The following is a 72,089-nucleotide window of genomic DNA, read 5'->3' as shown; positions in this document are numbered from 1 at the left end:
TTATAAGCTTCACTGTCAGGAAATCTTTGTTTAAATCTCTTCCTCTACTGATTAAGGCCATGGTCCCTGCTCCTGATTCCTAGGAGATGCCCATCTTCAGTGAAGATGAATTTTTAAAATTTGGATGCCATTATCAAGCTACCCCTTGACTTTTTCTCCTCTCGCCTTCAAGATACCCCTTCCTGGGCCACCTGGCTGGCTCAGCTGGCAGGGCATGCAACTCTTGATCTCAGGGTTGTGAGTTCAAGCCCCACGTTGAGTGTAGAGATTACTTACAAATTAGAAAAAAAAAAAAATCTTTAAGAGGCACTTAGGTGGCTCAGTCAGTTAAGTGCCTGTCTTCGGCTCAGGTCATGATCTCAGGGTCCTGGGATCAAAGCCCCACATCAGGCTCCCTACTCAGCAAGGAGTCTGCTTCTCCCTCTACCTCTCACTGGTACACTCTCTCTCTCTCTCTCTCCCTCTCTCTTTCTCTATCTTTCTCTCTCAATCAAATAAATAAATCTTTTTTAAAAATCTTTTTTTAAAAATGTCCTTTCCTTGGACACTGTAAGTTTCATCTTTAGAGCCTTGAGGACTCCTCTGAACCTGATCCAAGCTTCCACCCTCACTTCGCAGCCCCCTTTGGATTTGCAGATCTCAGAAACCAAGCAAGCTCTGGTGAGGAACCCAGTCCCACCCCGCAGATCCTCAGGATCCTACTCTGTTAACACTGCTATACAAGTACCACAATTCTCACTGAAATGAGAATGTCATATTGCTGAATCATTGTCCACTTTTTGTTTAATTTCATTCTATTCCAAGTTTTGTAAAATTCCTGCTTGGTGCTGACACTGTACTAATTCTGAAGACACAGGGGTGACAGTCGCTGACCTCAGAGAATTCACAGGCTAGAAGGGAAAGCAGACCGTGTGGGCTGGCCGGTGTAATGGACAGAGTGGCATGGCGGCACAGAAGACAGGCCTCGTAATTATCAAATGCTTTCTGGAAGACGGGTCCCAAGCAAAGGGCCTGGGAAAAGCATTCCTGTTTGAACAAAAGCATAAAGGTGTTAAAATATAGGGTCTGTAGTTTATTTTAATGGACCAAAAAGAGTGAGAGAAGAGACAAGAAATGAGGCTAGAATGGTAGGCAGGAGCCAGATCCTGTAGGTCCTTGAGTACCTTGTCAAGGAGTTCCGATTTTATCAGTTAAGAAATGAGGAGGGGCCGTTAAGAGATCTTTTAGCAGGTGAGCGACCTGATACGATCTCCCCAGCTGACAAGAGAACGGATGAGAGCAGGGACACCACTTAGGAGCCAGTTACAGTGGTGAAGGTGTGGAAGTTACTGGGGGAGTTGGAGACAGAAGGAATCTTACCTTAACTTCTGGATTCCTACTTTGATGGCTGGAAGTACCATTTGTTCCATGGCTAGAGTAAGCAGAGCAAGAGACCCAGCAGAGAAAACAATTAGCAGTCAAACTGGGAGGAAATTATATCCACTATGACCCACCAATCTTATATTTGCTCAATGAGCTCTTATCTCCAGATATCACTAGATTTTATTTTATTCATTATTGCTCTGCTTATATTGTAATACTTCTTCAAAGAGCCACATGTTTAAAGCCAAGCCACATTCTTTTCTGCCATCACTTTACTTTGTTCCACTTTGGTAAAATCTCAATACTTAGTGATCATGACTTTAGATACCCTTAAAATATGAATATTAAACCCTTGATACAGAACTTACTCCTTTAAAAATACTACTTGTCATTGTACTAACATTGAAAATGATCCATTGAGAACAATTCTCCAGTCACTCAGTAATAAAGAGTCAAAAGCATATTTATATGCCTGAGCAGGTGTAATCAAAAGTTGTGCAGGTATCGCTTATATAGATACACCCATCCTCTACATACACCCACCCCTATCACAGCATACATGGAAAGTAGGCCACTCAAACAGAACTTGCTCTCTATATATGTTTTTTTTTAATCAAATGACTATTCCCCCCCCACCCCCCAAATCAATACAAAAACTTGCCACTGCTTATTTGAGATTACGAAAGTTCTTCCACACTGAACTCAGTGGCCCTGGATGGCTTGGCTGATGAGCCAAGTGTGACAAAGTGTATTTTCTAACGATGGTCACAATAATATGGGCCATCCCACAGGCTCTCCTGGAGCCTTGCCACTCCCCTTCAAGAGGTGAAGTCTAATTCCCTTTCCCTGAATGTGTGGACTTGGAAGCGGCTCATAACCAACAGAATACAGCAGAAGTGAAGCTTGAGAGGATTCTGAGGTTGGGTCATAAAAGCTAATGCATCAACTGCTTTGAGAATGGACATACTCAGCTGGGAGCCCTGACTACATACATAGTCCAAATGCTCTCATGGAAGCTCCTCATGCAGAGGAAGCCCAAATTAGTCCATGTGGAAATCGCATGTGTACGTATTAAATGAGACTGTGTGAGGGGACAGAGATGCCCCAGCAGGCTCCTGTGGCACCAGACCCCCTGCTGTCTCATCCAGCCACCATCTGACTGCAAATGCCTGAGAAACCCCATTCCAGAATCATCCAGCCAACACACATCCAAATTCCTGACCCACAGAAACCACAAAAATTAATAAAATAATTGCTGTTTTAAGCTACTACATTTTGAGCTTATTTGTTTCATAGCAATAGCTAGCCAGAAAATAGGAATTAGTGCCAAATGATCCAGTACCAGGTCAAATGATGGAGGATCAGTGGATAAGTTCTTCCTTCCTCATTGTGTGAGGCTACATTTGTGCCCCTAAAGCCAGTTGGTGACCTTGATGCCAACACTCAACTGGACTGTGATGACCCTGAAATGACTAGAAGATCCTAGATTGAGAACAGTTCTCACTCCTCATGACCCCACTGGTCACTTCTGGAACCCATCATGGCTCCACTTTGCTAGTTTTAAACCAATTTGTTTTACTTGGGCCACTTGGGAATCTCCTTTTTTATACATCCTTTGTTAACATGGTAAATGTCCCTAAGAAACAAACTTAAGTATATATTCAGTGATTCTATTAGAAGCTAACTGGACAAGATTTTTGGAGAGCAAGGGGAGTCCATTCAGAGTTCAAATTAAGACCACCTCACACATTTGCTTGAAAGGTGGTTCCATTACTGAGCTAGAAACTACTACTAGAGAACCATCAAGGAATAAACATAGCCCAGAAAAATGAGGATATCGAACCGATCTCTGCCCCGTGATTGTATCACTAGGATATAATTACAGGGAGGCTGCTGCTACAGCCTGCAGATCAAATAAGCACCCTTGTCATATGCACATGCCTGTCTATGCATGCTGGGCATGCTCTGTTGGGGATAGCCAAGAGACAGGGTATCAAGGAGGAATAGAGAATATTCAATCTCAGGCTTAAAGACAATGCCTTCTACAATTACCTTCTATAAAGGTAACTGGGATCTATAAACAATGGACAATACCAGCCTAGGATCGGCTAATTCTAACATAACTTGACTCACAGTATTAATTCATTTTGAGGTATTTCTGGAGTAGATTTCCCACTTTCTGATAAAACTGTGAAGTGCCTAAACTCTGTTTCTCCAATTGAAGCATATGTGGCAAAAATGTGTTAAGAAGTTGACTATAAATGCTGTTTTTGAGAACAGCTTTAAAACCAATTCTCAACCTTCCCTCAAAGACAGAGCTGCATGATATTCCTTCGCATGGGTATATCATACTTTTTAAAATCATTTATGTTGGAAATCTGGATTAATCTTGTTTTTTTGCTATAATAAGAATACCATAATAAATATAAATGGATTTAAATTCAAATAAAATATGTATCAAAATTTTATTTCCTTAGGATCGATTACATATTCATTTTAAAGACACGACACATACTACAAAATTGCTTTCAAGAAAGCTTTTGTCAACCTACACTTCTATCTGAAATATATGAAAATGTCTAGTTCCCCACATTCTCAGCAACATGGGTTAGCATATTTTGTAATGTTTTCCAATTTAAGACGCTAGAAATAACTCATTTTCTTCAGCTAATTGCAAAAGTAAAATATTTATCATATATTGTAGGTCCTTTTATTTCCTTTTTTATGAATTTCTCTTATTGTCACTTGATATCATTTTTAACAATGAGCATAAAGACTTTAATATGATAGGGTAGAAAGTCTTTGTTTTCTCATGTACGTTACTTGATTTTTATACTAAAAATCTCACAATCTCTAGTAATTATTTAGTTCTACCTATTAAATATTATCCTTCACTACCTTGGGTGATACTTTGGGAAGGCTTCTTCAACCCAGTACTGTAAAAACAATATTCACCTACATCTTCTCTTAGTATTTTTTACCTTTTTTATATGTTCTACTAACCCGCATAGTTTGATTTTTCCCATTTGACTCTCCAATGAAATAAAGAGTGGATGGTGGATAGTGAAGGACAGGATATAGTTTTTCCAACCACAGTTAACCAACTTACTGAAGAAGTCTGCCTTGCCAAATATATAATATAGATTAAGATGGAGCTTAGTAAAGAGGATATAGAAATAAAGAAAAGGAGAAATAAGAGGAAGGCAGAGCCTAGCAATTTCATCTTGAAAAAGCTTCAGAACTTTAGTGCCTAGAAGAGCAGAGTTCTGGGGCGCCTGGGTGGCACAGCGGTTAAGCGTCTGCCTTCGGCTCAGGGCGTGATCCCGGAGTGATGGGATCGAGCCCCACATCAGGCTCCTCCGCTATGAGCCTGCTTCTTCCTCTCCCGCTCCCCTTGCTTGTGTTCCCTCTCTCGCTGGCTGTCTCTATCTCTGTCAAATAAATAAATAAAATCTTTAAAAAAAAAAAAAAAGAGCAGAGTTCTGAAAAATCCTGTACTGAGGGATTTCTACTTCCTTGATCCTATGAAAACACAATCAAAAGGTACGAGAAATATAATAGTTGCAAGTTTTGATTGAGGGAGAAAGGTACTAATACATAAGTGCTAATAAGGTAAATACTAATAACTTTGATTGTTATAAGATACATTCTGATCTCAGAAACACTTAAAAGTTTTTTTAAAAGTCCTAAAAAATATAAAATCTATTCATTAGGCCTGTTTGGAGGCTTTCTTTTCTATTCAGTTCTTCAATATTTATTTTATTTTAAAATGCCTTTAAATTTTTAATCAGTTTTTATTTTATTAAAAGTGAAATATCTGCATTGGTCAAAAACAAAACAAAACAAGACAGTACTGGAAAGCTTATAATAAAAGAAAAAGCAGTTCTTTGCCCCACCCCAAAACCCAATACCCAAAGGCAACCCCAGAAGTTCTTTCTTCAAGTATTTGTCTATCTGTTTTTAAGCTGTAAAAAAGTATTTAACAATTTGGATATTATTATTCTTTCTGCCTTCAGTCTTTTAATTTTATTTAATATTTTTTCATACTTAATATCCACCAACATATTAAGAGGCATGCATAATCATACAGTATAAAGGCAAAAAGACCAGAAAATAATGAGATTTTACACATGATAATTTTGTTCTTGCACAGCAAATAAAATAAACCTTGATATGTCAGAAGCACTCTAGACCTTGGCATCATTTGTTATAATATGAAGTTAAGGAATCCTTTGTAGAGATGCTAGGAAACTTTATGAGGGAATTGGGGTTTGAAAAATTACAGTGGTCTAAAATTCTGGGCTATTTTTTAGTTGTCTAGTTAAAGGTATATGACCATGAAGTTATCTCTGGTTGTTTAGCTTTTTACTTTATCTCTTTAATTTGGGGAAAGGGGCTGATATGAGAAGATCTTTTTTCTAGAATTCTTTTCAAGGTCAACCTCTACCTGTTGCTTTGACAGTCCCCTCTTTCTTGAATCTAGACTCTCTATTAGTCCAGTCTTCGCCATATGACTATATTTACACTTCCTTTTAAAATGTTTTTATTCTGTCTAGTTTGTCTATGATGAAAACTGCTCTACTGTCTTCTAGAACTCAGTATTACGATTGAGAAATTTCATGTACTTTAGCAAAATGATAGAGGAAACTAAGAAAAAAATATGGGATCCTAGAGAAAGGAGATCCAGCATAGGGGACTAGCAAGGAGAAGCCCTAGGATAACAGTTATATACTAGGCCTAGACACAGAAGCCAGGCCAGGGGAGGAAGGGTCCCAGGGGGGAAAATGAAACTGGTATTAGAGGGTTTGAGAAATTCTCACAGTGTTTGGAAAAATTATCAATAAGCATGAGACATATCTTTGGAACATTTGAAAAAAGTAACTGACACACACATAAAGAGGAGGAGAAAAGAAAATACTAGGCAGTTGTTAATCCAGAAAAACAAAACTGTTCTAGAAAACAGGAATTAGAATCTTAATGTACAACTCTGCTTGATAGGAAACAATGTTCATTATAATAAAGCAAATTTTGACTATTCTTTTAGTGAAAATTGAAATAGAACTGTGTTGAGAGGGTTAGGGAGGGGAGAAGGGGTGGGAATGTGTTTAAAGAGAACTAAATCCTCAACTATCCTACTGGGAAGTCAACTGCTAAAATCTAAAATAGATATTTCAAGGGGTGCCTGGGTGGCTCAGTAGCTTAAGCCTCTGCCTTCGGCTCAGGTCATGATCCCAGGGTCCTGGGATCAAGTCCTGCATCAGACTCCCTGTTCAGCAGGGAGTCTGCTTCTTCCCCTACCCCTCCCCCCTGCTCATAATCTCTCTCTCTCTCACATACACTCCCCTCTCAAATAAATAAAATCTTTTAAAAATAATAAAATAAACACATTGGCACTAGTTAATACTTCCTAAACACCCGGGATTTGTCAAATACTGTGCTAGGTATCAAGTCTATAGGGATAAAAGACACTATCTGTGTCTTCAAGGAGCTTACAATATGGGGAAGAGAGAGACAATTAAATAATTACAATACCAAATAACGAACAGCCAACAGGAAATGCGTGCACTTTGAGAAGAGAGATGAAACGGGAAACATAGAGAAAGTAAAAAAAAAAAAAAAAAAAAAAAAAAAAAAAAAACAGAACTTGAGCTACAGTATTAAGTCATGATAATTTTCAACAACGTTTAAACCTTTAAGCCCTTGAAAGAAGATATTTGAGCTTCAACAAGGTTAAGCAAACACTCAGCATCACACATCCAAGGGCAAAGCTAGAAAGAGTCTTAAGCCAACATGTCCTGAGTCCAAATTATGCATCATTTTCCAAAAGAGAGGTGTTTTTTTGAAAACAGATATTAGGAGATGTTTCTCTTTTCCTTTAACAGAAGAAATAATAAATATCTGTGCAATTTTTGTTTTGTTTTACCAGGAGTTTTTCTTGTCCTTGAACAGAGTATCCAGTTGTCTTCTATGTATACATTCCTTACACATTAGAAAAATCAAAGATAAAATACACATGACTCCAACATTCGAGTGGGTATTGTGTAAAGGGAACAATATCTGGGAGCTGACAGGTCAAAAGGTCCCTAGCTGAGTTGAAGCCCCAGATCAGCTTCACCAAGTCGGCCACAGGAAGGCACCTGGAGCGGGTCCAGCCCTGGGTCAGGAGCGGGGGGCCTGCATGCAGTGTGTGCTCTGGAAGCAGCCAGAACTGCTCCCAGGGAGAGGAAGGAGCTCACATTCTTTATGTCCAAAGCTGCTTTGAAGTATTGCACTAAAAAGAGAAGGAAAGTTCTTGCCTCTTTAAATAATCAGGCATAGAAGGATGCATTTTTTATCCCTAAGCCTAAAACCAAATTTATTACTTTGCCTCTAACGAATGCCTCCTCCCAATTTCCAGCTGTAACCTAAGCACAGAAACTTCCTGTCATTGTTTCATTAGCAACCCCCCCCTTACCCACGTTCCTTCACATCGATTCAGTTTCCCAGTGATTGAGACTCTTGTCTCCTCAAGGGTTCAGACTCCTCCCCAGTCCTTTTCCTACCCTGGGATTCCCAGTTGAAGTTCTCCGTACAGGTTCCCCTGACTCTAGACCGACTCTCCCACCTGCTCTCCTCCACTCTCCAGCGAGGCTACTGAACAGTGATGGGCCTGGCTCGTTTGCATGCTCAGAAACCTTTAACTGCTCACGATAAACAACCACAGATTCAAAACACTTCAGTCCAGCCCCGTCCACAGCTCCTAGCTACTGTTTTTTACCTGTCTCCCCTGCCCATCTCTCATTACTCTTCTTGAACAGGACCCGTTCTCCAAGCAAATTCAAATACTACTCTCCTGACAGGCCTTTGCATCCTGCCTCTGCACCCTGGCACTTGCATTTGCTTTCACCAGGAATGCCCTCCTCTCCATTCTTCAAGGTCTAGTTCATAGGCTACCTTAAATTTTTCCTCCCTGACCGAAATCATTTCCCCCTCTCCTGACCTGGCCTAACACTGTATGGAGGGGTCTCGCGGCCCCTATCACATACAGATCCGTGTCACAGTCAGTCACATACGAAACGCATGCTCCCAAGGAAGAATCCAAGTTCACCCGCTCACTCTCCCCACGGCAGCTACCAAGAGCTGTGGTGTCAACACTCACACCATGGCCAGTTTAAGGAGCTGCAAACAGACGTGCAAATCAGCTCTCGTGAGAGCTGGCGGGAGCTCTATAGGAACCATCCCAGCACACCACTACTGGTTTGTCTCTGAGTAAAATGGGAAAAGTATAACTTTTCATGGAATTCTTACAAACTAAATGACAAAGTAAAGGTACAGGACTTAACACAGCCTGGCATAAAGGGAACACTCCACACTAATACTTCTGCTGTCACTGCTTCTGTGATTCCTGCTGTTGTAACACTGTCATCACTGCCACTAGCGATGCCATAATGCCTGCGCCTACTCCTACTATTACTACTACCAGTATTAACGGCAGTATCTCCCCTACTAAACTGTAAACTCCTTGAAGGAGGGAAAAAGAACTAACATTTATTAAGCACCTACTGTTTCTCAAACACAAGGCTTTAACCATCTGTCAAATACCGTGCTAAGAGCTTCATGTATACTTTCCCACTTAATTCTGACAATCACCCTGTGAGAGTCTATAATTATCTCCAGTTTGCAGATGACAAACAGACTAGAGTTTAAGTCACTTGCTCAAGACTGCACAGATAAGAAGTGGTAGGGCTAAAACTGAAAATCCATTTCGTTTGGCTTCACAAACCACTATTGATCAAGCATACTTGATGCTCAAATATTTATCAAATTAATAAGTTAAGTCTTAATTTTAGACAGCAAACTGACTTTTGCCAAAAACTCTTCTTCCTATGGATTAACCTTTATGGTCCAGGAAAGACTACAGAATTGTCCTGCTTTCCTAACGTTCTGTACAAAGGCAAAGTTAAAGAGAAAGCAGTAAGTAGCAATTATTTGCAACTTCTTTCAAAGAAGAACTTTAGCCAGAGAATTACTTAATTTAAAACACATGCTTTTTTAAAATGAACAAGCACAAATTTAGTGCAATTATAAATGCTACATAAGACTAGAAATTAGTGAGCATGTGAGACAACTCTGAAAAATCAAAATTGATGGTTCTTGTCTAACTGTAGTCAAAGAAATTGCCCATGGACTGAACTGTACTTTCATTAGCTTGATTAAAAGTGAAACCTAGAGGAAGCATAAAGTAGGTCAAAAACTTCCTGACTCCTTTAGGATTAAAATATATACTAGATACTAAGTATTCATGAAAGGATCCATAAGAATCTATTTGCCATTCTTGGAAGATATGGGAAGAAAGACACGGCATCCTCAAATGGAAAAATTATTATAATGGGACTGAAAGCAAGGAGGAATTGGGCACAAACTCTAGTGAAAGGATTTCTAAAGTAGAAATATCTTTATTCGTGACCTGAGCTAGGGAGTTTATAGCGAGAGGGTCAGCATATATGTAAATGCACAAGGTGGTTTTTATTATGGGCCTGATCAGGTTTTTCAAAACCAGCTCCTAATTACATAATTCATACTTTCTCCCATTTTTTTTTGTCCTACTCTTCTCCCTCACACGTGCGCACGGGCATGTGCGCACACACACACACACACACACACACACTCATATAAAACCAGATACTGTTCCTAAACTCTTTGGTTCGGCCACCCTGTGCCTCCCCCTCAGCTACGTCAGCCCCATGCTTCCATTTTTTAACTTCTTTAAAGCACTCCCTCTCATGATCTAGTTTGGTTGCGGGAAAGAAAAGGAGAAAAGAAAGAATAAGTGGTGAGAAAAGGAGAATTTCAGAGATGACAATAGCAGAGTGAACACTGTAACAGCTGAACCTTTAGGCTCAGAATTTCCAGTTTTTGAGGAATTTGGAGAAGTGGGAATTCACAGAAATATAGGTAAGTAAAATTAGAATAAGCAAGAGTAATGACCACCTTCTCTAAGAAATCTCCATGGAAATCAAGTATGCTTTGTTTTTCTTCTCCTGCTCAGTTAAAAAAAAAAAAAAAAGGCAATACCATAATTCCTCAATTCTAGACACACCATCAATTTATAAACAGCCTCTTTGAGGAGTAGGGGAAGGAAATATGACCATATTAAATGTACACACTGACTCTAAGCCATATCCATTTCAGAAATGCTAACTTTGGGGTTGGGGACAGTGTCATGGCGCAGGTAAGGTGTGGAGTAGTGGAGTGGAAGCGAGAGCACAACCCAAATCCCAGAAATCTAGTACCTGGACAACCTCTTCTGGCTCTGCCGAGGGTCAGTCACCTCCATAGATGGGTAGCTTTGCGTAGGCTGGTACGTTGGTGGCCACAAAAGAGGGATGAAGCGTCTACTTGCTTAGTGACCAACTGCCCAGGAGGAAACTGAAGATGGCACATCTGTAGCAAATGGAAAAGACTTCAGGTCAGAGAAGCGTCTCATCTTCCAGCATGCAAAACCACAGTTTACACCCTTTCCAAAACACATCCCAGTGGTAGACTCTGGTCAAGAGTATAGACATACACATCCAGATTCAGGAATGCTGCAAGTCTGTTCATAGGAGCAATGAAAATATTTTCTTTATAGGATTCCACAATGGGTACCTTGTTGTTTGTGAGCTGTACATACTCCAAGATACATCATCATATGAATTTTTCACTCCAATTTATACCACAACCACCTGCTCTCTTCTCTATGGGTTCTATATTCTATGCTGAAGTCTGACTCCTAAGTAAAATATGTTTGCTCATATTTCTCAATTGAGACCCTTGATTGAGAGGCAGGATAGCATGGTGACCCTGAGATGCATTCTAATTTAATGTTGCTGCATGTACCGGTACACAGTCACATCTCACTGCCATATCTAGGATCTTCACAAGGTTTCTTTTTTCTTTTTAAGTACATTTTTAAGGCTTTTTCTATAAGCAAAAGCAATAACTTAAGTTTAGCTACCCAAAGCCACAACACCACTGTCTACATTTACCTCTTAAAGGCATGAGGCCACATCAGAAAATTAAAACACCCTCCTTCCAGAGAGGGAGTCAGCAGCAGAGCCAACTGACTTTCTGCTTCTACAGAGATGTCATTTGAGCTTTATTGAGCAGTACTTCCATTAACCATGAAAAGCTCAGGAAAACTGGAATAATGAAGAAAGAAATCAGAGGGAGACCATAAAAGCCCAGTTCATTTCAAGGAGAAAGCGGTAACATTCCCTTCCCCCTACATTTTAAATATCACAACGAATTTAAGTAATGAAATAAACAATTCACCAAGAGCACACTTTATCTACAACTTTAATTTCTTCCTACTGTGTTCATTACCAAGCTGTTTGCTTTCTTCAGGCAGGATGGGGGAAAAACTTTTAAAAGACTCATTTAACACAGAAGTCAATTTCCACTAATGTATTCTTTGTGTGGCATATGTGGTCTTCCAAAGCAGATCTATACATACAAATACACATATATTAGTCTCTTCCTTTACTAGAGCAACAGAAATTGCCCACCTTCAAACACATCATCGCTACTACTATCCCGTAGGAAAAACATGAACATATCTTTTGTAAGAATTGAAACTGGTTAGTATAGCTGGTAGAACTGACTTCCCTTCAGTTGTATAAACAGCTCTAATTGTGAAAAGAATAATGTAACTTTTATATAACCCAGATTTTACTTTCTGAAAAGTTAGGCAGGGAGTATTTTTCATGCATTCTGCCCTGAGGAAGCAGGAATAAGGTGCTCTCCATCAACTGTAGCTATCAAGTTATTTAACACAAAAGAGTTTACCAGAGCTGCAGGCTTTGATATTTGATGTCTGTACGGGGGAATATGAGAGGGGCACCTGGGCCACCCGAGCTTTCACAGGGTCACCAAGGGTTCCACAAGTCCTAAACATCCAAAAGCCACTCTCATACGTGTTCAGCAAAAGGGAAGAACGTGAGGGCTTTGCACTCGTGTGTAGGAGGCCAAAGTGGGCAGGAGAGACAGATGAAAGCTCAGGCAGCTGCACCGCCTACAAAATATTCATCACAAAGATTCTAAAGAACACCTTTTTTTTCTTGAGCTCTTCAGATCACACCGAGGTAAAGACCGGCTTTTAATTGGCAAGAATGCAAGTCTAGTTTGTAAGAGATGAGAGAATATAAGCGACAGTATTTAAAATCCCTCAAAATTTCCTCAAATCTCATTCCATCCAGAAAATTTAGCCAATACAAGCAGGAAAGGGGACATCTGCACATCCCCATGCACAAACATGCCTGCACCTGGGCACTTAGAATCCAAAAGCAAGATCCTAAAACCCACCAGAGAAAATACAAAATAGTCAAAAATAATGCCTGGGTGGCTCGGTCGATTAAGCGTCTGCCTTCAGCTCAGATCATGATCCCGGAGTCCCAGGATTGAGCCCCATATCGGGGAGTCCGCTTCTCCTTTTGCCCCTCACCCCGCTCATGTTCTCTCTCTCTCAAATAAATAAAATCTTAAAAAAACATAACTCTTAGGCAAAATGTATACATGTGAAACACAGACATGAAAAGGAAATATATCAAATAAAGTGTATATATATATTGAGTTCTAGCTTTGATAAATGCAATCTAAAAAAAATAATTTTTCTCTATTCTACAGAGTTTTCTAACAGCTAGTCCTTCATTAAGTTCCCTTATACAGAAAAAAATAATTGTGGTTATTACAGAATTAGGCTAGGCCAGAATCTAATACCCCATAGTACTTATCGCAGATGTAGAAATCTGTGAAATAATATGTATATATTAAGCCCTTTCAGGATGTTGGTTCAAAAAGTGCCCATGAAATATGGTTCAGGCTCAGCTTCATCATTTTTAACATCCAACCCAGGTAACTTCTCCTTCCGTGGTTGCTCTAATGCCTGGCACCTCAGTCATTTACAGAGCACATTCGCCCACATTATCCTAGCAGAGAGATCTTCAGGTAGTCCTGTGAAGTAGGCAGGAGAATTACCATTACCTATTTACCAAGAGGAACAGAAGTTTATAGAATGAACAAGTAAGAGGTAATGAAAATAGAACCACAGGGCACACTCAGCCTAGTGCTCTTTGGGGAAGTTACAGATAGGTTTGTGCCCTGCAACACATGGAATATTCCCCTTATGACGATCCATCACGGTATTTTCGCGATAGCTTTTGGGGTCATGCCCTTTAGTCCATCTTCTAAGTCCTTAAAACAGCATAGCTGTTTCTCACCAATATCTTTCATTAATCCATCTCCCTGGGTTAAGACTCCTTCTTTCAGAACATCTCTTCTTAGACAAGGATCAGAGATACACGAGCTGGGTTTCTGTCTATCAGTCCAAAGAGGAAAACCGCTAATACTTGGTAACTGACCTTCCAGCACACCATTGTTCTTTATTAACAAACACATCACCCTAAATAAGGCTTGCTTTCACTTAACAGTCAATCTGAGTTTAAGAGCTAGAACTTGAGGCACGGCCTCCCATTTGGTTACAGAAATTCTTTAGTCTCCCCCAGCTTGTCCTCTTTATCAGTTCTCATTGAAGTGATTTCTCACACAAAAATGAAATGGCATATTGTGTGAAATGATTATATCTTTTTTAATTCTTTTGTTCACTTCAATAGTGACTATTTGAGAGGATGCTAAAACGAGTTCTGATGGTGACAGGTAGAAGGTGGTAATTGAGATGCCATCAATGCATTCATTTTAAACCACTTGTAGAAACAGAGTGTTATTTAGTTGCATGGGTCTGAAATCCCCAAACACATACATCTGTTCTGAGACAATGACAGTTCTCCACATTAAGAGTGAAAATATTAAGCCCACAGAAGTCATTTTGGTTGTTTTGACAGAGCGGTGGGAGTGCTATGCCATTTCATTTCGCCCAGCCAAAGTAAAGGAAGGAAAGGTGGATGAGGTCATAGCCCAGGAGTGAGGTCACCAGCTAATCTGCCTTCATAGCAACAAAAGAAGTTTGACTGATGAAAAGGTGTCCCCAGGGTAGAAGTCAACATCCCTTTGTCTAAATGAGTCTTTCAGATCAGGAAAAAAATGTGTTGGCTAGCCTCTCTTAACATGCCCACAGTAGCATGTGACTAAGAGCACTTTAAAGTCTGTTGTGAGTGATAAAATGATTAACTGACCATTCAAACCCTAGAAAGGTCACATTAGCAGCCCCTCTCAGTGCTTCAGAGCCAAAGCAGTAGAGTGTGAAACTCAAATTCCACCAGGAGCCCAGAGAATGATTAAAGTCAGAAGTGATCTGTGGCTGCTTATAAATGAAGTCCGAGATTCCTAACATTATCAATAACATGGGGTAGACATAAGATAATTGTGGGTGGCAAAAAAAGATAGTTAGATTTGCTTTTGGCTTTTTAATGAGCCAAGAAAAGCAGTTGGGCTAATGAAAATATTAGTTATTAGCTGTAAATTTTGGAAATGAATGCTGTTTTTAAGAGTTTAGGAGGCTGTCTGGTCATAAATATTTCAAAGAGCACACTATTAATTCAAGCCAATCAATAATACAGCATAACCCTCCAGCTATGTTACCAATGAGAAGAAATTTATTCACCAGTTTTATTCCCGCTGAAATCCATATCCAAAAGTTTGGGATTGATTATAGCAAGATAAGTTGTCTTCTTTTTATTAAAATATTATTTGTTACTCAAACATTTCTAAAGCAGTAACATGTTATGACTCTTTAATTCGTTGAGTGGATAACTGAATATTTACCGACATTTCTTGAAAACTTGCTATAAGCCCGCAGGAGAGGATCTGACATCATCACAGTGTGTTCTCCTTAACTTGACAGGAAGTCAACTTCAAGCAGATTGACTTGAATTGAGATCTCCTTTGAGAAGCCTAAGTGTCCAGTAAACTGCATTAGTATTTTTTTACTTGGAAAATACTCAAGTTCCAGTGGCTTCACCATCCTGTACTTTACTTTCTGAAAACCTGGCAATCCCATGTGGACTTCTGGTAGAATGAGCAATGCAAAGAGCTGGCTGGGACTTGGCATGTCCTTGTACTTCTGGGGACTGATGGACCTTACGACCACTGTTCTCTCGGGCACACCAACACCACCAGGCAAATTAGAAGCGCTGCTGTCAGACAAGCCACAGTCACACTCGCGGATAAAGAGGAGCTGGGTTTGGAACCAGTTTTTTGTTCTGGAAGAGTACACTGGAACTGACCCTTTGTATGTCGGCAAGGTAAGAATGGCCACACAGACAAATTATCAGGGTATCGAATATTGAAAGGGAATACAAATATGAACTGAATATGAGAGGTCACCTAGCCTGTGTCTGAGTCCTGAGAACAACTTTAACTAGTGGTATGTTTCTTGACAGCTAATTGAAATCTAATTTTGGCTTTGTCAGATACCAGTCAGAAAAGGAAAGATTTCTCTCCTTGTTCAAGCCTCTGTTCTAAGTGGGAGAAAACAAAGAATTGGATTTTGGAGGAAGAGCCTGGGACCCTGCAAGAGCCATTAGAGTCCCAAAAGAGGCAGCGGCAGCAGCTTTGGGGAATAACAGGATGGGGAAGAAAGAAACTGGAAAATGAAAAGGGGGAAGTAGAGGGGTTTTTCCCTTTGTTTTGTTTTGGGTTTTTGGGTTTTGTTTTATTTTGTTTTTCCCAAAGCATTTCCACAGGTATTGCCTGGGGCCTAAATTTAATGGGGGGGAGAAAAAAGATTGAAACATTCTTCATTTCAGAAGATCCTAGCATGTGCTTTAGAATAGTTGGAGACAATCAATGAATATATTTATAAACTTTACACTCGAATTCCCATGACTTATCTATCATCATTTCATTTTTAATCCAGGCTTTCTTGGGTGTTTACTTTATTTGGATGTTAATCAGAGACCATTTTGTGAAAGCAACCAAGTGAGAGAAAACGGGAAACAAGGACCTAATTAGAAAATAAATAATTCATTCAAATGATAACTTAAACACTTGTTTAGCACAGAGGTTAAGAATGTGGGTTTCAGAGTCAAACACATGTGGGTTCAAAACCCAGCTTTGCCAATTGCTTCCAGAACGACTCTGGACAGGACATCAAGCCCCGTTAGCCTGTTTCCTCAAACATCAAGTGGGGATAACAAGAAAACTGTAACTTCTCAAAGAGTTGTCTGCATAAGCTCTTTTCTCAACTCCTAACCACTTCTGAATTCAGATCTGACTTCTGCCCACTGCATTAAAGTCGTGTTTTTAGTGCTCCCAAGGACCTCCCTACTACCAAATCTAATTTCATTTTATGGAACCGCCCAACATGGCCTCAGACGCTGGTGACCAGTCCCCCTTTGACTCACTTTCTTCTGCCTCGTGACCTTCACAAACCCGTTTTACCCTCCTTCCTTCTCAGCCCCTTTGCTGGTCCTCTCCCTCCACCTGACCCCATCTTTTAGTGGTCCAGCTTGTCAACTTTGCCCCAGGCCTCTTCTCTACCCACATTCATTCTCTGGATGGATTTGCCATCCCCGTGGTTTTAAACACCACCTCTAGGGGCGCCTGGGTGGCACAGCGGTTAAGCGTCTGCCTTCGGCTCAGGGCGTGATCCCGGCATTGTGGGATCGAGCCCCACATCAGGCTCCTCCGCTATGAGCCTGCTTCTTCCTCTCCCACTCCCCCTGCTTGTGTTCCCTCTCTCGCTGGCTGTCTCTATCTCTGTCGAATAAATAAATAAAATCTTTTAAAAAATAAATAAATAAATAAACACCACCTCTAAACCAATGAATCCAAAGCCTCCATCTCTGGCTCAGGCCACTTGTCTGGGCTTCAGACTCATAAACCCTATCGCATATTTAACAGCTCCACATTTATGACTCAAAGCCCTCCCAAATGTAGCATATCCAGTAAGGAATTCTTGGTTTTCCTCCCAAACCAAGTCTGCCCCCCGTCTTCCCTATGTTATTTAGCACTGCCATCACTCAGTTTCTAAAATCAGAGACAAGGTGGTCATTCTTCCCTTTCTCTTGCCCCTCACATTCTCTCCACCTGCAAACTGCCAGTCCTTTGCCAAAATACCTCCCAAATCCTTCATTTCTCCCACCTCCACTTCCACTGATATCTCTCACCTGTGCAAACACCTGGACTCTCAACCAGTTTCTGCACTTCTACGCACACTTTCTTCCAATCCATTCTCCACACATGAGAGTAGACCATGTCACTCTGCTTATACCCTTCAATGTCCTCCCACTGTACTTTGAATCACCCAGACTCCACCCCACAGCTCCCAAGGACAATCTTCTCTGACCCAGCCTGCCTCCTGGCCTCCCACCACATCACATGCCACTCTTTCTTTCCCTTCCTCTCGTGTTCCAGGGACATAGCCTTCTGGTACTTCCTACAACTTGCCATGCTTTGCCTGATTGTTCCCCCATAATAAAATATTCTTCCTCTGGCTTCTCTCATGGTTGGATTCTCCTCACTCTTTAGGGTTCATTTTGAATCTAGGTCTTCCTTGACCATTCTCTAAGGTTGGGCCCTCTGTTAAGAGTCTCTCACGGCCATGATTTTTTTCAGAGCTCTAATCACAACCTACAATATGTGATTCATTTTTTTATTTACATGAGTATTGTCTGAAGCCTTGGACTAGACTATAAGCTCAGTGAGGGCAAGGACAGTGCTTCCATTTTATCCCCAAGGCCTAACACAGCACCTGTCACATACAAGGTGCTCAAAAAGATATTTAATACCTCATGGTGTAAGGATTAAATAAGCTAACACATGTAAAGTGCTTAGCACAGGACTTGGTCCAGAGAAAGATCTTAATGATCATTACTCTGTAATAGTAGTAGTGATAGTGGCAGTAGCAGTAATAGTGATAGATAGGGATTTCACTATAGGAACTCGGCAGCTCAGTAACGCATGTAACCTGATGCAGCAGCAAATCTCCTAGCCTCAAAATCTGTGACTTCTCTTTGACTTCTTCCTTTCCTTCTCTCCCTCCCTCATGTACAACCAGTCACCACATCCCGTCAATATCTCCTTGCCAGTTTCTCTCAGATTCACCTCATCCTCTCCAGGCTCTGCCAATACCGTGGTCCCTCTGCTCTTCATGATTAGATTAACTAAGCAGTGACTACCCATCTCCCTGTAAAAAGAATCTTCCCAGTCCTCCCCCAGGACTCAGGACACTCATCTCCTTGAAGCGCCCTTTCCATCATGTCACTCCTCTGATTAAGAAAGCACTGTAGCTCCAATGCTTACCAGAGCTCTTAGCATATAGTTCAAGGACTTGCAGAAAATGAGTCTTCCTCCCTTATCCAGCCCTCTCCTACGATTTCACAAATCTACTCCTGATCCCAGCCACACTGGTGTCCTTACTGGCCCTGATACACATACCACATCTGTCCCTACCACAGATGTGTACCCATGCTACTGCCCTGCCCAGGACACACTGTTACCACCTCTCTGTTCAATCACATTCCACCAGCTCAGGGCCTTAGCTTAAAAGCCATGTCCATCATGAACACATCTTCTATCTATTCAGAGTTCCAAAGACTTCTAACCACTCATTTTTTGTAAAATATTTCTTCCAACTAGACACACATGGCTACTGCCGAAATAAGTTTAAGAAAATACACTTATTTGTATTCAGTAATTGCTTTGTGTGCTTGTACAATTTAGAGCCCTCTTCCCTTCTCCCAAGGGTAGAAGCTGAGATGCCATCCTTAGCCTTCCCTACGCTTCCCCAACACCAAGTACCCAGCACAGGGCTGGACATACAACACTACAGAAAGGCGAAGGTATCTAATGTTTTACGGGGCTACCACAGGACTATGTGTCAGTCACAGTCATATAGAGCAGATCATGTAATCATCATAACAGTGCTGTAAGGTTAAGTGTGATTCCCACTTTTAGATAATTAGCCTATGGAACACAGCTCAGAGAGGTTATGCTTATTGCCCGAAGTTACAAAGAAGGTAACAGAAAATCTGACATTACAGCCACAGGCTTCCCTTTTCATTGCCCTGAGAAATACAATGAAGAATCAAAGGTGTTAGAGCACCAGGAATCCAACCAAGCCCAACTGCTTCCTGATGTTGGGAACTTAGTTAGCTGTCTAGCACCTGTTCTCTAGTACTCATGATTAGTGTCCACCCTTTCCTAATTATCCCAACCCAGGACACAGAACACCCCGGGCATCTCTACAGCCATTGTATCCAGCCAACACTAAGCAGCCAGTGAAGTAGGGTGTTACTCCACATTATATAGTCACTTACCCAGGCACCTTCCTCCCTTACTTTATTTTGAAAGAGAATTCATCCACCTTTCATTCCCTCTCTCCCAGGGGCATTTAGCTTGTCACCTTGAGCTCTGAAAGATGTCTATTTAGAGAGCCTGCCTGAGTATTTGCTTATTTCAGAGGAGTATGGTAACAATTATCAGCTGTAATTGGTATGGCCTTATAAAATCCACACTGGGCTTTCCAGGGACAAGGCAGTGTCGAGTTAAAGTTAGATTATATTGACATATGCAAAGAGTGGGATGCAGAGAGCTTGTGCTTGGGCACGAAGCTGTGGTTCCAAGGCATGCTAAGGTTAACAGCTACATGGAAGCTGTCTAGCAGCAAAGTACAAGCACTACCGTGCTCCTGGAATTGTACAAGGCACTATGAAAGATGACAAGAAGAGTGAAAATCACCCTTGTTTTTAAAATATTAAATCAACTAAGATTTTTCATAATCTACCTGGACTTCCCACCCTTCACTACTCCTTTGGCTGAAGATCTTATAAACTAAAGCATTATTAGCATTAGCAGGATATCCACCTATCTTGTTCTGTCTAGATTTTGGGAGGAAGAATGTTTTCCCAAGTAGTACATAACCATGTGCTGCCAACCCCATTCCAGAAGCTCCTTACCTTCCTCTGAAGAGCTGGTAGTCAGTGTTAGTTGAATGAAATACAGATAAATTATAAAACACATTTTTATTACACTGCCAATTTGCTGAGTGACTTAAGGGAAAGCTAGCAATGCCTCGCGTTTGCAATTGTCATGACCAAATGTGTATTCTACGGCTGGTGAACCCTAATATTAAATGCACATTACCATGCTGGTTATTAAGCTAGTCTCTCAGCTCTGTATTCACCTTCCCACACTCCCCGTGGTGATGTCAGTCAGGACTGGGACTCTGTGAGCCACAGTTTCTCCTTTTTGGACCAGCTCCCCACTGGGTTCCGACAGTAGAATGTACTAGAGGGAGAACCAGAGGCAGGAGGAGGGAGAAGGGACTTGTTCCTGTTACCTAGCCAACAGGTGGTTCCAGTTCCTGGATCCTCCCCACACTCCCAGCACCAGCCTCATCACATCCCCTCAGAGAAATCAGCACAACTGGACGGCAGCCTCTTCTCAGAAATCTTAGTATGAAGTCTGAGAGAAGTGGGTGCTGGGGGCGCCTCCTCCAAGCTCCTGAAGCCCCAGCCCCAGGCGACAGCACTCCCTCTTCAGAGGCCTCAGGCCCAGCCTCCTCCAAACATCTAGATTCCAGGAGCCTCGTGTGCTGCCCTCTGCCGCCAGCCAGAGGGACACTAGCTGTTCCCTGGACTTTCTAACCCTCCAAAACTTCAGTGTTCCCTTTTTGCCTTTCCAATTCTCCGTATTAAATTTGCTCTGCTAAAATAACTGGCTTAGGTTTTGTTCCCTGACTGGATCCTGAAATGATACAATTATATTCCTCAGAAAACAATTCTGTGTAAGCAGATTCTGGTCCCTTTCATACCTGGTCCCCATTTGTTCCTGTTCATAAAAGGCGTATCATGCTTCTCTGTGGATGTCCTCTCGCCCCCTCCTCCCTCCCTTCTCTCCTTCTTGCACATGGGCTCACAAACACACACACAGAAGCTATCTGAAAGATGCGTGCTAGCTCTTTTAAAACAAAGGTAACATTTTACAAAAAGCTTTTAACCCTAATCCTATACCCTAAATCACTCACTCCATACAATTTTACTGAGCATTTGCTACATGTGAGAATCCACAGGAAGATGAAAGCGACATGGTTCCTGCCTTCAAGGAACTTACCACCCAGAGAATTCCTCACATTCTTCTCCCAATACAGACAAAAACAAAGATAACAAATCTGATGTTCAGCCCAGGTTCCACTGGCATCAGCCAGCTGGATGGCTCCTGAGGAGCCAGGACCTCTGCAGCAGCAACGATTTTAGCCTTCTGTTATTTATTAAGCACCTTCCATAGGCAGAATACTCACCTAAGTTTGGCCTGTGATAACAGTAAGTACGCTTAGTCTTTTTAAGAACAACAGGACAAAGCTTTTTAGATAATAAATAGAATACCTCAAAATAGTCCTGGGTACTTTATGTCAACTTCTATTCTGTTTTCTTCCCCCTAAATAATCTGCCATGCCCTAAATGAACCTATTTCATTATAAGTAAAAGTTCTATGCCACATGCCTTAAGATTACATGTCTTGAAATACACAGCATTTTTCTTTTAATTAAAAAAGCCTAGGGCACCTAGGTGGCTCAGTACGTTGAGCGTCTGATTCTTGGTTTTGGCTCAGGTTGTGATCTCATGGTTAGTGACATCAAGTCCTGCTGGCTCCAAGCTCAGCGAGGAGTCAGCTTGAGATTCTCTCCCTCCTCCCTGTGCACACTCTACCTCTCTCAAATAAATCAATAAATCTTAAAAAAAAAAAAAAAATCCTGAGATTCTTATCCTCTTCCTCCTAATCCCATTCCTTTTCCTGGAAACACAGTTCCAGATGGAATGGATTTTCATGTCTTTATGACCAGGTCCCAATAAAATGGCTTTCTATTCTACACAATAAGAGCTGGGCACCTCTGGTATTTTTAACTGCATAAGTAGAAGATTTGGATTGCAAAAAATAATAATTATGTATGTGGAAAGGGGAAATGTAAAAATTTCATAGTCTAAATAGACTTCTTTAAGTAGAAAAAAAAAACCACTAGCTATTTTTTTTCAGTCAATGTTATGCTCTTATTTCCCCTTCCTAGGTAAGACACAGCTGAACTCCTCTAGGCGGCAAAATCGCTGCCTGCGTGATTTGGCCATGAGTCAATCTGAGATCAACTCAAAGGCAGACACAACCTCCAAACCCATCCTTGTCTGAGGATGCTGTGAATACAATTTCAGGTGTCCTCTTGGTGTCTGTGCCATTTAATCCTCAGAGTACCAATTTCCTAACAATGCTTCAGGCAGCCTTCTGCAGCTTTCCCCGTTACACTATGCATAATAAAACAGCCAACAGGTTGCTTGTGCGTCTCTGCTACTCCTGAAGGCTGGAAGGGAGCAGAGAAGAGCTGGGCATGTTAATACTGTTTTCTCTATGCATATCACTATCATTATTATCATCATCATAATCGGCCCCATTTATAGCGTTCCTATTATGGGAAAGACCTATTATGTGCTAGGTGCTTTACATACATTAATTTCTAATGATCCCAACAACCCTTCAAAAGAATTAATGGTGTTCTCCACATTTTATAATATTAGAAACTTGAGGGTAATAAACATTCAATACTTTGTCAACGCCCCTCAACTTATAACTGACATCGTGTTTTAGGCCAGATACGTCTGCCCCCACTAGCCAGATAAAAGCATGTCCCTAACTCAATCATCGACATATAGATTTCAGTGATTCAATTACAAGCCCAGGAACTGGTCCCACCAAAGAGAGATACACTGATGCAAATACCAACAACCAGCCGTTAAATCCATTCTGACACCCGAAACACAGGCACGCATACATAGTCCTACTGACTGAAATTACTGAATTGGGACCACAGAATGAGAGAGTTGCAGGAGTCCCTGGAGGTCATTTACAATTTCCAGAAGAGTGGCCATAGCCTATTTATTAATTAGTCCATCAGTTTTTTCATGCAACTTGAATTATCACAAGGTTTTTGAAACTCCAAGATTTAATTTATGTCAAATACTTATTTTAAAATGTTAGGTTTGTCCATTTTTTTTTTCTTAAGCGGAAATGCTAGATTAGACTTGCTCCTATTCTCATGTTGGGGGCCTAACTTCCCAGAACTCCTGTTTTCCATACTTCTCGGGGAAAGGAACCTAACAATACAGTAGTAAGTTCAGGATACTGACTATGATGTGGAAAAACTTTACTTATTCATCAATCTATATGTGGTCTTTGATACAATCATGTTTGATGTATATTAATTCTTTGTAGACCAACATTTTAAACATTAGAGTGAAAAAAAACTCTTCCTGTTTGAAAGAAGGTCATAAGTTTGGACCAAACTGAAAACCAATTTATTTCCAACACCTGTTCATATCCATAATGAGATTTCGTGCTTTGTTTTGTTTTGTTTTTTTCCCTAGCTTCATTCTGACATGGACAGGGGAGATGGATCCATCAAATACATCCTCTCAGGAGAAGGTGCAGGTGTCGTGTTTACCATCGATGACACCACGGGAGACATTCATGCCATTCAGAGGCTTGATCGAGAGGAAAGGGCCCAGTACACTTTAAGGGCTCAAGCCCTAGACAGGCGGACAGGCAGACCAATGGAGCCAGAGTCAGAGTTCATCATCAAAATCCAAGACATCAATGACAATGAGCCCAAGTTCCTGGATGGACCTTATGTCGCCACTGTGCCAGAAATGTCACCAGTGGGTAAGGTGGAGAGTCACTGATTCTCACAGACAGCAGTTCTTCTACAGAAGATCCTCCTCTCTATACACAAAGAAAGAGAGAATGTGCAGAAGAGCTCACAAATTATAAAACTGGACCAAAAATGACAACCAAGTCCCTAGGCAGGAAACTACTTAGTGAACTCAACCATAATAAAAAATAATAGTAATAATAAGCCTAGCATTGTTATGCAGTTCTGATTCTTAAAAGATAGAACATAGATAGATAAATGTTTGATTCATAAGGGAGAAGTATTTTGGTATTATCAAAAGAGCAATGAAGAACCCAAAGGCTGTGTTGTTCTTACTGGTTACTAAGAATTTAAAACACAAATAACTCCTGTCTCACTAGAGAGGCACAAATTAGGAGCTATGGAAGCTTGACCTCAAAAAGGGTTTTCCCAAGGAAGCAAACATAACAATTGCAAATGCGTTGACTGTCTATTCAGCATTGCTTCCAGCCTTTAGCAATTCAACTTGAACAGGTTTCCACCATCTCTCTTCCTCAGGGACCTCTGTTATCCAGGTGACAGCCACAGATGCTGATGATCCAACCTACGGCAACAGTGCCCGGGTGGTGTACAGCATTCTCCAGGGCCAGCCATATTTTTCCGTGGACTCCAAAACAGGTATTTGATGCACGGCGTCAGCGGTGGTTGCTTTATTCCCTACTAATTCATAACTGCTATTTATGACAAACCCAACTCTCCTTTTCAAGGACTCTCAAGGGACTGTATTATCAAAAGAAGATTGCTCCAAGCTTTAGGATTAAGACAGCAAACTAGCACTGCCCTGGTGGGTAAGAGCAGCACTATGTCTAGACAGTGTACAGACTCTGACTGGAGAGGCCAAAAGGCCTGCCTACACAAAGGGACAGCCTCACTAGCCTTCAATAACTCCTACAGTTGCATTTATTCCCAGGGATTGTCTTTTATCACTCCAAGAAGACCTGAGAGGATTGACACATCAACCTGGGCTCGCTAGAGAATTAGGATCATTGATTTGGAAACTATGAAGAGTCGTAGGGGAAACATCCAGTCCATTACCAGTCACTTAACAAATAAGGAAATTGGGAATTGAGACCTAACAAAGTGCTCTATTTGTAGATATGTCCCCTGACTTTTGATCTAATGTTCTTCCCACTGAACCACCCTGTACTAAGTAGAGAACACGGCCGGAATAAATGGATGCCAGGACACACAGATTTTATTGAGGGGGGAAAGCGCAGAGCATGGTATGTGGCCCCCAAAAAGGGAGGTGCTGAATGGGAAGCTCTCGCAGAGAGGTAAGCTTAAGGAACTGGATGGCTAAGAAGGAATGTGGCAAAAAAGGACAAATTGACAGAAGTTTGGTTGTGTTTGTTTCTTTCAAAGAGTTTTACCTGAGAGCTTTGACTACAGAATTTATTGTTATTATCCTGCACTTGTGCCAAGCTTTCTTCCTTCTAAAATACTTTCATAGGGGGCCTGGGTAGCTCAGTTGTTAAGCGTCTGCCTTCGGCTCAGGTCATGATCCCAGTGTTCTGGGATTGAGCCCCGCATCAGGCTCCCTGCTCAGCGGGAAGCCTGCTTCTCCCTTTCCCACTCCCCCTGCTTGTGTTCCCTCTCTCTTGTCTCTCTGTCAAATAAATAAATAAAATCTTAAAAAAAAATAAAATAAAATACTTTCACAGACATTACCATATTTGAGCCTCCCATTATTCTTGTGAACCTGTGAAATACATGGGAGTACTGTTATTCCCATTTTATGCACAGGAAAACTGAAGACCTAAGAGTAATTAACAAGGAACTTGAGCAAAAACACTTACAGTCAGAGGTAAAGTAAGTGGTTAACACTCAAAGTCACCTCTCCATTTGAAAGAAAAAAATATATTTCTAATAGCAACCTGATAGAATTTTTTTTCCGAAAGTCCTAAGGGGAACCAGGCATTCAGAAAATTATATCATTAAAGCAGAAAGTGAGGGAGTGTAAATTAGTAGGAGGAAAGAAAAAAGGTTGCAGTGAGGGACTTCTATAAAACAGTAACTTTAACAATTCGACGGGGGCGGGGGGGGGGGACAGAAAGTGGAGGGGGATGCCCACAGGGAAGAAAAATACAGACAGGAAGAGGGTAATGTGTCCTTTATATCCTAAGAGGAAACTTACATTATTTTGACAGCTCCCAGGGGGCATCTTTAGTGTTAAGGTCAAAAATACATGAAAAGATAGTTATTGCTGTGCCCATAGGGCATTTAAAAAAGGAGAATGCTGCATATTTCACTTGAGAATGTTGTTACTATAATGCAATATATACACTATAAGAGTAAACTGGAGACAGGTTTGTGGTTCCCAATCTCTTCTCTTTGCATGCAAAAAGTCTATTTAGCCAAGGGTCATGCTGTAAACTTGCAGTAAACAAGCCTTTAATCTTTGCCTAGAGTTGTAGAGAAGTCAACTTTTCTACGTAGCAGGGCTAAAAGGGAGACAAAACATTACAGCACATCCTTGGCAGGATCAAAACAACGCATTTCACTGGATTTTGTTTTAGACCCCTCTTCTTAAATTAAATTGTATCATCACACTGTGATGCTGCTACTTCCTGTCTGGGGGAGTTTATCCCTTATGCCATTCAACAGAGCTTCTTTCATGTCCCAGCTCATGGAAATCAGTGAAGCACAGAGGTAAGCACAACTAACAAAACTCAATGAATATATAACAAAAGGAAAATGGAATCAGAATTCCAGCCCTGCTTACAGGTATTGGGGAGGCAGGGAAAAGCAGACTAGGAGTAAGCTGCCTCAAGAAAACTCATTCACACTACAAGGGCTCTAGAGGCTAAAGAAAGAGCGGGCCGAAAGAGAATTATCTAAAATCACATTTGCAGACATACAAGGCTTTGTTTCCGGGACCGAAGCCCCAGTTTTCTTTGGCACAACAGAAACCCTTGAAATCGGCCCAGACTGCTAGTTCCTAACTCTGTTCAAGAACCACTGCTGCCACCTGCTGTTCTCACTCGCTAACGTCGCCAAAGGAAATCGGCCCTCAGCTCTTCCTGCCAGAATAGTGTTCACTCGCCATTTGTTTAAGCACAGCACTGTTTTGAAGCTAGAATTGACCTCAAGTTTAAGATACAGATGATTTGCATCTCAACTCTAGATATTAACCATGAACAAGGGAGAAACCTAGAAGCCAATCTTAAACACTGGATTTGTGGGTTTGTTTTTAAAAATAGTCTTTTCTATCCTGCAGGTGTAATTAGGACAGCACTCATGAACATGGACCGAGAAGCCAAAGAATACTATGAAGTGATTATCCAAGCCAAGGACATGGGAGGGCAGCTTGGAGGATTAGCTGGGACCACAACAGTCAACATCACCCTCTCCGATGTCAATGATAACCCACCCCGCTTTCCCCAAAGTGAGTACCTAACCAATGAGAGTATAGATCTTAGGCCAGAGGGATGTACCTATTACAGAGGAGGAAGAAAAAGTCCGGCCTGAGTTCCTATTTAAGTTCAGTTATCCATGGGTTCCCTTCCTACATTTATCATGCAATTCTCATATCACCATTTCCCAAGTCCCAACATCCCATAGCACTGAGCCAGTGTTTCTCACTTCTTTCATAATCACCTCTCTCTGGAGTTCTTGTAGACTTTCTTTTTTTCCCTTGATCTCCACATCCCGCACCCCCCCCCCATAAAATTAAATACTAAGGAATAAGATTTTGTTGGGTAGGGCTCAACTTTAGAGAGCCACAGACCATTGTAGCATCTAAGATTTCTGTTCCTATCCCCCCCTCCCCCAAACTGGTATTTGTTCCCTAGAAGACCATACTGTCCTGTTGAGAACGCACACAGAGAAAATAAGCCAACCTGAAGGTAAACACATAGCGGTCCATCCGACTACCTTAACCAGTCAATTCACAGGAGTACCAACCACCTGCTTTCTAATGGCACTGGGAATGAGGGATACAAGATGCTTGAAACCCAGTCCCTGCCCCTGTGAAGCTTCAAATCCAGCTGGGGAGTACATATTCTACACTAATCAAAAGTTAACCAAGAAGTAGCATTTGCTGTACCACTTGAGTAGGGCAGAATGAAACTTCCAAAATAAACTAAGATGAATGAAGGCTTCATCAAAGGATGATACTTTAACAGGGGACTAAAAAATATAAAAGATTTAAATAGGAAACAAGAAAAACATTCCAGAAGGGGGAAGCCACTCATTCATTCAAAAAATATTTGTTTCGGGCAATATCTGGATATGGCATATAGAGCAGTGTACAAAACAAACAAAATCTCTGCTCTCCTAGAGCTCATTCGAATAGAACCTGCATATAAGGAAAAATATGCATCTACAGTATAAAGACCTGGAAATAAAGCAGCAAATGTGACTTTATGTTCAAAGACCCCCTAAAAATGAAGACCTGCTCTTTAGTGTTAAATGTGTTATATGTCTAAATATTTCTATATTCTGAATGTGTTAGATTTCTAAAGGAAGTCACTGAAAAGTTTCTGAGCAAGACAGAGACTTAAAGGAAGGCTAATCTGACAGCCATGTACAGGATGAGCCGGCAGGAGTGGAGACCAGAAGCTGGGGTATCCATCAAGGAGGCTTTTAGAATGGTTGAGATTTGAACTGATAAGCACTTAAGGAAACAGTAGAAAGAGTGCAGTGGGACAAATAAGAAAACATGGATTTCTGCCTCCTGATTTCTTGGCTGAAGGAACCACAGCAGAGGGTGGAGTCAAAGATGACTATGATGTTTTAAGTCTGGGTGACAGAGAGAACTGTAGTACTGAAAGAAATAGAGGATGCATAATGGAACTAGTGGCAGGGAAAAAGGAAGACAAATTCAGATTTGAATATGAAGGGACAGCAGGACAATCTGATTGAATGTCCTTAAAGAAGGTGGAAATATAGAGCTATCTATACCTGTGGAATGGAGCCCAGGAATGAAGAAGTGAATGTGAGAATCAGATGCCTAAAGAAAGCAGTTGGAGAAACAAGACTAACAGACACAATTTCAGGTGAAAGACCTGACCAGGAGAATCAGATTAAAAAAAGAGAAAGAAAGAAAGAAAGAAAGAAAGAAAAAGAAAAGAAACAAACACAGGGTCAAACCAGACTATCAGCTGAACAGCTATATTTTGAGTCAGCCAGACCAAGTGAGTCATCTCTTTTATCTACACAGACAGGAAGGAAATTCAAATATTCTCATAAAACTGGTATACAAAAGACCCCATGATATTTCATGAAACAAAAAGGCAGAATACTAGGTTAGCATTTCACAAATGGTGCAACGAAGCAGGCTACTAAGCTGATCAGTCCTAGAGTGCAGCAGTGCATCATGGAACCATTAGTGAAATGCCATGTGGATTGGTTTCTTACTTTCTGTGGGTTCCATCTTTATTACTTCATGAATGGCTCACACTGCACACACTGTAGACTACAAATTCTTGAACATCCTTGAACTACCCTATTTGGCTTTTTAAAATTGACACTCGACAGTATCTCTGATGAAGACAGAAAGGGCAAAAGCAGCAAGTTATTACATAGCTTGTTTAAGTACGTGGATTTAGACAAACTGCAGGAAAGTCATATCACCCCAAACATGACAACTTCACAACAGCATAACACAACACAATCCTGCCCTACAAACCAACATCTTAACACCCACTCCTAAGCAAACATTTCGAATTGCCACTTTTTCAAAGTAATAGGAAATCTAGCATAGAGCAGAAGCAAGGACTGTGTTGCACAGAAGACAAAATGTAAATGTATAAAAGTAATCTGCCTGCAAGCATTCTTTGCGCATCATCTCTCCTTCCTCTAAAATCATAATTATTTTTGGACTTTTAAAACATTGTCTTTATCTCACCATTAAATATCTCCTCATCTGTTTGCTAAAACAAAGTTTAAATGATCTCACTATTCCATAAACCTACCTTGGATAAACACTCTGCCTTATTAATCTTCTGACTGCTCATTTTAAAAATTCAATTTTCCTTCCTTTTTATAAATATTACCATAACTGATCATGGGATGTTGGCAAAATGACACTCCTACTATTTTATATTGGACAAACTTAGTTACCTTTAACTGAACCAAATTTAATGGAATATCAAGATCTCAGGCTATTTATTTCTAATATAATGCATCACATGTAGAAATTTTTTGTATATGCTTTTTTAAACACAGAATACAGTTTTCCTGGTGTGGGAAAGATACTTGTTTATTTTTCCCAAAAGTTCTGCAATAGCAAAGTCTAATCCATCAACGACTTTGGAAGAGAATGGAAAGAGATCATGAAATCCAAGTGCCTGCCAGCTTAGTACAGACATTAGCAGTTTCCTGGCTCGTACGTGCAAAGGACAGGCATTACTTCTTCACCTGTGCAAGGGAGGGTGCTGTGAGTTGGTTGGGTGCTGTCAACCTCCCCAAATCTTCATGAAACTCAAGCCCTCACATCCTAGGCTTCCCTGTAGCTTACAATACATACTAGAATAAAAGATACCATGAACATATTGAAAATGTGATCGTGTGATTTTCTTTGTTATTTAGTCAGTCACGTTTTGATTGACAAAATAATGAAGAACGTCAAAAAGTTGAGCCCCAGAGAAGGTAAGTGAGCGAAGACTCTGAGCCTCTGTGGAGATGAAAAGGAACTAAATAAATTGTGAAGCTGAGAAAGAGAACGTTACTAACTCTGAGATTCTTATATTTGTGAGAACTTTTGGGGTATTCTATTCTGGAATAAGAGAAGAAACAACAGAGATTTCCACTGGGCAGAACCAAGTGCAAGGACACACTGATGGACAACACATGGAGCTGGTGGGAGCTTGCTCTCTGCAATATTCCTCCTTTACAGATCACTGATCACCATTAAACTTGGGCAGGTGGCCAAAGAAATGGAAACTCCATGCACTGGCTTGGCTACTAAGAAAAATATGGGCATTTAAAATTTGAACAGAATAAATATGTACTTTGCAATCACAATGTTTTTTTCTTTCTCAGAAGGAATTAAAAGTTGGGGAAATAGTTCATTAGGAAGGACTGAAAGACTGGAAAGCAAGGTAACTCCTTCCAGATAAGAAATATTTTTGTTTTTATTCTGTCCTATTCTTAGGATTAGGTCAAGCTATTTTGGCCCCTTCTTATCAAACATCCAGTATAGGCTAAGACCTCATACTGTCTGCTCAGCCTCTTTGGATCTCAGTTTTTCTTCTGTAAAACTCAAGTTTTAATTCTTGAACCAGGAGAAAGACGTCTTTTCCGGCATGCCTGATATGATTTGATACTGCCTAGGCATTTTTTACAGCAACAGATGACAAGAATGCATGCTGTGATCTTTCTTCACAGAACATTATCAGATGAGTGTGCTGGAATCGGCTCCAGTTAGCTCCACTGTGGGTAGAGTGTTTGCCAAGGACTTGGATGAAGGAATCAATGCAGAGATGAAATACACCATTGTGGATGGAGATGGTGCAGATGCCTTTGACATTAACACAGATCCCAATTTCCAAGTTGGAATCATAACTGTGAAGAAGGTAATCCATCTCCTCTTTCCAAATCATGTTAACAGAGGCTTTGAATATATATGAGATGTTAGTAAGGGCTGTTGTACTATTAATACATATTGCTTCAAATCCTTTGATAAACATTCTTTCCATTTCTTAAAAAAAAAAAAAACTCTTACTCCTTTTGCTTACATGTAAACACTGGCTGTGTCATCACTTTACAGAGAGGGTACCACGTCATGATAAAAATATATTATAAATATGTCCTTTCTCCTAGCTCACTACTTAACCACTTAAAAAACTATTGTAGCTTAATTCACTAATGATGTTAATGACTTGATCAATATTTGCAGTTGAATAGCATTCATTTTTTACTATAGTGTACCACGAATAACAATAAAGCAAGCTATAATATTATTTATGGATCAATAAATAATGTGCAGAGATTTTTTAATTGCTACTAGAAGATCCATAGATGCTAATTAGACTTGGAAAAGCTTTATCAAACATAGCTGCTGAGTTGTATTATCACTTGAAACTCCTTTGCTTCATAAATTACCATGTTTTCTGAATGTAAGCTATCAATTTTTTCTGTGGCATAAAGCACATTTGGATATACTGGGGTGGAAGATAAAACCTTAAAAAATTGAAGTTTTAATATCCTAGTAAATATATATGTGATAAATTTAAAAACTCACTGATTTAATCTTCTTTCTCCTCTATTTTAAATACATCTAAAAATCCAAGGTATCTTAAATTATTCAACAAATATTTGTTGAGCATCTCCCTATATACCAGGTATTGTTCTAGGCATTTAATGTAGAGAGTAAATAAAATAACCAAAAATATCTGCCTTCATGGAACTTACATTCTAGTAAAGGAAAGAAGACAATCAAAATAGCAAGTAAATCAACAAAGTAATATACTAGAAAGTGGTAAGTGCTAAGGTGGGGAGGGGTAAAACACAACAAAAGTGATATCAGAAAAGCCAACATGACTTCAAATTTTAAACTGGGTGCTTGGGATTGGCTTCACAAAGAAGTGACATTTACAAAAAGATTTAAAGTGGGTAGAGTCACAGCACAGAGCTGGGCAGGCTGACAATGCACAACCCTGGGAGGTGACCTACAAATGACTTCCAGTGAGAACTGCACATGCAGCCCTGAAGACAAGGGAATGGGCACGGAGATACTGCAGAAAAGTGTTCCAGGCAAAGGGACAACCAGTGCCACGCACGGTCCACAGACTGGTCTTTACCTAATGTGTTTCAAAAGCAGCAAAGGCTTTGATGAGGCTAAGTGGAGGGGAAGACCAGTAGATGAGAAAAGTCAGAAAATTAACAAAGGAGCCAAACTGCATAGGACCTTGTAGGCTGCTGTAGGTACTTTTTCCTCTGAGTATAGCAGGGAGCAACTGGAAGGCTTTAAAACATGTACGATATGGGGCACCTGGGTGGTTCAGTCGGTTAAGCGTCCAACTCTTGATTTTGGCTCAGGTCATGATCTCAAGGAGCCACACACCCGGCTCCACACTCAACAGAGAGTCTGCTTCTCTCCCTCTCCCTCCGCCCCTCCCCCCATTCATGCTCTCGCACTCTCTCCATAAAATAAATAAATCTTTAAAAAATAAATAGAGGGGCGCCTGGGTGGCACAGGGGTTAAGCGTCTGCCTTCGGCTCAGGGCGTGATCCCGGCATTATGGGATCGAGCCCCACATCAGGCTCTTCCGCTATGAGCCTGCTTCTTCCTCTCCCACTCCCCCTGCTTGTGTTCCCTCTCTCGCTGGCTGTCTCTATCTCTGTCGAATAAATAAATAAAATCTTTAAAAAAAAATAAAAATAAAAATAAAAAAGATAAATAGAAAATAAAACATATGATATAACTGGACTTGCATTATGAAATAATTACTCTGTTGGCTGTGTTGAGAAAAGACCATAAAAGGGGAGCAAGGATGGGAACAGGCACACCAGCTTAGAGACTGCTGCAGTAATCTAGGTAGATGATGGCGGCTTGGCCTAGGGTAGTAAGAATGGAGATAGTGAGAAGCAATCAGAATCTAGATATATTTTAAAAGTAGAGTCAAGAGGATTTCCTAACAGATTGGATGAGGACATGAAAGAAAGAGAGAAGTCAACTAAGCAACAAGAACAGAGCTGCCTCTAACTGAGATGGGGTAGTCTGCAGGTAGAGAAGGTGGCAGGCGGTGGCAAATACTGGGATTAAGTTCTGGACATGTTACCCAAGTGGAGATGTGTAGTAGCTGCTGGTTATAGGAGTGTGGAGTTTGGAGAAGAGTTCTGAGCTGGAAATATAAATTTGGGAGTCATAAGCATATAGATGGTAATTAAAGCAAATACAAGAAAATGACATTCCAAGGGCCTGAGCACAAATGGAGAAGATAGTGACATGAGCCCCATAGCACCCCAATATGAAGGTGTCAGAGAGAAGAGCAAAGATAAGCAAGGAGAATAAGAAGGAGAGGTCAGGGAAACTGGAAGAAAATCAAGGGATTGTGGTGTTCTGAAAGGCATGAAAAAACATCTCCGGGAGAAGGGAAAGACAAATGCTACTGAAATTCATGTAAGAACACTGAAAACTGACCACAGACTTTAGGAACATGGAGATCATTGATGACTTTAATGAAAGCAACAGTCATAACTTAGAATGGGGCACAAGTTAATGTGTTTAATAACAACTTTACTATATGCTGTTCCACAGAGTTGAATTAACATTGCTTTAGAAGGGAAGAGTTCACATATTTGTGCTGTATTCACTTAAGCAGTATACCAATACGGCAACAGAATAGATATATTCAGCATTCCACCAACCAGAAATCTTTACAAGCAGCACACAATGACCCTAAAACAGTGTAAAGTGCTGATATTAACTTCACAATCATCAAAGAAATCTGAATATAATTTAAATATTACAGTTTTCTTATTTTACTCTCATCCCTTGAGAGTTAATAACACATCAGAAATATAAAAGATGACTAGAAATAATAATACCAATTTGGCATATGACATAGGATTAAAAACATTCCCCTATTACGTGGTATGCCTCAACTAAATAGTTAATAATACATTGCTTAAACAAGGTAAATGCTCAAACCTTCAGATAATTATTGTTTCTTTAACACAAAAACTTTCTTTAAAACAAGTAGTCAGAAAAAAAGCTTTTGGGATTCTCAATATATTTTAAATGTTATTTTCTATCTTCATACATAAGATAATTCTAAATAATATTAATTTATGTCAAATTATTAGAATACGCTTAGACCTTATTACAAGCCATTTATTTTTTTTAAGTATTAACTATTACAATTTTGTAACTCCAGCTTACAATGTTGTTTCTCCAGCTCCCTTATGTGGAGAAAAGATTAAACCTCATAAGACACAAAAGACACAAACATAAGTCTTTCATTGTCATTATTAAAACTACATCCATGTGTAATCAAAACAGACATCAGATTTGTCAAGGTCATTTGGATTTCTCTTCTGAACTTAAGAGGTGACAGAAAATGGAATTAAAAAAGAGGTCAATAAGTTGGGTAGATGGACAAGTCAAATATAATAAATACTTTAGAGGCTACTGACTGCTCGGTCTATACTTTTGGAAAAACATTCACTCAGATGCCTGATCCACACCCATCTTCTACTTTGTCATCAATTATGTCATATAAAATTGAAACAGAAGTTTTGTTTCTGATTTATTTCCCTAAGCCCTATTATTTGTCTAAAAAGCACATACTTTTTCAAAAAGAAAAATTAAGTTGAATTGATAGAATTGGGTCTTCATAAAACCATACCGATTACTACCCAGTACCTTGAGTCTTTTTGGCTTTTAAGTAATCAATCAATTGATTTTCAGTCTCTTAAGTCAAATGCTTGAAAGATAACCTGAAATACATATTTTGCAGATTGCTCTTTATTCTAGATGAGCATGCTGTTATGCCATAGCCCAGTCTTCAGCATGTCTTCCATCTCCCAGCATACAAGTAATTGTTTTGACTCCATTTTCCTCTTAGCTAGTCCAGAAAGAGCAAAACTTCTATATTTCATCAAATCTAAGATGCCCATGAAATGTAAAAATTTAATTTTATATACTACTTTAAAAAAAAAAAACCTCTTGCAATTTAAATGATACAATGCCTTCTTCTTCCTTAGTTTATAGTTTTTGAAAAAGCTCTTGTTGACACAGACCTATGTGCTTCACTAATACCAGATTTACTCCCTGCTGTTGTTTCCATGCCATTCTGCCCACATAACAATTTTTGTTTCAATGTCAAATCACAGTACAATCTTTCTGAAGACATTTTAGAAGGCAATGAAGTTCAACACATATAGTACCCACAATGTGCAGAACTCAACTGAAATGCATGCATCCTATCTCCCGTTGGGCGTAAAGCAATTGTAAGATGCCATCAATTGGAGAAGCAACCCTATTTCCAAAATACCAAAATATAAAATGATACACACCTTAAAATCACTGAAATATTGTAACATAAAATCTGTATATATTATCACCAAACCAATACTTGTTAATACTTGCACTGAAAAACTTTTTTGTGCTACTCAATGTAACATTTTTTTTTTCTGCCTTTTGGGTTTTAGACCCTTGCTAGGCACTAGGAAATAACAATCTAATTCACAGCCTTTGCCCTTGAGTTTGTGAAAGGGAACAAAGAAACATTTGTAAAACAGAATAAAAAGAACCATAATGTAAGTATGACAAAGTGCTATGGGAACAGAGCAAGGTATAATTAATTCTGCTTTAAAATGTTGCATTACTATTTTGCGCCACAATTTTTGTGACTCTATTTTTAAGAATATAATGCCTCTTCATTATAATGTGCTCTAACTCTAAGAAATTTCTTGAATTTGAGGCAAGAAACAACAATTGTTGGAGAGGATGTGGAGAAAGGGGATCCCTCCTACACTGTTGGTGGGAATGCAAGATGGTACAGCCACTCTGGAAAACAGGGTGGAGGTCCCTTAAAAAGTTAAAAATTGAGCTACCCTATGATTCAGCCATTGCATTACTGGGTGTTTACCCCAAAGATACAGACGTAGTGAAGAGAAGGGCCATATGCACCCCAATGTTCATAGCAGCACTGTCCACAATAGCTAAATTGTGGAAGGAGCCAAGATGCCCTTCAACAGATGACTGGATTAAGAAGTTGTGGTCCATATATACAATGGAATATTACTCAGCTATCAGAAAGAACGAGTTCTCAACATTTGCTACAACATGGACGGCACTGGAGGAGATAATGCTAAGTGAAATAAGTCAAGCAGAGAAAGACAACTATCATATGATTTCTCTCACCTATGGAACATAAGAACTAGGATGATCAGTAGGGGAAGAAAGGGATAAAGAAAGGGGGGGTAATCAGAAGGGGGAATGAAACATGAGAGACTATGGACTATGAGAAACAAACTGAGGACCTCAGAGGGGCGGGGGGTGGGGGAATGGGATAGACCGGTGATGGGTAGTAAGGAGGGCACGTATTGCATGGTGCACTGGGTGTTATACACAACTAATGAATCATCGAGCCTTACATCGGAAACCGGGGATGTACTGTATGGTGACTAACATAATATAATAAAAATAAAAAATAAATAAAATAAAATAAAATTTAAAAAAAAGAAATTTCTTGAATTTGGAATTTAGGTTTTGAGATTACTATTCTTGGATTTGCTATTATGACTATGGAAATAAACAATTCTTTGATTTTAAAAAATAAGTACAAAAACTTTTCATGAGAGAAAAGTTAAACTCATTTCAATTGTGAGCAACTTAAAGCTTAGCGTATTTAGGACAATGTGTTCTTTCAATTTTAAATAATAAAATTATTTAGGGGCACCTGGGTGGCACAGCGGTTAAGCGTCTGCCTTCGGCTCAGGGCGTGATCCCGGTGTTCTGGGATCGAGCCCCACATCAGGCTCTTCCACTGTGAGCCTGCTTCTTCCTCTCCCACTCCCCCTGCTTGTGTTCCCTCTCTCGCTGGCTGTCTCTATCTCTGTCAAGTAAATAAATAAAATCTTAAAAATAATAATAATAATAATAATAATAATAATAATAATAAAATTATGTAAGTGAGGGAGACAATAATCTTAATGTGATCATCACTAGGTAACTTATTTTTTAAAAATTTTTAATAATTAAAAATTCACTTTAGTCTTTTCAAAAGATAGTGTTGGAACAACTGGATATTCATATGTGAAAAAAACCACTTCATACCTCACAAAAATTAGTTCAAAATGGATCATATACTTCTCTAAATGTAATAAACTAAAACTATAAAATTTCTAGAAGGAAACATGGAAGAAAATCTTTGTGACCAGGCAAGCATTTCTTAGATATGACACCAAAATCCCAAGAAAGTGATAAATAACAATTTTCATTAAATTCAGAGTTTCTTCTCTTCAAAAGCACTGTTAAAACAAATCATAGATTGGGAATAAATATTTGCAAACACATGTCTGATAAAGGACTTGAATATAGACTACATAAAGAACTCTTCAAGAAGATACACAGAAACGCTAAACATAGGCATTAGAGAAATGCAAAACAAAACCACAATGAGATACTACTTCATACCCACTAGGATGGCTAAAATCAGAAAAGTTGATGAAACCAAATAATGACAAGGATATTGAGCAACTAGAACTTTCATACATTCCTGGTGGGAATGCAAAGTGGTACTGCCACTTTAAAAATTGGTTTGGAAGTTTCTTATAGAGTTAAAAATATACTTAACCATACAATCCTGCAATCCCATTCCTAGGTTTTTACCCAAGTTAAATAAAAATCTATGTTGACAGAAAAACCTGTATGCAAATGTTCATGGCAGCTTTATTCATAGCCGTTAGAAACTGGAAACAACCCAAATGTATCTCTAGTAGGGAATGGATAAATAAACTGTGGTACACCCATACAATAAATACTACTTGGCAATAAAAAGGGACAAACTATTCATTCACAAAACAACATGGATGAATTTCAAATCCATCATGCCAAGTAAAAGAAACCAGATTCAAAAAAGCATATACTGAATGGTTCCATTTATATGACATTTTTATCATAGGGGACAGAGCATAGATCAGTGGTTGCCAGTGGGGAAGGGATGACCACAAAGGGGCACAGGGCAAGGGGTAATGGCAGTGATAGAACTGTTCTGTATCTTATCATGGTGGAAACATGACCATGTAACTTGTCAAATCTGCAAAACTTTATACTAAAAAAGATGAATTTTAATGTAAATTATACCTTAATTTAAAAAAAACATAAAATTTACATCAAATTAGAAAAATGACTTAAAATTAAGAGGAAAACAAACTTTACCTAGCTCAAACCTAACACAAACAACAGTGCCCACTTTGGGTTACCCATATTTAAGGAAAGAATTTTAAGAAAATGTAATGTAATTTACCAGGAAACAATGAATGTCTAGATTTAGAGAGAAAGTATAAATAAAATAAATTGGTAAAACTATTCCTTCAAGTGTATCATAATCTGAATGGCAGATTTCCCTGTTAATAAAAACCTTGCCTTTTTTTAAATTATTTTCTTAATTTATTTTTTGTAAGTAATCTCTACACCCGATGTGGGGCTCAAACTCACAATCTCGACATTAAGAGTCACGTGCTTTACCATCTGAGCCAGGTAGGTGCCCCTAAAACCTTACCTTTTGACTAAAAACTAGGGAGACAGGCAAGCTGGTCAAATGGCTGAGTAGTTTAAATGGGAATGGCTAACTCCACGAAATAAGGAATGCAATGCAGGGTGCAACTAATGCCAAACAAGTAGTAACCAAACAGCAACAACACAAAAAAACTTTTGAATCCGAAAATACCTAATTTAGTTAAAGCAACTTCTCCTGCTATTTCTCAAAAGCAAAGCAGTTAATTAAATGGACACATGGCTCTTTCTAACATAAAATGTGCTAACATTCAGCATATTTTATGAAAAAAAGCACCAGTGAATATTTAGTTAGAAAAATTTAAGTCACTCCCAAGTGGTTATGTGACTTTTAAGCTTTAGTAACTGCTTCACTATCCACTGTAATTATCTTAAAGGACTAACTTTCCATGATTTTTATTATTGATTATGTTTTGAGGTAATTGTTGCTCAAAGCATTTAGACATTTTGTCAGCTTAAAAAAAAAAATAAATGGATCATTCTTAAGAGATATCATTCAAGTTCACTTTCTACCCTAAAATGTTGTATTTATTTTGGCATAAAACATTCTTAAGGTAGGAACAGATTTAAAAAAAAAAAAAAAAAAAAAAGGAACAACCAAAAAATTATATGCATGACATGGAATTTTACTAGAAAAGGTTAAAAGTTTGTAGATGACCTCTGAATGAGGAATTTAAAAATCTAGAGGAGCATTTCTACTTTGACACTATGTAACCATGTCTGCTTCACCCAGTATTCTGAGCCTTCTGTCTCAGTCTCTTCAACTGTAAAATGAGGCATTGGATTAGGCCTTTAACAGAGATTTTTAAAGGACAGCATCTATGGTAAACTTAATACACAAACACTGATCTGACACAGTACTCTGAGAACCCTTGTAAGGTGCTTATCGTAGTTTCTTGAAAAAAAATCACTATTGCCTTTGTACTGAAGAATTGTTTTTAGGGGTGCCTGGGTGGTTCAGACGGTTAAGCATCTGCCTTCAGCTCAGGTCATGATCTCCAGGCCCTGGGATCCTCATGTCAGGCTCCCAGCTCAGCAGGGAGTCTGCTTCTGCCTTTCCCCCTGGTTCTCTCTCTCGCTCTCTCTCTCTCTCTCTCAAGTGAATAAACAAAATCTAAAAAAAAAAAAAAATTTTTTTTGAAAGAAGAAAATGGAAAAGACTAGGCCTCAGTAATATGGATATTCTGACACTGAACTCAAACTCATAGTTTTCATGAAATTTTTTCAGATACACAAGCAACTTTAAAGATAAGGGGACTAGGTTGATTGAAGAGTAGGCAGGCCCAAAGTAACAGTGGATTTCCTGATCAGTACACTGGCTGCCTTCACCCTCTCTGAAGTGTCCAGGTCTTCCTTACCTTCTTTACCCCATTTGTTGAAAATGACCTTAAGACCAAGAAAGAAGGAACAAATGAAAAATTCCCCCTTGTTTTTCCCTTTGCCTCTTTTCTACCATGTTAATGAAGTTGGGAGTTTACCCCTAGCCATCACTATTGGCGATCCTTTAGAACCTTGACATATATGCTCATGGCTAATCAATTCTCCTGTCATTACTTTTCAGCCCCTGAGTTTTGAAAGCAAGAAAAGTTACACCTTAAAAGTGGAAGGAGCCAATCCTCACCTAGAGATGCGTTTTCTGAGCCTAGGCCCGTTTCAAGACACAACAACAGTGCACATCACTGTGGAAGATGTGGATGAGCCCCCCATATTTGAGCCAGGTTTTTATTTCGTGGAGGTTCCTGAGGATGTGGCAATTGGAACAACCATACAGATCATTTCTGCCAAGGACCCAGACGTGACCAACAACTCAATCAGGTTTTTCCACAGATTTCACCTTTCTTATACCTTAGAATCTTCCCTTCCTTGGTATCTAATTTTCTAGCACTTTTTCCCTTTGCTTCTTCCATCTCTGAAGACTCTCCTCTTTCGTTCTTCTTGTTTAAATAACATGGCCTTTTCAAGTTAGTTAGAAGTAAAGTATCATTATGTCTGCAACTCACTGTCAATTGGTTTAGCAAAAAACACACACACGCACGCACGCACGCACACACACGCCCCGACCTTAGTTTTCGATCACAGCCCTATCAACATTTTGGGATTGATTCTTTGTCGTGACAGGCTGTCCTGTGCATTGTACAATGTTTAACAGCATTTCTGGCCTCAACCCACTAAATGGCAGTAGCACCCACTGAATTATAACAACTTAAAATGTCCCACATATTGCCAAATGTCCCAGGAGGAGGAAGGGATGGGGGAATCAAAATCATCCCCAGTTAAGAACTACCAATTCAGATAAAGCATAGACTGACACATAGATACCAAAAAGTTAAAAACTGTCAAATCCTGGGGCGCCTGGATGGCTCAGTCAGTTAAGCATCTGACTCTTGGTCTCAGCTCAGGTCTTGATCTCAGGGTTGTGAGTTAAAGACCACGTTGGGCTCCATGCTGGGCATGAAGTCTACTTAAAAAAAAGAAAAATTTGTCAAATCTTAGTGATGAATACAAAAGTGATTAATGCACATTCTTTCAATTTTTATGAACCTTTTATTTTTCTACTATATATATTTCCATATACTACAAAAGAACAGAAACTACTCTTGCTGTCAACGGCTTCAGTGCCATGTAGAATGGCCAGATAGGACTTTCTATTTCAAGCCTAAATATCGGTCTCTCCAAAGTGTGTTTTGAACTTAAAGATTCCAATAAAGATGCTTCCCCATCAAGGCAGGGAAGAGAACTGCTCTTACAGCCATGACCATTTCCTCCCATCAACTCTGGAACCAAAGTGTAAACAGCTGGTAGACAGGTTGACACCTCAACCTTCCAGAGCAACTGCCAAGCCTCTGAAGCTTGTCACAAAAGATCAGGATTCCAAGGCTGTTTGATGCCATCTGTCACATTAATTGGTGAAAGCCACATGGCAAAATGGATCTGGGGCTTTAGTGCAGCTAACACATTTTAAATGCACCCCAATTTATTAAATGCCTTTTCTATCAACTGGTACTTCCCTCACATAGTGTTATTTTGTATTTAATGAAAATGTGCTTTTTCAGTTTAACAAGGATGTTTCTCTCCTGAGAATAATGATACCGGGGGAAATCTGCTTCATCTAACTAACTAGTAAACATTTCACATTTGCAGGCATTAAAATGGCTAAAATGATTATGTTTGAATTCTGATATTTGATTTTTAAAAGTCAACTAATCTTTCTGGTATGAATTATACCAACTTTAAAGAAGTGATATTTCAACTTAAGCTTTTTAAATGTATAATAGGAGGGAAGTTGGCAAAACCATAGTATCCCCAAAAGAACCATAACACAAATGAAACAGATTCTACAAATTCATATTTTCGGAGCTCAAGAAAAAATACATATACCTTCTGATCAATTAGTTAATCTGTTCATGTTGGAAAAGATACTGTGGGGACAATTTTATGGAGGGAGAGAAATAAAACGGGTATAAGCTTGAAAAAATTAGAGCCCATTTCTTTCCTTTTTTTTAAGATTTTATTTATTTGAGAGACAGAGAGAGAGAGACAGTCAGTGAGAGAGGGAACACAAGCAGGGGAGTGGGGGAGGGAGAACGAGGCTCCCCACTGAGCAGAGAGCCTGATAAGGGGCTCCACCCCAGGACCCTGGGACCATGACCTGAGCAGAAGGCAGATGCTTAACAACTGAGCCACCCACGTGCCCCTAGAGCCCATTTCTAAAACAGTCAATCAGATATCCAGTGGATACTTCCACATCTTCTCTCCCAATTCTGAATCTGGACTTCCACATGGTAAGCACTGGAAATATAGTTGTTAGAACTCACACTGCTACGTGACAAGCAAAAGAGACTGCAGTCAGAAAACACACACACGCACATGCCCCTAGAATGCATGTGCGGTATACAAAACTAAAGTCATCAATTATCTCACGACAGATGCAGAAATGAAAGCAAAACACCAACAAGCCTACATCCACTCCTGCCATGGAGCAAAATGAGGTATATAAAATTAAGGAATCCTGTCTGGCTAACAGAAAAATGCTGCTTCAGATGACTGGCCTTTGAAAATCATCAGTTGGCCAGAATCAGGGAGGTACATAATGGACAGCCTTTCTATTCCAATAGATCCCAGTCAGGAGGAATCCACAAGTGAATAGGCCAAAGGCAGAGAGCAAGGTCCCCTGGGCTTATCCCGGGGCAGAACTTTAGGTCCTGAGAGAGAAATTGGCAAGAACATGGTAACAGCCACAGGCCTGGAGATAACAAGATAAGCATTCAGACAGAGGGGGCAAAGAATTCCACTTATCAGAACTGGGGATAAGGGCACCTGGGTGGCTCAGTTGTTAAGCGACGTCCTCTGCCTTCAGCTCAGGGCATGATCCCAGAGTCCTGGGATTGAGCCCCGCATCGGGATCCTCCGCTAGGAGCCTGCTTCTTCCTCTCCCACTCCCCCTGCTTGTGTTCCCTCTCTCGCTGGCTGTCTCTCTCTGTCAAATAAATAAAATCTTTAAAAAAAAAAAAAAAAAAAAAAGAACTGGGGATAATTCTCCCTCTGCCTTTTGGTAGCAAAGGAGAATTCATATTGCCAAGGTAGAGGGTTCCTGACTCTTTGTACTGTCTGACAGGAATAGAGATTGTCCCTAGACTCAAGTATAACATCAGGAGTCCTGAATTCTCAGAGGGAGAAGCACATAAAAGGCAAATCCCTGGCTATCATTTAATAAACCCATTTGGAAATTACTGTCCTATGTTATCTTTCCCCAAATTGGTCATTTTATCCTTATTTTTCCTATAAAAGTTATTTTCTTTTAAAATAATTTGCAAATCAGATGCTGCTTGGCTATCTAATTCATCTTCTGCATTTTTATTAGAAATAAATGAGATTTATATTCCTAAAAAGAAAACACATATTAAATTGCCCCAAAATCAATATATCACCTGAAGTTAAAATGTTATGGATAAAAGGCCATTTAACTTTTTTAAAAGATTATTAGGACTTTCATAATCTCCTTTCTAGAAACTTCATGGCATGCTCAGGCATATAAGCTGGTCGTGATTTACTAGTAAATCCCAAAACAAAATATCCAGATTTAGTTATATATACATGAAAAATACGATGTTGCGTATCTCCTAAACAATTTAGGATCCCCTAAATTTTTAATAAATGCCCAACGCACTTTTGGCAAGCAGGAAACTAAACCATTTGGCAACTGAAACAGGCTTCTGCTGGTATGGAAACAGCCTGCTCTCCTGTGCCTTCCTAGAGTGTATGTGTGTGGATTTAGCAAGCCTGCCCATGATGCCCTACCTTCAAATAGCTCCCAAATTCAGAGCATCTCCTCAGGCAAGCAAGTGAGCAGGGAGCCCAACAAACACTAGCTATTGTTCACTGAAGGCAGTTTCGTATGTGCATATTATGCCTATTCTGCCCATAATAGGTGAGAATATTATGGTTAGAGAAAGGTAAACCACCTACATAATTCACTAGTGTGTCCCAATTTCCTCATTTTCCATCTGTATCTACACCTTTAATTTGTTCTCCTGCCTCCTGAAAATTGGCCCTGTGTCCCATTCAGAGTAGTGAATGCCACTACTGCCTCAATTCCTTAACTTCCGATTTGGGAAATCAGAAGGGGGTTCCACTTGCTGAGGAAGGCTTCTCTGAGGCCAGCCTGCAGGGTTTCCTCTAGCTGTGGCACCAGGCAGTACTGCCATGGGTTCTGTCGGTTAGTTATTTCTATCATCCCATCTCCCATACCATCTGCGACATTTGCTCTGGCATTGTAGGTCTAAGTGTAGAAAGCTGGTTCATTATAGAGGCTGGGGGCTGCCTCTCCCCTCAGCACTATGCCTACAGCTTGGAGAGCTGCCTTCAGGGTCATGGCTCCATGGGCTGAATAGCTGCCTGAAAGAAAAGACCGTTATTTTTTTCCAAGACAAATTCAACTCTTTAAATAGCCAGTGAACTTTAAATCACTAATTATACCTAGGGAAAAAAAATGCTCCAATTACTTTTAAATGAACTTTGTAGGCATGTGTTTGTTCTTTACTAAGAAGTCAATGGTTTGCCATCATGGCTTAGTCTATTTCAAGAAGAGAGAAGGCTTTGTTTCCATAAACAATTGCATGTGTTCCGTGTGCCATAAGGCAGCATGGAGTGGCAGGTAGGAGCAGGAACCTGAAACCAAACTGGCTAGGCTTGATTCCAATCTTGGGAAAGTGACTTAACCAATCCAGGCCTCAGTTTCCTCACCTGTAAAACCAAGATAACAGTACCTACCCTCCTAGGGATACCATAAGGATTAGATGAGCCAATATATGTAAGGTGTATAGAGCAGTACCTGGCTACAGTAAATGTTCGTTAAATAGGGTCACAAGCAGAGAGAGGCATTAATGTACTTCCTTAAATTTCCCAACTCTTGAAGAATTGTAACTGAAATGATTCTACTTCTCCAACCCTTAGTGGTCACCTTCCCTTTAATTCTTCTCTGAACAGCCAACCGGAATCCCTACAGAAAAAAATACTACATATCTGGAACAAACATTTTACCAAGTAATACAAACACATGCATACACTGTGTTCAGATATGTACATATCTGAAACAAAAGTTGTACCGTCAATATTTACCCTTACTACATGTGACCGTCTGGCATGCATATGTTCCATTTCATTTTCTCTCAACTAGTCATAACCTACCATATTGATTTCACTAACCTGCAATTTGAAAAATAATGCACTAAAGAAACTTCTTACTTCCATCAAAATGGCAGTTTCCTAGTTCCAACAACTTTAAGATACAGACTGCAATTGCTGGCAACTTTAAATAGAATTTTGAACCCAATATATTACAGTAGCTTTATATGTACATATATAAATATATATGTTACCTCCGCAAATTATTAGCTGTTTAACTGTATGAAAGTGACTTCTCTTAGTTTTCTTTTCTGCTGAGGTAATACCTACCTTCTAGAAATTTTATAAAAATTTAAAAAGAAGCTATAAAATATCTGGTATTCTTTAAGGGGCAGCTATTATAATTACTGGCTGTTACCAAGGACTACACAGATTCTCAAGAGTGGTTCTCAAGGGGTGCCTGGGTGGCTCAGCTGGTTAAGCATTTGCCTTTGGCTCAGGTGATGATCCCAGGGTCCTGGGATCAAGTCCCACATCAGGCTCCTTGCTCAGTGAGAAGCCTTCTTCTCCCTCTGCCTGCTTTTCCCTTTGCCTGCCACTCTGCCTACTTGTGTGCATGCTCTCTCTCTGACAAATAAATAAAATCTTTAAAAAAAATAAACATAAAAAGCAGTTCTCAATCATGGAGGATTTTAAATATACAGATGCCTGAACCTCCCTCCACACTTACTGAATCTCCCAAAATGGGGACTAGGTGAGAGAACACAGAGGGTCAGATTGCCAAATCAGGTTCAACAGGAATTGTGGCTCTTACCCAGTACCCAAAATAAATAATGACTCAAAGGATAGAGACAACAGCAAAATACAAGGCAAGCAGTCTGTCCTTGGAGGGGTCTGAAACCATCAGGTAAATACCCTTCTTTACCTGTGTGGATGCACGTTGGTCCATACTGAACATGAAAGATATAAGCAATAAAGTGCACTGTCTGAACAAAAAAGGAGCGTTTTGGTTATGGAACATCTGCTTTTTATACCCCATTAATTACACAGCTCACATGATATTTTCCAGCAAGCTGTGACTCATAAATTCAAAAATTCCAGGTTTATTTACATTAAGCAACCTAGTCAAACCTGCTTCATCCTGCTAAAAATATTCCACAGGTAAGGACTCTCTAGCTAGTCAATACCATTATTACTGTGTTTGCCAGCAGGTCAGTCATTAGCATGTTTACAAAGGACCTGATGGAAATCTTTCCTTCTCAATAGGTGATACTAATTATAGGGATTGGAACCACTGAACTATACCTTTTCCAGTTCCAATCTAGCATTTCAAAACTTACATGAATAAAAGTTGTTTTGAACTAAGACAAGTAGGGGTTGATATTCAGAATGACCCAAAAGCCCTAGGGCAGTATTAAGCTTTAAATAGCTGAAATTGATCTTTAATTGGCTTAAACCTGCCCTAAGGCTTTGGCAGTCCCTCTTTTATTTCATTTTATGAATGAGGAAATTCAAGCAGTAATAGTTTGACGTTGCTTATTTATGTTTTTTAGGGGTTTTTGGTGGGGGACTGTTTCTGGACATGATAAAACAGCAAATGCAGTCTTCCAAGTGTCCATAACTCAAAACTATTTGAGCCTTGTTTCATATAGTACGCACTGAGTTCTCTCATGTAATATGCTGTAGTATATTTATTCAAATAAAACAGTGTATTTAATCTGTGTTTTTGCAGATATTCCATTGACAGAAGCAGTGATCCTGGAAGATTCTTCTATGTTGACATTACAACAGGTGCCCTAATGACTGCAAGACCCCTTGATCGAGAGGAGTTTTCCTGGCATAATATCACTGTCCTTGCTATGGAAATGAGTAAGAAACACAATAAACTGGTCTCCATAACATGACAAAATATAAGCATTGTAGAATGTGGAAGCTTCTAGAGCTTGTTATATTTTTTATGGGAAGAAACAGAAATTAGTTTATGCAAGTGAGTGAATGTATTCACTTCAAATACTATCTCCTATATACCTAGTCCTGTGCTAGAGATTAAAAAAAAAAAACACTATGCAAAAGCAGTACAAAAAATAGCATCCTTAAATCAAGGAGCTAGACTTCTATATGAAAAGAGGGACAATTCCTGAGAAATCTAAGAGATTTTCAATCTTTAATAAAGATTGGGAATGTACAAATAGCATTGTCGGGGAGCCAAGTATTCCTGTCCCCTTCAAGGGTCCTTCTAGCTGGACTAAGAATCAAATTGACAATGAGAAAGATTAACCAAAGAAAATCAAATTTAACATGCATACATATGGGCAATGCACACAGACATAAAAATTCCAAAGACAGGCAAAATGAGGTATGTATGTCATTCTGAACTAGGAAGAAGGGGGTAGGAGTTTGGGATTTCAAAGGAAAGAAATGAATTTCATAGGATGATAACAGCAGATGTTTGGTAATCAGAGGTTTGCCCTACCATACAGATAGGTCACTCAGATAAAATTTATCTATTAATAACCCTTATTCTGACGGAAAAAAAAAACAATTTAGATACTTCTGTGTGGGTTAAGGGAATGACAAAAGTTTCTCTTGAACCCTCAGGGCCTCAAGTACCTTCAGCTCAAAATAATCCACATGCCAAAAATGGCACATGATGGGGGGGAGGGGACTGTCCTGAACCCCTTCAGTGTAAGATATTATTACTGGATGAAAGAAAGCATTTATAACATATCACCCTTACCACACACATACATACACACAAACATGGATACAAGAATTTGAGACATCTTACACTAAAAAGCAGATTTAGGGACATAAACTTAAAAAAGAATGAAAAACTACTAAAAACTAGATTAACATATTATAAACTTTACAAAAATTAGATTATTTACTACTACATTCAATTTTTTTTCCCTAACACTTAGTGATGGTAAAGGTTCAGGGAAATGCAGACCCTAATGTACTGGCAAAACTATGTCCAGCCATTCGGGGGGAAGGGGGGCAATTGGGCAATTAAGCTTTTGTATTAAGATTCTCCAAACTATTCATACTCTCTTTCTCAAGAGTTCTACTTCTAATAACTATCCTGAGGAAATAATCATAGATATCAACAAAGATCTATGTACCAAATGTCTACTGCACTGTTATTTTAACATAGGGAAAAAAATGGAAATTACCTAAAAGTCCCTATAATAGGGGTCTGCCTAAGTAAACTGTGGTACAACCGTACAATAAAATGAGACTATCAAGCAGTTATTAATATACATGTTTTCTAAGTATTTTTCAATGACACAGGATAATACTGCCCTAAAAGTTCTAAATCCAACTTTTAAATTTTGCTTTATTGCAGTGTGTGTGTGTGCGTGCGTGTGCGTGTGTGTGTGTGTGTGTGTGTGTCTCCATATTTTTGGACACACGTAGTATTACATATATTATATAATGGATATCTCTGGTAGTAGGATTGGAGATCATATGAATCCTGACATTTTGGGGGGATTTTCATTATTCCTTCTATAAACTAGTACCACAGTTATAATGGAAAAAAAATTAAATATTTCAGCACTTTTGGTAACCAGGCAATAGAAATATTTAAGGGGATAACATAGGAGAGCACAGATATTTTTGGGAAAGAAAAGAAAATATAAATCAGAAGAATAAGGCATTCTGAGATTTTATAAAATTACATACTAAGAATAATCTGTGTCTTATAATTTCTATTTTATCTTCTTGGGATGTGATCAAAATAAAAAAGGACAGGAGGGGCATTCCTGGGGCTGTGAAATTGTTCTTGTGTGGCAATGCCAAGCAAAAGACAGACCAAAAGACACATTTCCCCAGGGGTGACTATGTGTAACTTCTCCTGCCCCAGCCAAAGACACAGATTTGGTGTGTGTTTGATCCTATAATATCCCCTTAGTCCCTAAGCAGAAATAAATGTGCAGTGTTATCTGTGTCCCCGTGAAGAACTTGAAACCTTCTGAAATATAATTCAGAGAACTGATTATTCTACAGGAATAAAGCCAAGCAATGCCACGCAGTATGCATCCAGTTAGCAATGGGCTGTTTTCAAGCCCAGAATACAGAACTGACCTGTCTTTAATTTCAGAACCTGAAGCCTGAGCCAAGTGAGAGATTCAAACCCTCTTTTTAAGCTGCATTTTGTGATACCTGTCCGCCCTAAGAGTTATACTCTTCTCCTCATCCTCCCAACATCGCACACTCTCTCACACACCTCGGTGTGCCCACACGCCTTGTGTTCTGACCTCACTCGTATTAGGCAGCACATGCATCCTATGCTTCTCTTGCCATTTCCAAGTTCTTTATCCATTCCTTTAAAAAAACAGTCCAACAAGAAAAATACCTATTCCAGCAAAGAGCTGTCTGGTACTACCTAACCCTCACCTTTGGTTTTCTCTGTGTTCTCTTTAGACAATCCTTCCCAGGTTGGAAGTGTTTCCATCACAATCAAAGTCTTAGATGTGAATGACAACGCTCCAGAATTCCCCCGATTCTATGAAGCTTTTGTGTGTGAAAATGCCAAAGCAGGGCAGGTAAAGCAATTTGTGAGGCGTGCACATTGGTTCACCTCCAACATACAGAAATGACTGCTACAGATAACCAAATTTGCCACCAAAGAAATTTAGACTCCAGAAACTAACAGTTCACAAAAGGGTCCCCAACTTCCATTCATCATGTTGCAACAGTTTATTCGTTAGGACAACCATATGGAGCCCCCATTACATTTTATGATCTCAACAATGCTTTGATGGTAGCTTGATTCACAGGCTGGCCTGAAGTTATCTACCCATCCTGTAACTGAACAACATAGTACCAACTGCAGTAATACGTGCTCTGGGTCCTACGAGCGAGGGACCGTGAAGATCAGAAAACTCTTCTTTTTTCCTCACTTTAGCACTAATACCTGAAAATACTTGCAGTAGGGAAGCTTTATTTTTTGTATCTTCCCACCTCCCTTTCTTAACTTCTGACAACAGGTAACTTATTTAGGGACTGCCTGCCCTATTCTCAGAATGCTTTGTTACCTTGAATACCTACACTCTCCTCCCTCAATTAAAACACAATTTTCATAATGCTGCTCATGTCAGGTCAATTTTAAGAAGGAAGGAATCTGAAGAAACAAATTTCTAATAATTTGAAACAACCACAGTTCTATAATCTGCAAAGACATATTTGTATATTTTTTAAAGTATGCTTTTAAATGTAAATGAATAATTTGGTTGATCAAATTCCAAGTGGTATAACTAAGAAACATCCAGAACTCTGCTTGGAGTGGCCATGTATTCATGCATATTTTGGGCTGCTGCCCACCCTGTATCCATCCTTTCATACCTCAGAGCATAGGCCATGTCCTGTTTTCTGCTCCTGCTTTTGTAAGATACTTTCTTCTCTGCCTGTGACCCAACAGATCCCCTAACAGTCCTAATTTCTTCCCTCAAAGTATATTCTTCCCTCAAAGTGGATTCTGGTAGTAAGGCAAATAGATCAGGATAGTTTTAATATGAAAGTTATGAGTCTGTGAAGTGCATATCTATAAGGCAAGGATTCATGGTTTGGTAATTCAGGCAGATTTTGCTTTCATTTCTCTTACTCACCTAGAACATGACATCTTGCTGCACAGAGACTAGTTATACAACCAAAACTTATATTAACATCCTATACTCACCAAAGATTAAGTCAACACATCCTCACCTTTCTAACTCAGTCAAAAGAAGAAATGATTCACATCTGCCACGGGGGGGGGGGGGGAATGTCCTATAATGATTCTTATCTAAATTCTCTCATCCATTGATTCTTGAAACTCAGTGCAATGGTCTATAGCACTCCTAAAAATTTTTTTCATTAAGCCTGGAATAATTCTACTTCCACATCTATTGAATTTCTAGGAAGATCTGAAACATTATGCAGATAATAAAAGTTACAATGCTGACTTTATGGTGTAAGAAATTATCTGTGTTATTATAAGGAAAGAAAGGAGGTATAAAAACTACATGTACATGCTTGCAGTTATATAAAATTATGCCTACATGTGAACTAAGACATGTAGGGGGCAGGATGCAAAAACAGCAATAGTTTTTGTGCTATGGTAGTTGAGCTTTGAGTAAGGGGGTTTGGACCTTTATTTTAATAATTTTTGTTTTATATTATAACAATGTCATATATATTACATAAATTATGACATAAAACTTTGTTTTATAAGACCTTATGACAAATATATATGATGAAGCTAATTATTAATCTACATTATAAAGAAGGTGATGAGCAGCACATGAATTAAACTCCCCTCTCCCAGAAAATGAAGCACTTACTTTCCTAAAGGTCTTCAGAATAGAAGTTGCATTCTGCCAGGCCAACAACACTTTAACTACCTATCTTGGGGGTTTCTTTGGTGTTTTGGGGTTTTTTTTTGAAGAATTTATTTATTTATTATTTAGAAAGAGAGTGTGGCCAGTGTGTGTGAGTGGGAGGAAAGGGTGAGGGTGAGCTGAGAGAGAATCTCAAGGTAACTCTCTACTAAGCACAGAGCCTAACACAGGGCTCAATCTCACGACCCCATGATCATGACCTGAGCTGAACCAGGAGTCAGACACTCAACCAACTGAGCCACCCAGGCACCCCTAACTACCTCTCTTGTTTTTGGAGCACACACACACACATCTCCCATTTCTACATTTCTAAATACACCTTTTTTTTTTTTAGATTGTATTCATTCATTTGAGAGAAACAGAGCATGAGCAGGCACTGGGTGGGGGGGAGCTTTGGGGGAGGGGAAGGGATATGAAGACTCTGCACTTCCAGCAGAGCCCAACATGGGGAGCAATCCCAAGACTCCAAGATTGAGTCAGATGCTTAACGGACTGAGCCCCCCAGGCACCCCTTTAAATATACCTTGTAATGGCCTATCAGGCAGCCCTTTGAAGCACAGTTTATTTGTGACTTGAAGTTCAGGTCATGAGCCACAAGTCTGTCACATTTATCATCTTTAGCCCACGATACTAAAAATCCTACCCCTTGATTTTGGCTCTGGGATATGTTTTAAAGATTTTCAAAAGCACACAGCTCAGTAGGCATGTGTGGTTTATAACGCATCAGGTCTCCTTGCGTTAGACGTGTCAGGTACTGTTGTCAGCTGTGTGTCTGCCAAGTCGGGGTATGTGCTTTCCTCCTAGCAAGCAGCCAAGGAGGCCCATAAAGAAATCAGATGGCATACTTGGCGATGGCTAAAAGCAGAATGAAACTGGCTGAGCAGAATATTGCACGGCAAGTGGGACTGAGAATGAAGTCTGACCTGCCAGGAGAGTGGAGAGCAGGAGAGTAGCCCATTGTGTTCCCAACTGTTGCAACCAAATTTGCCATCAAAAAAACTCAGACCCCAGAAACTAACCCAGCAAGGCAGTGTCTTCACTCACTTATTCTTTAAAAGCCCTGTAACCAACCAGTCCTATGCCTCAAGCCCCCATCTCACCACTACGTATATAATTTCACAGGTCAGATATTCTGAAATGACTTCCACAACTATGTTTGCCTCATACATAATCACCTATTTATAACATTCATCAAGAAATATGTTTTGTCAGGGTGCCTGGGTGGCTCGGTCAGTTAAGTGTCTGCCTTCGGCTCTGGTCATGATCATAGAGTCCAGGGATTGAGCCCTGCATCGGGCTCCCTGCTGAGTGAGGAGCAGTTTTGTGGTTTTTGTTTTTGGTTTTTTTTTTTATCATGGCCTTCATAACTCTCATGGCAAACTACTACTTTGAAAAGCACTGTGGAAAAGGCAAAGTTTGGGCCAAAGAGCTCAAGAGAAAGCCATCCCTTCTTTTGTTCTCTTCAACCCCAAGCTCTGCTTCTGACTCTAGTCTGTTCCATACATCCCACTGTAGGTCTTGGGCTCTACACCTTTCCTAGCTCCCCTTCCAGCCAACAAAAAGCAACAGCCCTGTGACCCAACCCCTCCCATCTGAGTTCATTAACCTGATGCAGTAGATGTTGATGTGTCTATTTCTCTTCTAGGTATTAGTCATTTTTAAATAGAGGCTTCTCAAAGATAGCAAATTGACCCTGAAATATTAACCCAAATGTTAAGGTTAAGTAGGTGAGGTGGGAGAATGAAAAACTGGGAGACCAGCAGGACCTTGTGGCAACTCACAGGTTTTTTTAGCCAATCTTCTAGTTAGATTGCTTAAAAATGACTAGTTTTGGTGTGAGAACTTGTTATGTTCTCAGGCTTAACGCCTGAGGTATTCAAATAGCATTCACCATGTGCCTGTGAATGTATTCAGGCCCAACAATAAAAACCAAAATTCAGTCCTGAGTTGTGTGATGGCACGGTACTTTCCACTAAGTTTCAGGATGTCCTGCTCATCAGGGAAAACAATCCACTATTGGATTTCAGGGTTTAGGATCCCACCAGACCCTGCAGATTTTTCTTTCAACTCTGATTCACATGATTTCATGTCACTCCCACAGCTGATCCAGACAGTGAGTGCAGTGGACCAAGATGACCCACACAATGGTCAGCACTTCTACTACAGCTTGGCTCCAGAGGCTGCTAACAACCCCAACTTCACTGTTAGGGACAACCAAGGTAATCAGGTGGATAGGCGACTGTCAATGCTTTTCTATAGACTGGGCTGGATACTTTCGGTTACTATACCATGCAAACAGCCGTCAAAGGTCACCTGCCCTTTAGTAGCAGTGAAGACATTAATGCTAATTTGTAATGTCTTTAAAAGCTTTGTTTTAACAGATGAAAGACAAAGAATGTCCTCTGCTGATTCTGAAACTTTCAGTTAATCAGTTCACAAATGTTTTAGAGTTGGCTCTGCGTGAGACAGTGTGCCAGGCACGCAGGCAAAAGCCCTCCTTATTCCCCCAGGTAACGGCCATGTCTGTATGCTCTATAACTGTCGGAAGAATCTGAGAAAAACGATAGAAATTGAACTAGATAAAGAGAAAAACCTGAGGGAACATTTCTGAGCAAGCATCAAAGGGGACAACAGTGAAAAGCTCCCAGAATAAAAGGGAAAGAAAGGCTAAAATGACAAAGGACAAACACAGGATCACAGAGTGTAGCTCTGGCACTGAAATAACTTTATCACTTTAGAATGACTTTAAAAAGACAGAGCCAGGTGGGGTTCCCTATTCCAGAAACCACTCCCCACTACAACTTAGCTGGAATGGAATTCTAGACCTCTCTTTTTGCAGTAAGCATTCTGATCGGCTAAGAAATGTACAGACCTAGCACACTCTTCACTGGGCACAGATGGGGAAAGGAAAGACTTCTGTTCTCTTGTCAAATGATTTTCAAAGAAAGATCAGAAAAAATCATTTAAATCTGTCAAGGGAACCCCTTCTGTTACTAACTCTGCTACTTGCTGTCTGACCTTGGGGAAAGAGGTCATCACTTCTCCGGGCTTTACTAGCCTCATTCTTATTCCAATTCTAAAATACTAATTGCCACTGTGTAACAATCTAAACAAAGGGTAACAAAAAGTCATGATTAGGCCTGCCTGGTCTTAGTCTCAAACATCAATTATTTGAAACTTTAAAGTATTAATTCCACCCCATGTGATATTCTGCCATTAACACTTGAGACTATTAAACCTGTTTTCTTTTAAATGGAAAACATTCCTCCAAGTCTTTCCTTTAACCTACATGTTATCGTAAAATCACTATGATAATTCTAGAAGGGAGGGTAATATATAATCTAAATCATAACAACAGAAGTACTACAATTAAACATCCAGATCTTTTTATTGGGTCAAATTTTGAACTATTCATTCATCTGCTTCATAGGGAAATCCTTCCTACAAAAAGTGGTTTCAGCCCCCTCAGGGCTGGTTTTACAGCGGAAACGGGGTGGGGGGGTGATAATACATTATACTGTTTCTTCAACTTTTCAGTGAAGCGTCATTCTATTCCTTCACTCTGATATTTGTCAGAATCAACACAGAAACAATATGCAGCAAAATGTTGCAAATTTATTAAATGAGTTTGGACACCAATTCATAGAGCCAACGCTTTAAAAAGATGGGCCACTGGAACACGATGACTATAAAAAGAAATGACTCATTTCTTGGAAGGTTTTCCAAAACAAAAGTCAGCACATTTTAAATAGAAAGAATGAACTCTTAATCTCCTCGTGTCAATTTATCCCATGAGTATTTTCTACTGAGGCTCATTAAAAAATTGACCAACATCTAATTTGGTGATCTACTGTCAGGACCCCAACTTCCGTGCCCAAAACATGATATCCTTTTATGAACAAAACAAGGCACTATCTCAAGGAGAGCCTTTCTTACTTTTTCTTTTTTATCCCCAAAACATTATTAAAAAGATTGTGTGTATATAGCATTCTGCAGTTTCAAATACATTTTCCCATACTTTGCTTTATTTAATATTTACAATAACCCTCTAAGGTTACAAGGAAGTCACTAATCCCTCTGATTCTCACTGTCTCATTTGATAGATAAGGAAAGAAAGCAAATGGCCCACAATCAGAAAGTGAGTAAGCATTAAGGCTGGGACCGGAAGATGGGGGAAAAAAAGGAAAAAGGAAAGAAAGAAAAAAGGAAAAAGACTTTGCGTCACCTTGGAAACTAATATTGTTTCCAAATGGGTTACTAAAGCCCGACTCATCATATTCAACAAAAACTCTGCAAGTGGCTACTCTGCAAGTGGCCAGAACCCTTCTAAGACTAAATCCAGCAAGGCAGTGCTCTGGTCTTTTTTCTTTTTCTTTAACCTTAAATAATTCTAAGATCAAGAAACATCATGTACAGTACTTGATTAAATGATGATGTAATACTTTTATGAAACTCAACTCTGGTCAAGCATTCTAAAAGTCTTACAACACGGCCTTGATTAAACTGAAAAATAAAAATAAAACAGATTTCTGTTTGAGAAAAACATGGTTTCTGGAAAAACAATTAACACTGTCAAACAGAATTAATAGTACTTAGCTACTAAATCTGGAAAAACAGAAAAACAGATGGGTTGTACAGTAGGTAGAAATATTAATATAATCCTCAGGTTGGCAACCGGTTGCTATCTTCCTCCACGGAGAAGCAAATACAAGAGGAAAAGGGCCTGTACCAAAGCAAGAAAGGATTTCCATTGGCTGGGTAATTTTCAAGAGTTAAAATCACTACACCAAATAAGCAGTTACACAGCAAAATGTAAGAAATGTATACTTGGAGTCAGAGAGATCAGAGCTCAAACCTCAGCTCTGCTACCAAGTTAGTAACTTTCAACAAATTATATCATTTCTCTAGGCCTTAACTCACCCCCTGTAAAAGCGTCAGATTATCGCTATCTCATCAAATGTGAAAATTAATCACTGCTATTGTGAAAAGGCAGGGCAAGAAGGAAGTGGAAAAGCTAATGAAGGGATAATGTATTCATCAGAATAGGCTACCCTATGCTGCGGAACAAATAACTCCAAAATTCCAGTGGCTTAACACAACTAAAATTCATTCCTTGCTCACATAAAACCAATTGTGGGTCTGAGCAACAAGGACAGCTGTCCATGTAGCTCAGTGTCCCAAGTTGCGTGGCTCTCCATCTTAAACGTTCTTGTATGGTATCACACCAAGGCAACAGAACACAGAGAAACACATACCAGCTATTATTACATGCTTCTGCCTGGAAGTGACACAAATCGCTTTTGCTTATTTTTCATTATCAAAAGCAAATCATAATAGACATGCCAAAATTTAAGAAGGTAGAAAAGTATAATCCTTTATTATGCCCAAGAAAAGAAAGGAGAACCAGAAATATTGAAAATTAACAATGTTTACTTTGGTTAGGCTGTCAGAAGTTTTTGTGAAGTTCTAGACTCTTCCTTGTGAAATGTAAAACACATTCGAAGGACCTTCCATGTTGATGCTAGCTTTGAGAGTCACTGCTTCCATGTCCTATCACATCTCTCAACTTTTTTCCTCTCCTGAAAATGATCTGAACTTTGCAAAAAATATATGACTTATAATTCAAACCCACTCAAAGAAACTTGAAAACACAGATTAAAAAAATAAAAGATCCCAGAACACTACATTAGGCAAATATAAATATAAATACACACATACACCCCACCTTTGTGGAAACACATCAAATAATTCTGCTACTCCCCTTTAAAACTAGAGGGGAAAAAAAACTAGTATTGCTGATCAGGAATGACTTTTCACCAAGTTCTTATTAACTGTGTCACCTTAGACCACAAGTAGGGGGAAATAACAGGGTGTATCACGTGATTAGGGGATTTCAAATAAGCTTCTGCTAAATGAGCAGGTTCTTCAGAAAGCACAGGAGGAGCTGGTGACTGCATTTCAGAGGCATTAAAAGAAAATAGCGAAAGACATGAATTCCAGTCAAAGTGGCAAAAATAAGCAACCTGCCACAGTCAAGCGGGCTCCTCAGCATTCTTTTTCTGGAGGCACAAAGCAGCCCCAGGGCCTTGGACAGCTGCTGAGTGGGAACAAACAGGGCCCACAAGTGGCCAGTGATTGTTCATTCCTATCAAGCTTTCATCGGAACATTTCAGTTAGATCTGAAGTCTAACGGTTCGCCCTGGGCACTTCATGTCACAAAGGGTAAGAGAGACTCTCAAAAAGGGTTTCTGTCTTTAGGCCTCAGGGTTTTGCCTGGAAGCGAACACAAATCCATGGTTTCTGAATTCAAATGCTGATCCAGACAAACCAGAGGTGGCCATAGCTAACCGCCTCCAAGGACTGTTTGACACTCCCTCTCCAGCCTTCCCACATCCCACCCCTGCCCTCTTGCTTTCCTCAATCCAAGAAATTAATGCACTTGTTGGTTCTTCCATTTCCTTCTTCCCTCCCACTTTTCCTCTCCCTTTTTTCAACCCTGGAATCCCTGTTTTCTTCAGATAACACTGCCCGGATTCTCACCAGGAGGTCTGGCTTCCGGCAACAGGAGCAGAGTGTCTTCTACCTGCCTATCCTGATAGCAGACAGCGGGCAGCCGGTGCTGAGCAGCACGGGCACGCTGACCATCCAGGTGTGCAGCTGTGACGACGACGGCCACGTCCTGTCCTGCAGCCCCGAGGCCTACATGCTCCCTGTCAGTTTGAGCCGGGGTGCCCTCATCGCCATCCTGGCCTGCATCTTTGTCCTCTTAGGTGAGCAAGTGGCTCCCTTCTCTTCTGTGGGGTCCTGCAAGTACTTACTTAGCTACCATTCTAACACAGGTGCTCAGAACCGGTTTTCTATGCCACGCTTATTAAAAAGGTGCCAGAGTAAGGCTGGGAAAGAATAAAGAAACTGAAGATAGTCCCTTCCTTCAAGGAACTCATGGCCTCTTTGACCAGACCAAAGCAAATATATTTGTCAAGCATCTACTATGGGCTGGGGTACCATTCTAGGTGCTGGGATTAATAAAGCAGACACATTCCAGCCTTCACAAAGCTTACTTCAGAGCTAAGCGAGTTCATTTTGACACCACAGAATCAACATGACAATTTTGGGCAGGATACGATATACACCTCTTCTAACACCTTCATTTCGGATAAATAGTAGCTAAATCACAAAGAGAGAGTGACAGGCCCAAGGCCAAATGTCAGAGGCAGAGCCAGAAGTGAAATGCAGCAGACCCTACACTGTGCATCCCTGTATTCGAGTGGTAAGGCTCTTGTCCTAAATGTTCATCCCCCAAATTCTGGAGGTGGTAGGTGTTACAGAGAAGGACAGGGTATCCTGAAGGGACAGGAGACAAGGGTAGATGCCATTTTAAACAAGGTGGTCAGGGAAGGCCTCCCTGATAAGGAGACCTTTGAGCAAAGACCTGAGAGAAGTGACAGAGTGAACCCCATGGCTAACTGGGAGAATAAGCTATTTGGGGGCGTTAGCACCCCTCCGAGGCACTGTGACCATCTAACGAGGAACAGTGACTACACAGGGCTGATGTGCCACTGACGGTAACATAAAAGATGCGACGACAGGCTAGTGAGAGAGCACTAGTGAGGGAGAGGATCCTTTATTTCTCTGCTCAAATCATACAGCAAGACAGCCACCCATCTCCCTTGCACATAAGGCCATCTGAGCAATTGTTTTTGAACTCAACACTCAAAAACAAACAATAAAACACCTCAACTAACTCTGAAAACCACAAAAATATCTGTACATATATCCCAACTCTTCTGATTGAATTAATTCATTGCACACATATTTTGTTTAGAAAAAAGCAGACTTAGTAAATATCACTCAATATGAGAGAAATCCTACCATTCTATGAGGGAAAAGAATAGAGCCCTGGGGATTCAAATTAGAATAGGCATGCAGATATCCATGTAACCCCTTGACCCCAGGTTTACCTCTGCACCAAGAGACTGAGTCAGACCAAAGACAGAAGGTCCCAACTGCAAAATGTCAGCACTTGATTGAATTTCTAGGTAGGTCTGTGGAATATGCTTCTCAAAAAACATTTACAAATACCACATATGATTTGATTTGGTTGTTTTAGTTCAGTGCTATATGAAAAGGGAAGTAATATAAATAAGTAACTTTTCTAAATCCTCAGATCCCTGCATCAGAGAATTGTTACAGTTTCTGGTCCCGGTCTGCATTGACAAACACCCTCCTGCAATTCCCTGAGTGTCCATAAGATGGCATTGGGAGTCCTTGAGTGCAGAACAGAATAAGCTACAAGATGCCTTTGAAGAAACTTGCTCCTAGGAGAAATTTCCAACCTGACTGTTCCTACTTCTGTCTTTGGAAAATGTCTGCATTATAAGTTCACCCTTGCCCACAAAGAGTAGAAAAAGCCATCATTACAGAAAGATTGATTTAAAAAGACTGGCACAGAGAGGCTCTCAAGCCAGAAATGGTGTGCAAGGGGCGATTTATACTGTGCCTCCCAAACCCATCATGTCTTAGCTTTTGAATTGTACGGAATAGTTTTCAGGAGCTAAACTGAGCAGAGCTTTATATGCAACTTTATATAAAATGTTCATAATTTTAAGCACTCTTATTTCTAAGAATGCACATCCTAAATAAAATATAATTCATAAAACTGAGTAAGATTGAATTGTAGTGGATTTGCCAACAAAATGCTACATTTTGTGGACAATTAAATAAACATACTAATCTCGACTTTAAAGGTTTTTTTCCATGTCTCTAGTATATATCTAGTTCCTGGAAAATCTCATAGGCCCTACGCACTGTGCCTATAATAGCTAAAGAATAAACATCCCTAGAACTGATTCTCTTCTGTCAGGGAAGCCTTTCAGTTGAATAGCACCATGTTTCCCAGAATCTGATTTTCAGGGCATTATCCAATACCTGTTCTTTAAATCAGAGTATCAAAAAAATAAGATATATGTAAGATATTTATAAGATAAATGTAAGATGGACCAATTCTATAAACTGCCTAATTCTCTATCATCAGAAGTCTTTCTGGCAGGTATCCAAAGACTTTTCTAATTTTGCTTCCTAGCATTTTCTTAAATACCACCCCTACCATTCCAATATCATCTGTGTGAAGGTTTTTCAGTCCCCTAGGAAGAACTGCCCAGCCCTGCTTCTGTATTCTCTTTGCAACACTTATAACCCTACGATAGCCCTTATCACTGCCTGATTTGTATTAATCATCAGGGTCTATAATCTCCTTAGATTACAAGTTTATAAATCCGAAAATCATGTCATATTCAATGTTGTTTCTCTGTTGCTTTCCATAGTGTCTAAAAAATATTTGAGTTTAGTAACTGTTACTCAGCCCCACAAACACAGCATGTTCATTTAGAATCCCATTTATCCAGCCTGCATCCACCCAGATCACACCCCAGCCTCCCACACCCAGTTTAAGCCCCCACTTCCTTAAAGCCCTATTAGTCCACTTCTCTGAAATCTCACAATTGGGTAGAGTCCATGAGTCATATTTTGGCACACAGAGAAAATATACTAAAGAGTATATAACTGTTTCCTGTGCATGCATTTTGTCACCGAAGCTATTTGGGAAATTATTAGGTATTAACATCATCAACTGCAATTTACAAAAAGCACATTCTATATCCAAATTTTTTAAATCATTACGGTGAATTTTTTAAGTCAGTTCATAATTTTACTAGGCATATGACTGAACTCCATTTTTCTCCCCCTTGGTAAACTGCAGTTTTATTTTGCAGTGTTGTCAAGTTGTTACCATTCACCAGCTGTAACAAAGCACATCAGAAAAAAAAAAAAAAATCAATAGCAGTTCTACAGCTAAAACCTCAACACACTTCCTGGAAAACATTTTCAGTCACAGGAGATAAACAGTTCAATGGAATTATCTTTATCTCTCCTTTAAACCCCAGTGAACACATCCTGGAAAAAAAATACATTTGTTGGGATAAAATTTTATCCAAACCTGCAAGGGCACATCTAACAGTGTGGAGCTTCTTTGATAACGTGATGAATTATATAAAATGTCACTGCTCATTCCCTCCCTTCCATGAACATCACTGGATCCAGAGTCACAACCAGCTAACAGAAGGCTTTCTGAGGAATCGGAGTTTATTGGAAAAGAGTGATCACTTATACTCTCTTATTTTTTGAAAGAGGCATAAAAAGACTAAGACTTTGATTCATACTTAGCCTATATGTCTCTATGCATATGTATTAATATGTGATTACATTTACAGAGTAGAATCCTACTAAGATACTATGTAAAAAAGCAGGATTCCACCTACATAGTAAGATTTCCACGTTATCAGAAATATATACTCATCCTTATATGGCCAGAGGACATTGTCTGATCCTTAGCATAGACTCCACACCACGCCGTAGTGCTTTCTGCTTAATGGGATTTAATTTTGGGGTGGCTCAGTGTACACACACACCCACACAATTTCAAAGCAGCAAGCTGATGCAAAGAAACTTCATATGCAACCTCTAACTGAACCACCTGGAAAAAATATAGGGCTTCGTTTGCCTACAAATTTTCAATCTGACCTTGCAGTGTGAGTGAGAACGAGGTAGACCCTGTGGTTTAAAATATCCAAATGCTGTCTCTGAGCTCAGCACTCAAAGAACTCTTCCCATACCTGTGGTTAATCATGGCTACTTCAAATCATGGAACACACCTCCAGGTCTCTTGGGTAAAGATCCTGTCCTCTTTGTTCCCGGCAGTGCTGGTGCTGCTCATTCTGTCCATGAGGAGGCACCGGAAACAGCCGTACATCATCGATGACGAGGAGAACATCCATGAGAACATAGTCCGCTACGATGACGAGGGTGGCGGCGAGGAGGACACCGAGGCCTTTGACATCGCGGCCATGTGGAACCCCCGGGAGGCGCAGGGGGGAGGCGCCCCCAAGACGCGGCAGGACATGCTGCCCGAGATTGAGAGCCTCTCCCGCTACGTGCCTCAGACGTGCGCCGTGAACAGCACGGTCCACAGCTACGTGCTGGCCAAGCTCTACGAGGCCGACATGGACCTGTGGGCCCCGCCCTTCGACTCCCTCCAGACGTACATGTTCGAGGGGGACGGCTCCGTGGCCGGGTCGCTGAGCTCCCTGCAGTCGGCCACGTCGGACTCGGAGCAAAGCTTCGACTTCTTGACGGACTGGGGGCCCCGCTTCCGGAAGCTGGCGGAGCTCTACGGGGCGTCGGAGGGGCCCGCGCCCCTGTGGTGACGGAAGCCGGGAGGCAGGCGCGCGTCCAAACCCAGACGTTCTCGGCGGACGCTCGCCGAAGGTGCAGCCAACCACACGAGCAATACTGTGCTGGAGAGCGAGTAGGGGGTGAGCGGCGAAGAGAGTTCTCTCTGGATCAGCTTTACTTGGTTACATTAAGTTAAGTAATCAAAAGGAAACGCAGGAAGAGGGGGGCAGAAACTCCAATTACCTTTCTTTCCTTTTTTCTTTTTAATTTTTGTGACACTGTATTCAAGGGCTTGGAGTCCAAGGTTAAGTTATGGTGAGCTTGGCTTTTCTCTCCCATTCGCCAAGGCCTTTGTCACTTTGTCACTTTGCCACCACCGAAGACTTTCTGGTCTTAACATACATAGGTGGCAACTGAAGGGAAGTTTGACTCTCATATCCTTTTTTTCTTTTTGGCTCCCTTTTTTTTTTAAATCTTACTTTATTCTCCACTTAAGAGTTTTGCTGGCTCATCAAACCGCACAAATCAACCCACACAAAAGAACACTGAAAAATTGTTACTCGGTGAAATTAACCTACTTGTCTTGGGACGGATGGGATTTCTTTTAACCCTTTTGAGACAAGGTTAAGGCGACTCGGCCTTGCATGACGGGTGGGTGGGGGATGGGAGAAGGAAGAGGCATTGACTTTGTGCTCAAGTTTAATGGCTGAACCAAGAGTTGTTGGCATTACAACGAATCCAACTCCATCAAGTTAGAGTGCTCTGTTCTCTCGGCTCTTTAACTGTGCCCCTGCAAAATTGTTCAGATCGAAACCAGAAAATCTGCCTCTTTTGCACTGTAGATGTCTCTTCCATGTGCCAAATGTGAAGATTAGATGCTACAAATGAAAGCCAAATAAGAAGAAGTATCTGATAAAAGCATGGGTTAGAGGGCTTTCCTAATCTGTGTGAGGTCAATCCAAGGGATGTTTACATACTGTAGATAACCTACTTGAACAAAAATCAGTATTATAGAGAATAAATGGATGTAAGAAAATTACATGTATAAGTTTTGTATATTTGTTAATAATTTTGGTAATAAATATGATGTACTGCATCTCAGTACCCTAGCACTTCTTTTAATAAAAGTTAAATAGAAGGGAAAGTCTATTGCACATTTGTTTAATTGCAGAGCACAAAGATGGCCTTGTGATCTTAACCTGGCCTCAGGTTGCTGGGTCTGGAGCTGATTCGTAAGGCAAAGGCAGCAGCAGAGAAGCACGACTCTGTGCTTTCTTTTTCAGTCACTGAACACATGAACGTTATGGTTCCAACTGTTAAGCTTTCCATGAACACCCTCATACCCCCATCTCTGAAAAGAGTAAAGGATGGTTTGATAATATCAATGATATAAGGGTGAATTGCCCCCATATTTTTCATTTTGTGAGAGGGTTTTCCACGTAGCCACCAAGAAGACAGGCCACTATGCTACTTTTATCTCTGTTCTATTGGCAAATCAAATATGTACAAACATGTGTACAAATATGTATATACCAAATCTGTACAGCTCACCAATACTGGATGAGTTCACAGAAGACTGGGACCATATCTTACTCATCTTTCCTTGCCTCACAATTGGTTGTGAACAAAATAGTTTTCTGTGGGTCTTGTTTATAAAAATGATTCTCAAATTTTAATGGGTGTCAGAATCTCCTGGAACATTTGTTAAATAATAGCTTGTTGGGCCCAACTGCCCCTGGAGTTTCCAATTCAGTTAATCTGGGGCAATTTGCATTTCTAACAAGTTTCTAGGTGGTGCTGATGCCACTGGTCCAGGGATCACACTTTGAGAACCTCTGTTGTATGGCCAGTCTCTCTCACACACAGGAAGATTAGATTATCAACCTACTTGCACTGGGGCCCATTCCATCCATAAAATGGTGTGTTGGGTTTTTGGTGTTGTTTTTTTTTTTTTTTTCCCAGTGTAAAGGACAGTTTGGCAGAAGTGTGTGAGAAGGCTGATGAGGGTCCAGGAGCCAGAAGGATCTGTCTTATGGCCTACGACATGGTACACTAATAGCCAATCAAATTCTTATCATCAAACTTAAGTAGACTAACCCTTTCTTCCCGTGGAAGGCAACTCTCACACATCCTGTATGAGAGTAAGGTGTGATATAAAAATAAATAAACTTAGCAAAGAAAGGAAGAAAGCATGAACTTGAGTCCAAACCAGCCTCTACAACATACCAGTTATTTGAATGTGAGCAAATTAACCCCTATAACATTTTTCCTTTCTGTCACTAGCCCTGAGGATAATTTTGTGACTATCTCACTTTATATTGCATGTATTAAGAACTAGGAACAGCTGTTATCCTAACTACAGGAGGTTATCATGCCCCACATCCTGCAAATTCAGTACCCATGATACTGGGCATGAAGAGATTAAACAAACTCCTGGAGCTTCTGGTCCCTGGGAGGATATTTAATGGTGTGATACAGGAAGTGTGAGAGAAGCATAGAGTAAGATATCCATTTCAGCTCACACTCTACTACGCTGAAAGAGACCCTTCCTCCAAATGAGTTTTAAAATTCCCTTTCCACTGCAACGGTTTACCAGAAATGCTGGTCCCTCTGAAAAGAAAACATTATCACCACCAGACGGGAGGCAGAATGTGATTAGTTTAGGCAAGAGAGCTGTAAAATTATTCAGCCATTGTTTTGTTAACAGATAAAGGAGCTAGCCTATAATTTACATGTTGGGGGGAAACAGGAGCATCGGTAGGAATCAGTTAATGAGACTGTCTGAAACTATTCTGGAACAAAAACACAAGCAGATAAAAATGATCAATGAATTTTCTGAAACAAAAAAGCAGAATATCCCAACATGGCAGATGGCAAAGACAAAGATGGAATGGTTCACACACACACACACAAAATCTGTAAATCCTGAAAACAAAATTCAGACAAGCCACAATCAGCACAGGCACATTGATTACAGGTTGTTACTAGTTCACTAGTGATGCAGAACTGGACCTTGGTGTCAGAACTCATTATATATTCTCCATAGTGGTGGGACTACATTAACACGGGATAACTCTACAAGTAGCTCTTGTTGCAGATGGACTCATTCTCAAATCCATTTGTCATCTCTGTAATAGAGCAAAAGAACTTTCAAATATTTTTATGCATAAATACCTGGATTTAGGAGGCTTTTGTTTGATTAAGGGTCAAGGTTCTGATATAGGGAATGGACAAAATTAGATCAAGGAATCCTCCTTTTAAAATGATCCACTAATGAGGCATATCTGTTTTCTTGTGATTCATGTTGTACAAAAACCATGAGTACTAATTTATATTATGTGCAATTAACCATAACATTAACCCGAAACAAAATTTTTCTGAATTCTTTATTCCCGAGACAGGAAGCTTGCAAATCCTACCCCATGTGTTTGGCCACACTTTTGATTTTGAAAGGATTGTCAGGGGGCTGATGATGAGGGAGTTTCTTCCACTCCAGTACTTTTGCTCTCATGGCCACCTTTCTGGTACTCATGATGACAAGGGTTACTTCCCATCCCAAAAAGCCTTAGACCACTTCTCGGGAGTATCAACCCTCAAAAGGGATTTAAACTACCTATGAATTTTTTCTAACTTTTCAGAAAGGCTAACTTCTCTTTTATTATTTCCATGTCTTCCCCTTCCTCCCTAATCCCTCTTTTGTGTCTATTGCTACATAAAAAGACACTCCAAACTTAGTGGTGTAAAAAGACAATGACTTTATCATGCTCACAGATTCTGTGGGTGGAAATTCAGGAAAGATCCACCAGGGACACCTCCTGTCTGCTCCACGATGTCAGGACCTTAGCTGGGGTGACCAAAGGTTGGGGGTGACTCATCCACCTCTTCCAATGTCTGGGGGTTGGTGCTGGCTATGCAGACCTGACGGGACTGCCAAAAAGACCTCTCGTGGCTCCTTGGGCTTCCCCACATCACAGGTGCTGAGTTCCAGGAGCGAACGTCCCAAGAAAGGCGAAAATTCAATCATACTTTATGACCAGAACTCATATAACGTTACTTCCATGGTAGTCACAATCCTCCCTCTGTTGAAAATGGGGAAACATAAACTCCACCTCTCAACGGGAAGAGAGTCAGGACTACATTTCAAGAAGAAATAATGTGCCCACTATTGGAAAATGTGATCAGCCACATTGTCTTTCCCTTTCTTCTGCCTGTCTCCTCCCTGCATCCCAGGAATAATTTTTTATGCTAGTCACCATTCCCTTTCTCTCTTCTACTCCTCCTCCTCTCTATAGACTACATTCTTGTTCTATGCATGTATTCTCTGAAATTCAGTCGTATCCCTACCACACAGTACGTTAAGAAGTAAGAGAATATTCCATGAAAACAGCTAGCAAAATAGCCAACATACAACAAGCATATATTTTTATTGAGGTATAATTAACATACAATAAAAGTAATTAAGGTATATAATTTAGTAAGTGTTGACTTACATATAGACCCATGAAGCCATGACCACAATCAAGATAGTGAGTATATCTGTCACCCCCAAAGGTTTTCTCACACCCCTTCATAATACATCCTTCCCGCACCTGCCTTCCCCTCCCCCCCCCAACACCAGTCAACCACTGTTGTGCTTTCTATGGATTAGTTTGCATTTTCTAGAGTTTTATATAAATGAAATCATACAGTGTGTATTGTGTTATGTGGGCATGGGGAAGATCTGGGTTCTTACCTCAGCATTTTTTGAGATTCATCCAGGTCACCCTTATGACCCCCACCCTTATGACCTCATTTAACCTTAATGACCTCTTTACTCCAAATACAGTCACATTAAGCATGAGGGCTTTCAACATATAAATTTGGGGGAGACACAGTTCAGTCCATAGCAAGTCACGTGCTGATGCACATTTGCATTGTTGGCAGCTTTTGTCCATTACAAGTTAGGCTGCTAAGAATATTCGCATACGAGTCTTTGTAGGGACATATATATTTTCTTCTCATAGGTAAATACATAGAGATGGAATGCCTGGAATCATGAGGGTATACATTTTGTGATGTTGAACTGCAAACTATTTTCCAAAGTCTTTTTATCATTTTATGTTCCCACGAGCAGTGTATGAGAGTTGCCATTTCTTCCACACGCTCACCACCCCTTGGCGTGGTCAGTTTTTGTCATTTTAATCATTACAATAGGAGTATTATAGTATCTCATGGTGGTTCTAGTTTCTGATACCCTAGTGACTTACAATGGTGAACATCTTTTCGAGCACTTTTTTACGATCCATATATCCTCTTTAGTGGAGTATCCAGATGTATTTGCCCATTTTTGGTTGAGTTTGTTTCATTATTGTTGAATTTTGAGATTTCCTTACGTTTTCTAGATATAAGTCCTTTATCAGGTACATGCTTTGCAAAGATTTTCTCCCAGTCTGTGGCTTGTCTTTTCATTCTCTTAACAATGTCTTTTGAAGGGCAAGAGTTTTTGATTTTTATAAAACCCAATTCATTGATTTAGTCTCTTACAGATTGTGCTTTGGTGTCATCTCTAAGAAATCTTTGCCTACCCAAGGTCACAAAGATTTTCTTCCATGTTTTATTTTGGAGTTTTATGGTTTTAGGTTTTATGATCCATTTTGAGTTTATTTTTGTAGATTAGCAGGTTTGCATTGAGTCTCTTTTTTTTTCTTTTTTTTCACATATGGATATCCAATTGTTCTAGCTCCATTTATCCAATTATTATAACTCCATTTTTAAAAGGCTCTCTCTCTTTTTTTTAACTGCTCTGCCTCTGACCCTTGCTATGAGTTGAACTGTGTCTGCCAAAAGATAGGTTCAAACCCTAACCCTGTGAACCTGACCTGATTTGGAAATAGGGTCTTTGTTTACAGATGTGATAAAGTTAAGATGAGGTCATCCTGGATTAGGGTCGGCCTTTGTCCCGTGACTGCTGTCTTCATAAAAGAGAAAGTTAGTCAAAGAAACAGAGACAGGGAGGGGAGCACCGTGTGACAACTGAGGCAGAGGTTGGAGTGATGCTTCAAGGACTGCTGGTAACCACCAAAAACTAAGAAAGCATGGAACAAATTCCCCCTCGGAGCTTCCAGAAAGAACCAACCCTGCCCACACCTGGATTTCACACTTCTAGACTCCAGAACTGTGAGAGAATAAACTCCCATCGTTGTAAACAACACAGTTCGTAATAATTAGTTATGCCTTCCCTGGAAAACCAATACAAACCTTATGCAGTACATTTTAGAAGCTCTATTTTAACGTAAAAAATAAGCATGCGTCCTTTACGCGCCCCTGTCATTTTGGCTGGATCTCCAACACATACACACACCAGTTTACATATTAATTAACTAACTAATTTGCGAGTTTGCCCTGTGGGGTTTTTCCCTTTTTTGACCCAGCCACTGCACATGTTCCGAGGGAACGGAGAAGGCCTCTGAGGCTGCCGGTTGTCTGGCAGGCCACAGGCGGCGGCGGCCCTCTTCAGCTGACTTAGCACGGGAGCAGCTCTCCCAGCTCAGGCAGGGGGTCGGGAAGAGTGAATCACCAGATGGCTGAGAAGAGACACTTCCATTCATGTGATCCCCCTGACGTGGGCGGTGCAGAGAGGTTGCGGAGAATGGAGAGAGGCGTGCTGCTTGCTGAAAACAGCACTAAGTGCCCACTGGTTCTCACGCTCCACAGTAAAAGGACAACGCTCTGAGTGGGGTCCCACGCTCTGCTGTGCAGTGGACCACGGGCGCCATACCAGTGCGTTGCCCCTTGGCTTCACTCTGTAGGTGAAGAGCTGCACTGCCAAGTGAAAAAATTCACCTTCAAAGAGCAGGCCCATATGCAGTGACAGTCACTCATCCTAATTGCTATTCCTCACAAGCCTATCGAGGGGCCCCGTCTCTCCGGCCTGGTGTTTACCCCCACGACTAGCCTCATCAACCTCAAATGTTTGCATTTGCCGATGACTTCTCGGGACGTCGACCGTTGGACTATCTGGTGGTCAGTGCAAGATGAGATTCTTAAAGGAGGGACATTACCTGAGGATGAATATGACTTTTACCCAAGAGGGGACACAGGCCCTCGTCAGCATGCTCCAGGCTGACTGACATCACTGCTGCCGAGCTGCCGAGTTTCGGAAAGAGAAGGGAGAAGGAAACTGCCAACTATTGAGCACCGACTGGAACACAGGTACTGTGCCTGGTGTTTTCACACAAAGTATTTCACACGCATTGACCTCAAATCAAAAAAGAAAAGGAGAAAATGCTCACCTTGCGTGCTGCTGCCGTTGGCTCCTCTGGGAATTAGAACACGGTAGTGAGCTCTGCACACATTCTTTACCATTGATTATTGATATCCCTTGTACACCGTAAGCCTGGAGGATTGAAGGCTGGCCTTCACAGCGGGTGGCAAAGCCAGGCAAGGACAGCTGACGTAAGTCATCTGAGAAACACTGAGTAATCATGCTTTCGAAGTTCCCATCTTGTGTTCTTTCCTGAAAGCATGATTTCACTACAGATGTAAGAATTTTTTAAAAATAGATGTCATTAGCTAGGACTTCATTATCAGGGACTTTATATAACCCAGGTTAACCTCCCCTCAAAGGAGCAGGAGGCTGTTTCCGGAGGACACTGGCAGACTGCCATATTTAGAGTGTGTCCCGTACCTACAAACTGGGTACAAATTCTCTGTAAACTCAAAGCCACTTACCCCATCCAGACGCCCACATGGATCTAAGCATATGCCATGTATACCTCAGGCACATTGGGCAAACAGATTATTTATGGGACTTGGCAGAGAAGTCTTTATCAGGGTTTTTAGTCACAGTCTCTGTGACAGCACCCACTGAGACAGTGAACAGGTAAAGTGAATAATAATACATCCAACTTGGAAGGTCAAGTCGTGCTCATATTTCTATTTATTAAGTATACCGTTATCGAGAGCCTCTCTGTAGCAGAGTCTCCTACTGTGGGGACCGTTCATCATTCAAAGCTGTTATTGGTTGCAGACGTACAACAGCACAATGAAATGGCTCTAGTATAATCCCTTTCTTTGGGGGGAAAAGAGAGAGCTTTTTTCTTGAAATAGAAGTGGAGTGCTGGTTTCTTCTCATTTCATTTCCATGCTCTCCTCACTGTTAGAGTTCACTGGTAAACTTGAGGCTCAATTAAAAAAGAATTTGATTAGGGATCATCCTTTAGCATCACCTTAATTGGTCTGTTGTCCTCTTGTCTGAACACTTTTTTATGAGGGAAAAGAAAATGATGGGACTGTCCCATTTTATCTCGAAGAGAAAAAAAAAAAACCACAAAAAAATATTTCAGGTCACAGAAATAGGAAGTCACAGCACAGAAGAAGTCCCCACAGGCTCCCACTAACCAAACATCGACGAGGCTCAAAAATGCCGACACAGGAGAAGTGTGACCATCTAAATGAGGGTCACATTAGTTGTATTACTTGACCTTCCTTGGCCGAGTTTTCTAATAAGGCCGAAATGGATAAACTAGATAAATAGCAAACTTAAGTAGATAGGTTATTTTTATGTCTTCTCTATTAACCAGCACACTTGGGAACCTAAATTATTCAATAGTAATCATAAGACTATTCAAGGGATGACTATATATCCTTTGTCCTTCTGTTTTTAAGTCTTTGCTTG

At 40.2% G+C, this 72,089-nt stretch overlaps 1 protein-coding gene across 1 annotated transcript; it reads left to right on the top strand.

The window, feature by feature from the left end:
• The first annotated feature begins 15,332 nt into the window (after nucleotides 1-15,332).
• On the top strand, nucleotides 15,333-64,429 carry CDH20 (cadherin 20). Its single transcript, XM_008705403.2, has 11 exons — nucleotides 15,333-15,578; nucleotides 23,688-23,982; nucleotides 24,509-24,628; nucleotides 27,228-27,395; nucleotides 31,340-31,527; nucleotides 40,762-41,015; nucleotides 47,557-47,693; nucleotides 50,250-50,371; nucleotides 54,306-54,423; nucleotides 58,723-58,974; nucleotides 62,960-64,429. The coding sequence occupies exons 1-11, from the start codon at nucleotides 15,333-15,335 to the stop codon at nucleotides 63,463-63,465; spliced, it is 2,406 nt and encodes an 801-aa protein (XP_008703625.2). The 3' UTR covers nucleotides 63,466-64,429.
• The last annotated feature ends 7,660 nt before the right edge of the window (nucleotides 64,430-72,089 follow it).

This window comes from Ursus maritimus, unplaced genomic scaffold (genome assembly GCF_017311325.1).
Source record: "Ursus maritimus isolate PB19 unplaced genomic scaffold, ASM1731132v1 scaffold_18, whole genome shotgun sequence".
Classification (NCBI taxonomy): Eukaryota; Metazoa; Chordata; class Mammalia; order Carnivora; family Ursidae; genus Ursus; species Ursus maritimus.
This window is presented reverse-complemented; position numbering and strand designations above follow the sequence as displayed.

Excerpts from the sequence above, each read along its gene's own strand:
- CDH20 (XM_008705403.2), top strand. The coding sequence starts at position 15,333 with ATGTGGACTTCTGGTAGAATGAGCAATGCAAAGAGCTGGCTGGGACTT. Across the intron at positions 31,528-40,761 it reads GAATCATAACTGTGAAGAAG|CCCCTGAGTTTTGAAAGCAA; the intron begins GTAATCCATCTC and ends ATTACTTTTCAG. Across the intron at positions 47,694-50,249 it reads TGTCCTTGCTATGGAAATGA|ACAATCCTTCCCAGGTTGGA; the intron begins GTAAGAAACACA and ends TGTTCTCTTTAG.